Here is a 72089-nt window from a genome sequence, read left to right as displayed (position 1 = left end):
ACTCAGAGGAAAGTTCGCGGCATTATAAGGGAAAGGATTTGCATGGGAGTTTTGGAGTTTCCACCCAAGATGCTGACTTCGAAGGCGCACACGCAGAAACGTTTTGACTTCATTCCATGCCAAGACTTTCAGCGCCGAACACCGGGGCCAAACAAAGAATCAGGATTTTGTTCAGATTTTCCGAAACTTCTGCCGAAGACACAACAGAGATGGAGGCTTCTTTTTTAAATTTAAAACAGCACCGTTCTCACAGCGTAACGGTTTTCCAGAGGAATGTGCTGCCGCAATAACGTAAAGGGCGGATCCCCTTCACGGTGCACAGAAACGTGAGGTAATGTGCACCAAATATTCATCAAATCCACCGAAAAAAACACACACAATCGTTTGACGTCCAGTTTGCTTATTTCCAAATGTTCTCGCGATTAGTCATATTTTTTGTGTGGTGGCAAAGGAAATGGATTATTATTATTTGGGCCAAATATTTAATGTTCTCATTATTTGGGTGAGCGCATAAACAAATGCGTCATCAGCGATTCACTGCGCCTACAATAACACGGAGGCTGTTTCCCTCGGCGGGGCCAGGCCTGGCAGCGGCGCTCGCCTCAGCCTCGGAGCTGCTGGGACGGAGCCAGCTTGGGGTTCAGACCACCACCGTGCTGACACACACACACACACACACACACAGACCACCACCGCAGAGTCACACTCTACGCCTTATACACATGCGCGCAGCAATACATCTGTGGAACCACCACTGCGCTGGATGTTCAATCAGTATATTTGAATGAATTAATCCGTTTTTCAGTTGTGAGTAATTGTCTTTTAAAGGTTCGTAACTACTGTTGATTCTTGTCTGAGTAGTTTTCTTGGCTGTAAAACTACAGAATCTACAATCGTATAAAAAGATATATAAGTTCACTAAATGTTCACAATTACCTAAGTTTTACGCTTTCCAATGCACCTTTTTATTTTGCCAAAAACAAAATTATTGAGTGAGGCATGAGTCATGGACACTAAGCTAAAAAACTGATTTTTTGAAAATTGATAGGCCATTAAATACTTGATTACCTCCAGCTATGACCAGCAGCACTCACAACAACAACAACAACGTTAAAGATTAAAGATCTCCGGCCTTTTATATTATTATTTTCTTTCTTTTTGTGGAGCAAAAGCATTTCACACGACTAGTACTTGCATAACTTCAGTGACAATAAATATCTTGACTCCGTGCTTCGAGGCGGGTCGGGTGGGTCGTCGACATCGCCGCACTGAGGCCCCGCCCCTAAGGTCAGGGAGAATGGGCACAGCAAGCAGGCGTACAAAATAAAAACCTACGTTGTTCTCTACCTTATATAGAGTTATATCAGTGTTTCTACATTGAAAGCATTTTCTCGATAGTAAAGACGTTATCGCTCCTCTCCCGAGCGCTTCGGTAAGAGTTTGATTGACAGATGGTTCATCCAATCCCCCTTTCCAAAGCGTTTTTTTTCCTCTCAGATGGTTCACATGTGTATCAAACCGGCGGGTCGTTGACAGATCAAACTAATTGCATCGCTCTGTTTTGAAGCCCTTCATTGACGGCCCAAAAAGGTCGTGACCGGGTCGCTCCGTCGTGACTCGGGGTCGTCATCGCGGCTCCGGGGAGCCACACAGAGGACGGTGATGTCACCGCGCGGGGGCCTCCCCACACATTCCTGGATCGGACCACAAAGAAAACCCTCCAGCAAAGCAATATGACATACGACTGCACTCTCCATGCATGTCACCGGCTACATTTACACACTCGGCATTTAACCTGACGTGCTACCCAGAGGACTCCGGCTGTATTGACATGGTAACGCACATCTGTTTTGGAGCATTTTGTGGCACCAATGCGGTCTCTCTTCACAACACCATTTTCATGCGGTTTCCCATTTATTTTCTCAGTAAGGAGAAGCTTCATGCCAGATCTTTAAATTTAATGTCAAACCATTATAATAAAAAGTCGTACAGCCTGGGTGCACGTCTGATCCGATGAAGTAAAAAAAAAACACACAGCGCAACGGATTATTCGCCAATCAGACAATCTAATTTCTAGAGTTCGCCCACTTGGAAAGTGACATTTCCTTCTCTGTCACACAAGGAGTTAAAGATCTGAACGTTTGGACATGCGTAAATAAACCCTAGTTAAGACAACAAATGAAATATCAGATGCGTGTCACCGAAATGGAGGGAAAGAGATTTGAGTCCGTGGTGCAGCCACAGCGGAGCCATTGTATCATCAAGATTAACAGCTACACTGTAGTCTGGATGCAGCCTCGGGGACCGGAGGGAGGAGGTGTGTTGTGAAGTTATTGTAGCATCTCGATTCATTTTCGTGGGAGCGTTTCCAGAGGAGACCCCGCTGATCACTTCTTCATTCTTATGCTCTCACGCGGAGGGGAAATCTGTAATCCGAGCGAAACATATCGAGCGCGGGGAATACCGAGCGGTGCCACGGGGCCGGGTCATCCGGTGTGCGGAGCCTAAATCAAAAGTGCGAACGGCGACACACTCACCGCGCTTCAGCGCTGAGGCGACATTTTGACGAGATGCACTTAGCCGCTTGTTAACGTGATGCCAGCGAAGGTGCGGTCGAGTCATGATGTCAGCAGCCTTTGATCTCAGAAGACGAGACATCAAACAAAAATAATAAAAATGTGTGTGTGCATGCCCAGTAATCATGGTGGTTGTATCTGTGTGTGTGTGTGTGTGTGTGTGTGTGTGTGTGTGTGTGTGTGTGTGTGTGTGTGTGTGTGCGCTCTTGTTTGGGAAGTAAGTGGTTAGAGAGAAATTCTGATTGGGTCTGAGATATTTCCTTTAGGTGGGTTTAGCTATTTGCAGAACTACTGTAATGACTCAGAGCGCAAAACGCCAGCAAAGTACGGCCGATACCCATCGGCAGAGCCTGGCACGCGGCCAAGTCTGCAGCTTTTGACTGGGTGCACAGACATGCAGCGTGACCTCCACATAGCAGTGTTGTTTACGAGGCAAGAGGGAGGAGCAACGCCTGAGGAGTTTTTGCAGTGTTTGAAGGCCGTGTCTGTGTATAGGTGAACTATGGGCATGAGGGATGGGTTGTACTATTAAAGATGGTAGATCTGCCGGCTTATTCGCAGACTTAAGGGAATAGTTGAGATAGTTCGTTAGAGATCGAGCAGCTTGAATGTTAAGCTGCAGCTGGTTAGCTTAGTTTAGCTTAGCATAAAGACCGGACACATCAAGCATGTCTCTTTTCCAAAAGGTACAAAATGCCCCGACAGCGTCTGTAAAGCGCTCTCATTAATACGATATGCCTCGTTTGTTTAATCCAATCACAACCCTGAAGTTTAAAGACGACCAGCTGTGGTTTTAAGGAGGGTTATTGGATGTGCCGGACTACTTTTTGGGCAGAAACAGTGACTTGTTGTCAGGCAAAAACAAAGATAAATGGATTTCCAGCACCGCAAATCCCTCCACAGTAGCTTTATGCTTGATTCGTCATCTTCAGTTTGGATGACCTTTCAACCTGGATGCTGTGATGTCCTTTTATCTTTGGACAGATGCCCGGCTGGCTGTTCCCCCCCGGGTTCTGGTCTTATTAAAAAAAAAACGTTAAAACGTAAACTTAAACTTTATTACATTATCATACTACATACATACATGAATGTGGATCGAATCAGCTACCTTATGGTTGCAGGACGACCACTCATCCCCATGAGCTACCACTGCCCTACAACCTAGCTTAATGCTAAGCTAAGATCACCTGTTGCCGGCTGTACCGTCAGGCTGTAGGATACACAGCGTCTGCGTGGATGTTGCAATGTGCGATGTCGACAAATTAACTCAAACTCACTTTTCCCATAAGAAGCGGATACGTGTATTTCCAAAAATTGTCAAACCACAAGTAGATTCTGTTTGGCACTTCTCGAAGCAACAATTTGCTACCACTGCACTTTTCGCTTGACAGAAGGAGCTTTTGGATTAATTCTTCTTAACCTGCTGCCTGAAACTATATGGCATCCAACTGTGCTCACACGGTGACACACACATCGTACTCAAACACACACCTCGCGTTATACGCTCATCAATCATCCTTTTTTTCCACAGGAGTGTCCTCCAGGATTGAGACTTAACGTCTGTTATGAAATCTGGACCATGTGTTGTAAACCAATATTAGTTTACAGTCCCTGGGCCTTTAGCCTAGTTTGGTCCCGTGCCTAAGTACTTCTCAATCAAATCCATTTATAATGCAGTGGTGCGTGAACGCTTGCTTTCCCTTAAAGGGCCACGCTGGAATTGAATCTGCATCATTTAAAATCAGCGTGCCAGCTTTGTTATAACGTACGTCAGTGTTGCTGAAGACATGCTTAGACTGACTGGCTGACCCAGACGCTGCTTTTAACATGAATTTTGCATGCTTTTAAAAAAAAGTTACCACAGAAAACCATGAGTTTTAGAGAGCTAATTTTTCCACCGTAAAAATCATCCATCATAAAATGTGTGTGCATTTTTTGACTTAATATGAAAACCGTACAGGAGCTTTAAAGTAAAGGTCTTTTATGAGGATTTGAATGTTTGCAAATTGTCATTGAGAATTTTGAAAAGCGCTATTTAAATAAAATGTATTATTATTATTATTATTATTATTATTATTAAAGTGGCAATTCTTTCAGTCCGGGTTGAGTCATAGTTTCTATTCGAGTGAAAACTAAGGAATTGTGCTTTGAGTTCAGCAGTCTGGAGTCATGGGCTGCGCCTGAAATAACATACTAAAACGCTATTTTACCGAATTGTTCCATTTTAGTTTGTGTCCACGTAGCGTCTTTTTCTTTTTTCAATCTTTGCCAGCTCTGAGCGAGGACATGCGTCTTGTTTCCTGAGCGCTTCGCCTTCTATCGCGCGGCAGCTTCCGAGTTTAAAATCTCGAATCTTGAACCATTTCACAGAAGCGCTGGTGACATCACCGGAGAAAATGGAGGAGAAGCTCGTTTTTGGCTGTTTTTCCGTGTTTGGCGATCCCGAGCTTAATATTTCAGACGGACGCCATAATTAAATGGGCCCGATACCACATGTTTGGGAGCCGATTCTTTAACGCGGGACATATTTAAATAAGGATGTAATCTCTTTTTCTCTCCCCTCCCTTCATCTTTTTGGGATTTCTTTCTGGACCGCAGCGGGATGGTTCCCTCCCTCAAACCGACTGTGATGAGGGAGAAGGCGTGGGAGACACGAGGGCCTCCGCTGGGTGTGAGGCTGTGGTCGACTGGGCCGACAGGAGGGAGACTGCTCCCTCAGATTTGCATTATTTAGCTGGACGTCTGCATCGTTAACACATGCTCCAGCAGCTGTTTTTGTGGATAACTTGTTTTGTTTTTTAGGATTAGGGATGGAGAGTTAGAGACCACTCCATCCCATGACTCCCCTACATGTATGTTGACAGCGAACAAAGTAAAAGAAAGAAGGCAGAAAAGAAGACAAGAGCCACAAAGAGAGAGAATTTGACAGATGCGTCATTAATTTGCAACCCGGCCAGTGTTTCTTCATCACACATGGATTACACCAGTGGCTGTAATCACAAGAATGGGTGTCGGCATGCTTTTTTTTTTTGCATTCAGGTATGCTTATGCAACAGCAAACTAATTCGCCCCACTCGGAGGAGGTTTCCCCCTCCCTGACGCCGCACCCGGGGGATACGACATGAGAGCGAAGGAGGGTCCCTGCCTGACAGCACCATCGGATGACTCCCACCGAATGCTATGCAGGGTGACATCTGCAAACCATAACAACCCCTTAAATTCCCCCCCACCGAAAAAATGTGATACAAAGAACAGGGCCACGGCCTTTTCCTGCTCACATAATGAGGCCACGGGATAAGCATCTTCGCGGAGAAAAGGAGAGAGGCTCCTTGAAGTTCAACCCGGGTGTCACACACATGACTTATTAAGATGTCGCTTTTTTGCTAAACATTTATATTACATCTCGCTGCATGTAATTGCAACGCGTGACGTGCACCGTAAGCAGCGCCGCGTTGAGTGATCCAGCATGGTGATCCTGAATTATCCCGATTGTCACCGATCTTCAAACCGTTGCTCTTTTGCTCTCCACTCCACTCTGACAAATACAGACTAATATTACACTCGAGTCTTTGATACGATGCATCCAAGCCAGCGGTGAGCTCGGAGGAAAATCCACTCCGCTGCATTCGTCGAGTCATGGCAGATTTGGGAGCCGGGGGCGGTCCTTAAATGGAGGCTGGCTCCTTCAAGGATCAACTCCATCAGACGCCAAAGCAGCCCGAGGACTCACTGGTTCACCAGTTTACCCCAGTTGTCTGTTAACTGGAAAACAACTGATACAATCCAGTGGGCCTGGTTTTTATCTGATATACAACTTTTATCTGAATGCCTGAAGAAATATTTGGATTGTAAACCTTTTGGAGGTGTGATGAATAGTCTGAGCTGCTGGGATGTCTGTGATCAACTCGCACAAAGTGGTCTGACAGTTCATGAAGTGCATTGAAGATCTAGAATATCTGATATTAAACTGGTCGCACACTGTACAGACATGTTGTTGTTTGTCTGCGGTGTGAAGCCAAAGCTCACGGTGTATTTACGGTCCGATCGTCAAGCCACTCCCACACTGACCGTTCTGTCAATAAAGATTCATTTGAAAGCTCCGTGTTAGGTAAAAGCTTGTTTCTAACGATGCACCAGTACGCTTAAAAATGACGCCAACGTATCAGCCGTGATGGGAGGAGCAGGAAACCTCAAAGCGGACCGTAACTCCTAAAAAAACGGATCCACTCGTGGCTGAAACGGGAGCAGGTAATTGGTCCTCGCTACCTCCTGCCGACTATAAATTGAGTCGTGCGACTCCAAAATCTGGTCAGAAATGGACTCAAAAGGGGAAAGAAAGAAGAAAATAACCCTGCGTACAAAAGCATACGAGTGATATTCAATCAGACTGAACTTGGATAAAGTTTGCTCATATGACCCATTGAGGGAGTCGACCAGATGACTGTGAAGTCAGTGGAGGATCAGTGTCAGAAATGCCCGCACGCTCCAGCAAAGCCCCCCGGCGAGTCCCGGTGCAACCCTACCTCCATGGCCGACTTTACGCACAGCTGAGGAGACAGACTCCACCTTGGCTTCCTCTCTCATTTCCTCCTCCGTTGCCATTATTTGTTGAACACGTGTAATTGCGGTGTACTTTTCTCCTCTCTGGCGAACAGGGAAACAGGGAAAGCCCAGTGGATTCACAGGCATTGGACCCTAATTGGTCTAATGGCGGTGGTATATCTAAATTACCTCCCTCCATCCGTGAGGGTTGCTGTGTTTATGTCTGCTGCCAAGAGTGAACCCCTCCCCCTCCCCCGCTCCTGTCGTTTGTGGAGGCGCTTGTTTGTTGCAGAATGCAGCTCCACTGCAGATCGTTATCTCCGTGGCCAACTGACCTGTCTGGCCCGTGCAGACAGGAGAGCAGAGCACTTCCTTTTTTTATGCCTGCATCTTGTAACCAGTCTTTGTTTGGACTGTGAATGTTATGTATTATTATTGCAACAAAAAAAAACACAGCCTAGAACAGTCTTTAACGATGAAAATACACAACTTGCAGACATTATTGATCTGAATATTTAAAAGAATAGTTGGAAACATATTTCTTTAAATTTTCTACTTTTTTTGCGTTCGCAGATCACAGCGAGCAAGTACAGCGTTATTATTAGCCACAGAAGCAAGTGCCAAAACTATTAAAATATGAGCCAAATTGTAATAAACTTACACGGTTCTTTTGTCTTACACTTGACAAGAAAGACGGCAGTTTATGTGATGTATTATTTATTTTATGCGGAGCTGCCTCTCCCCAGTGTGATTAGATCATCTTTGTTAAAAGTGACAGCCAAATGAAAAAAGACAAATCAAACGTCAAGATCCTTTTAAAAAACAGACAGTCACGATACGGCACTTAGCTCCTCCGACGTCCAGCGAACGCTCCGTGACATGTTATTGTTCTCTTAGACTACACGAATTAGGAAGAAGAAGAAAAAAGAGAGAAGGGGCATAAAATATGTCGTTCCCACCAAACAGAAGTCGTGTTTATTAACCAGCACATTGAGTACTAACCCAAATAACACTTCCGACCCCTACGGGAGAATGAAAACAAAAAACGAAGGAGAAAGGAACCGTTTTTCTTCCTCTTCAGGAAACCTGGGCTGCCTCTCCCTCATAGCTTCACGGGGTCTGTCGCTCACTGACAGACGGGACGTGTCGGCCCCACATCAGCAGGCTCTTGTTGGGCTGCAGGAGTCACATCCTCCTGCCGTGCTTGCCGGTGACCTGAGGTGACCCCCGGGTCTCTTATCCTCCGTGGGAACACGCCGTGAATCCTGCTGTATACACCAAGGGAGAGAGGTGTTGAGGGAAACTCATTTTTCGTGATGGAGCAAGTTCTGGCTGATTGAGAGGAGAAGAAGAAACCCTTTTTTTGTTTAATTTTGTTTCAGTTGCATTCAGTTCCTCACCAGTAGAAGCCTGCTTTCTCTTTTGCTGCTACTTTGGGAAGACAAAGAAAACACACAAGGCTAGAGTGTCTTTTCCTGTATTTTCCTAAACGTCTGCCCTCAACGATGCACATTCAACGGGACAGTGAACGCCACATGGATGATGAGTGAGACTTTGTTATCGACAAGAGTGAAAGCCGCTAATTCAGTGTGTCATCGCAACCTGAGGAAGTGGAGAGGACGACGGCGTACGACATAATGAGATAAGACAACAGGAGACGAGAGGAGAAGAGGGAGGAGGAGAGGAGATGAGTGAGTAGGAAACGAGACAAAAAGAAAGGAGATGAGAGGTGACAAGATGAGACGAGACAATAAAGAGGAGACAACGTGGAGAGAAAGGTTGGGAGAAGTGAGGAGAGTAGAGAAGACGAGGAAAGAAGAGGACAGGCGAGAGAGTGATCATTAAGGATTGATGAGATGGGACTGAAGAAAAGGCGACAAGAGGACACAAGATGAGAGGAAATGAGATGCGATGGGATGAGAAGAGAGGAGACAAAACGAGCAAAGAGGAGAGGAAACAGAGGGAAAGGAAGAAAGACAAGGAGACAAACGGAAAACAGAGAACAAAGCTATGTGAGGGACAAGACAGGACTACAGAAAAGAGAGGAGACTAAATGACACAGGACCGGATGAGAAGAGTGGAGACGAAAGGAAAGACCAGACAAGACAAATAGAGATGAGACAAGACGAGGAAACAGAATAGGATGTGAGACGAGACAAAAGGAGACAAGTCTAGATGACTTGAGATGAGAGGAGAGGAGATTAAACAATCGGAAACAATAGGAGACAAGATGAGAGGAGAGAAGGAACCCAGAGGTGTGTGAAAGCACGTCTTCGTCCCCCTCACTCCCTCCTTGCTCCCTCCAGCTTGCTTCCTTCCCTTTGGCCTTCTTTGTCATTCCTCCTCATTTCCTTGCTCCCCAGTGCCCGGGCCGGGTCCAGGTCAAGGAGTCCTGGAGCGAAGGTCTGCCTCAAAACCTGCGAGGTCTGCAGGAAGAGAAGGAAAAAAAAAGGTGATTGAAACCATGTGAGATGAAGCAAGCTCTGGACTCAGCTTTCCATATGAGCTAACCCCCGAAACCTTAGCTGACAAAAATCTGGAGAGGATGAAGAGGTCCCAGTGCCCCGCCCGAGCATAAATAGAGACGCAAACAAAAAAAAGGCAGAAACAATAACCCTAAACTGTGGAGTAAAGCAGCCTGTGTTCTGAACGCAGGTGCCGATACACAAACTGTACACTGTACACACACAGGCCGACACAAACGATAAAATAAATCAGATCAAAGGGAATTTGAGTCATTACAAACAGCCTCTGGTATCAATTTTGCACCCTCGTATGCAGTCGGAGTGGCACGCCCTTGTTTGTGTGTGTGTGTGTGTGTGTGTGTGTGTGACCTCCATGTGTGTGACACACATACACTCGTATGTGTGTGCCACGGTGAGATTCATGGAGGTCGCTTCAGTTTCAGATGGCAAGTCAGACATACCAGTCCTTTTTCTCTACCAGTCTTATGTTTTTTCTGAGTCTGCTGCTCTTTTCCACACACAAACAAACACACACACACACACACACACACACACACACACACACACACACTGGGGCTAGCGAGGCACCACAGCAGCTCAGCTAATCACACTCAGGCACCGTTTTCTGTGGCCAGAAACTCTCCATCTCCATCGCCGCCACCTTCTTCCTTCTTCTTCCTCGCCTTGGAAAAAAAAGGAGAATAGAAGGATCAAATCATCTCCTATAGCCAATCAGACAAGCTTAAAAGCGTTTCTCATCGATTACGGTTCTGGAAAGTTACTTGAAATGAAATGCAATTAAGTACTCATTCATTGTTCATCAGAGTAAATACATTAATAATCACTCAACAGCAGAAGTAATTGAAGTAATTTGTTGGCTTTGCCAGTTGGGGGCAGTGCAACACGCTGTAAGAACAACATTTACATATTATCACGCTATAAAGTTAAAACATATCAGCAAACCATTGTTTATTTACTTATTCATCAACCCAGAACTAGAATATTCATTCAACTTTTAACTCCTACTTTTTTTTATAGCTCTTTAGCTGCTAAATGCTGCTCCATATCTAGCCGCTAACTTTGTCTGTGAGCCAGTCATTGTGTCGATTTCTACTGAAAATAGCTGGAAGAGAATCTAAACAATGAGCTCTAAAAATGGCCGAAAGCCTTGGAGTTGGTGATCATTCCTTGAGGGTTCGTCCTTTACGAGCATCTCTGTTCAACAGCGAGCTTCCCGAGCAAACACAGGGAGCTGTGGATTCCCCTTTTCTATTTGGACTTCTGTGTTGTTGTTTTTGCGGATAGAAGTCAGCCTTTATTTTTTTTAATCTCCACTACACATCTGGGAAGTCTTGAAAAAAGTACTCAAAAACTGCTCCTGTGGTAGTTCACTTTGCCAGGAAACCTTTGAAATCAACAGCTAGCTTAGCCTGATAGCCCGACAGCTAGCTTAGGCTTATTGGAAGACAACGTTGGAGTTACTGCACCCAAATCAAACTCTTCAACCTTGGAAATTGACATATTGCTTGAGTGTCAAATATCTAGCTCTTCAAGTGTTTGGCCTTAATTGTCAAGTCTTGTCTTTTCGAACCAGAAAGCCGAACCACATCAACAGATACCAACAGACGCTCGTGGCGTCGGATCGCTGCGGTCCACCGCCATGTAAGCAGCCCAGGTTCCACAGATCGTGTCTGTGGTGAAGTGCTTAATCCACCAGGTTACCCCACCCACCCTCCTCCTCTCATCCTCAACAGTTCAAGATGGTTTGCATCAATTGAGGCTCTTTTAAAGTGGTCGGCCCTCGGTTAACCGCGACACAACATGTGGTGCCCTCCCCTCTTCGCCAGGGACCGCAGGGCTGTGCGGTGTGTTCCTGGGAGAAGGTGGGGGGTGGGGGGGGTGGATGCTGACACATTGGCTGATTTCAACGGAGGGTGTGCATATGGCAATTTCTGCATCAAGGACATTGAAAGCAAACAGTGTGAAGCACTCGTACACGAGGAAAGAACATTTTTAAGGATGAGGAATGCCTTTAAAGATTCTAACAAAGGGCCACGTTGCATCACTGCTATTCGCAATTGAGCCGAACCCGATCACATCCCCACGACCAACCTTTTCACGTCAGAAACGCAGGCCTCCAAGGGTGTTTCTCACACACTGTGCAGCGTAATGAGCCCACGCCGTGGGACGTCCTGTAATGGGTTCAGTAGAAGTCAACGGTCCCCCCCTCCCCTCAGTCTTGGCCTGAACTAGAGGGCATACGGGAATGTTTCTGGCTCTGTCTATGCGCGTTCTACGTATTCCTGTGGGTATTGTTTGTTTTCCCCGCGTGGAGGCGCGGCCACTCTCGGCCTCGGACGGGAAGTCAGAGCCAACGCACTGCAAAGAAGAAAAGAAAAAAAAGGCCTCCCTATCAGAGGAAAACAAGCGCGATTGGAAGTCAGCAATTACCACGTTGCAGATAACGGAACGGGGGCCGAGAGAGATTAGAGCGCCGCGATTTAGCGCAATCCCCCGTCGGCTCGTGTGAATGCAGCTCCACACGCACAGCACACGCAGTAAACAGACACGAGGCCCGTCTTCTGACATTCTTGCGCTCGGAGAGCGATCATGCTTGATTAGGATATCCCATAATTAGCACGCCTTCTTCAGCAGGAACTCTTGTTGACCTCAGATGTTTATTTTTTAAATACACAGCACGTACCTGTCTCTTTTTGAGGTATTTCCTTAACGACTTCTTTTAATGGCCTGTTGTACACATTGGAGAGAACATTATTTGCTTCCATATATATATCTAGCCGTACTATTCTCGTGACAATACATTGATCTTGAGTCTTGAAGTAAGTACGACAAACATCAGCTTCCAGTTTGGTTACAATAACACAGAATGAGTTTGCTGATGGGAGGCCGGTGAGGGATCATGTGTTTGAGTTTGATCTGAGAAGAGATGATGAGGATGAAGATGGAGATGAAGAAACTATAGCCAGATCATGTCAGATTTTTTTTTGCTCCATTTGCAACATCAAGAAAGACAAAGACAATTAACACAAGAAACAAGAATACAGACATTTAACATTCAACATATATATATATATATATATATATATATATATATATATATATATATATATATATATATATATATATATATAATAATTTGAGATCCATTTTGGTCTTTCCAGGAGAGCAGGTGGTCTATCATATATAAAAGTAGGGGTGGGTTAAAAAATCGATACAGCATAATATTTCGCGGGATAATATTGTATCGATACACAGACACCAAGTATCGATATTTTATTATGAAAACTATTAATGTTTGAAATATAAATTAAACCCTTTCAAAACATTTGCTTTTTCAGTCCACTTCTGACAAACACGTTTGGCTGCAATAAAAATATTTGAACCGAGTGAAAACGTATTAAATAAAACAGATGTTGAGAAACTGCATCATTTGCAGTTGAAAAAAAACATAATACGTGATATTGCAACACTCAATAGAATATTGCAAAATGTTCAAAGTTACAATGAGATGGTGTCTTGATGTATACGTGTATGTATAATATCATATTGTGAGGCTTCTGGTGATTCCCACCCTTCCATATGAAAGTATTTTTTTCATTTTTCTCATTATGTATAACAATAGAAACTTTATGAAAGTCACATGGGGAAGAAAATACCGTTTAAAACAATTTATTTGTCTTTCTTTCGTTCTTTTTTGACCAGAAAATGTCAGATTGTTGCTCAACCCTAATTAGCATGTAATAATCACTGTATCTTATATATATGTTTACCAGCTATATAAACACTGCACAATGTGACGAAGGCCCCGCCATAATGAACTGTCATGGCTCAGGGAGTAATAATTGTGTTTGCTGTATAAATAGAGACATTCTCACAAAGAAATGTTTATGGGTGTTTCAATAGCAGACTCAAGTCTGCTCGTTCTAAAGCTCTCCTCAATTGTTTCAATGTTATTTTTGATATTAATCTCCCCCAAACATAATATTCTTGCTCCCGGTGAAACATTGTGCAACACTGTTGCTTTTAGAAAAGACTATTTAGGCTTGTGTATTAAATTATTTGCGTTACGTTGTCTATTATTTAATGAGGCATTTCCATGAACAAACCGTTATACAATTAGAAAGCATAAGTGTGTGTGTGTGAGTGTCTACCTCTGAAAATAATATTTAGCTGTGTTCTTTATGCGTATTTATGTGTGTGAGCGTGAACACAGTCGTGCAGAACTTTATGTTTCCGTGTCAGAATAACTGAGTTTTTCTTGGCGTCCTGCAGCTGCTCTCTGCCAGAATAATCACACACTTAATCTCTTCTTCTTCTTCTTCTTCTTCTTCTTCTTCTTCTTCTTCTTCTTCTTCTTCTTCTTCTTCTTCTTCTTCTTCTTCTTCTCTTCTTTTTGTCTCTCTGCCTTTAATGCCAGCCCCTCCAACAAAACCTGTTGTTTTCTTGCAGAATGCTATTTGTTAAGGATACCATCATACAAAAAAAAAAAAAAAAAAAAAATATATATATATATATACAAAGTTCAGATAGGAGGTCCCCTGCACTTCTTCTGGATCATTTTGCAGACAGGAGGTTTTGCACATCGAAGCTTCACAAACAAACAGGAGTTGTCGTCTTTGGAGACCTCAAAGTCACAAAGTGGCTTCTTTGCTAATCCGTGATTTTATCGTTCCCCGTCCTCGTCTACGGCTTCGCTGAGGTCCAGCTAGGGCCGAAGGTCCCGATCGGCCTTTTCTTTTATTTATTTTACGACCAGCTCTGTCCTCGCATTTTTTTGGAGGCCAGCAAGTGTTGAAGAAAGGAACGCAGACAAGCTTTGAAACAGTTTGCCATTTTCCTCCAAGTAATGACATAGCCGACAAGTGGAGCGTGTTTCAAAACACAATAAATCAATGCGGATTTCAGTGGGATTGCGATAAGAGGAAGAAAAGAAAAAACAACTCCTAAAAGCTTGATTCTCAGGCTAAGTGAGTTATGGACTGTCTGGTTTCACCAGGATCCTGAATCTGTATAAACGATCATCTGGGAAAATTAGGACTGTACTTGAGTATACAAGGCATCGGTCAAGGCCGTGAGCACCACATGTTTTCAAGCGACGCTGAATAACAGCGGCGTTACGACTCCCGAGTCAGAATGCAAAGCGGTGTCCTTTTGACGTGACACAGCTGCAGCCGATTCACAAAACAGACAAACACCTGTTAATGTCTTCCGCGAGCCAGCGAGAGATGTTTTTTTTTTCACTGCACAGAAATAGCAATAAAGGGATTCACAGCCTCGCAAAAAAATCATGACGCACGCGAAGCTGACATCTGAACATCTGAAACATGATTGGGCCGTAATTTCTTTACAGCCAGCGGAGGCTGTTTCTACGTTCAGGCGCCTTCTGCTGCAGATGCATCTCGGCCTTTGAATCCTTTCCGCCCGGATGTCGTAGTATATATTGTGCAAAATGATGACTTTAGTGGAGAAATGTGGAGAAATAATAACGAGCGGGGGGGACTAATTTATCTGACATGTTTAAAACTTGGTGTGTTCCCAGCTGATGCTTCTTTCTCCATCTTATCTGTGCTTTTTGTTGTTGTTGTATCTGTGAGGTTATCTGAGGGCCAACCAGCAGTGATCACGAGCTACAATCTTTCCAAACGCTGCAAAACCAAACAAACAGATCATGGCAGCCAAATAGTTTTTGATTTGAGGACTCATTCTATGCACAAATAGCAATAAATAGCAACTAAGATAACACAATTCCATTTAAACCCCCGGAAAATCCATAAATAAACAAAGCGAGTAGCAGAGATTGACCCTTTGAGGTGAAGATCTTATCTGTGTTGCACATATCGTGTGTTCAATACAAGTCCCAGAAGAGAAGTACAACTGTGTCTGGGACATGTTGCTATTGGACGCGATATGATCGCCTCATATTCTCTTTCTTTGCATGGTTACGTAAACCGACAACAATATAAACACCCCGACACACACAGGAAATACGAGGCTTTCGTCTGACAACTAATCGCCCTTAATTGTGGGCTAATAGTGAAAGCAATGCATGTGGAGGAGGAGCACAGTGGGAGGAGGAGGGGGGTAAACAATGGCGATAGGAAGGGGAAAAGGGCAATTTCAACCACAAAATATATTAATATAATCAAGGCAAATTAGTAGGTTTGGGATAACATTCCTGTGGTGCGGTGTGTTTATTTTGCAGGACATACAGAGAGTGCATGAATGCTTGCACTGTAACTTCACCCCTTTCTGTTTGTTGGACATTATGTATTAGATATTATGACATGAAAATCTTGATGCACATCGATGGCCGAAGAGCAAAAAAATGCACTTTTATGAGAATACTTTTTTCTTTTGCGGACTGCTATTTTTTAAGGATACCCAATGCATAATACAAAAAATACTAAATCATACAAAATGACGATCAATTGTTTTTATTGTTCTGTTTTAAGGGTTAAAAATATGACCAAGTTTATTCTGCTTATGTTGGACCTCACTGTTGAACTTTCTGTTGTCATTTTGCTTCGCTGTGGCCATCAAAGCACAAATTACAAGTTATTATTATTATTTGAATTAAATGGCATAGAGGATAGTGATTTAGCCGTCATGACAGATTCTGAGCGCATCCTGTTTTCTTTGCGTGTGTGAGTGTGTGTGTGTGTGTGTGTGTGTGTGTGTGTGTGTGTGTGTGTGTGTGTGTGTGTGTGTGCACATGCATTTTGTGAGTTCGTACTGCTGACAATGTGACTGGTGTGTGTGTGTGTGTGTGTGTGAGAGTGAGTGAGTGAGTGAATGTGTGTGTGTGTGTCTGCACATGCATAACTTTCTGTGAGTTCGTGCGGCTGACAGTGTGCGTGTGCGTGTGTGTGTGTGTGTGTGCGCATGGGTGCACATGCATAACTTTACGTGAGTTCATACGGCTGACAATGTGACGTGTGTGTGTGTGTGTGTGTGTGTGTGCATAACTTTCCTTGAGTTCGTACGGCCGACAATGTGACTGGCGTGTGTGTTTGTGTGAGGGTGTGTGTGGGTGTGTGTGTGTGTTTTATTCCTCCCCTGTTAGCAGCGGCTGAGTGATGAGCAGCGGGGAGGGCGGGTCAAGACGGCAGCGCAGAAACGCATGTGACGCTTTTAGCTAAACAAGATGTGCTTTGGGTCTCGAACCGTGCACCGTCCCTCATCTGACCCAAACGCGCACAAAAGCTGTCAGATTCCCACACCTCCCACACCTCCCACACCTCCCGCTCCCCAATTGCACACGCACCTCTGCGTACACGAGCAACACACACCGGCGACTACTGTTTACAGAGTCGGACGTTGACTTGTTCTCCAATGAGGAGGGCGGGGAGTCTCGGGGCCTTCGTGTGAAACATGTCCAAACCGCACGTCCAAGTCCACTCCGGACACGGTCCCGTCAGGGCCCTGTCCCGCCACGTCACAGTCTTTTCTCCAGCTCGATTCAAGCTTCTTTCCGTCCAAGAGCGACAACGATCCGCCTGTGTGATGTGCAAAATAGGCACCGGCCTGCTATGAAATCCAGCGGAGTCATACTGGTGTGCAGATGTCCAAGAGGCACCTGTGGAGCTGGTTCGTTTACCAAAAAACCTGGAAATACCTTTCATCGTTCTGGTGTATTTAACATGGCTGGAGTTTCTAAATACACTTAGTTAGTATTCCACATCGGTGGAACTACATGATTGATGAGCGGGATTTTTCCAGCACAAAAAAGGTGGTTCAGGTTAGATGGTTGAGAGGAGTACGCAGTCACACAGCGCCCACTTGTGGAGAGACAGAATACTACATCCCAGTGCATCACTATGAGAGACGCATGCAGTGAAGCCCCAAAACCCCAAACTCCACAACAAATGACAGCAACCTAACGCAATCACACTCTTCGTAAATCAGGACGACCTAACTCAAGAGGCGAGCTCATTTTGGAAAGAACAAATTCCAATAAACGTTTCCCAACGGGACCTTTGGGGGCTCGTTGTCAAACGGCATAAACAAAATATGACGTAACCGGACTGGTGTGAAGCATGAAAGTAACTGGTTTATGAATAACGAGTGAGTCGCGGTTGGTTTGCCGTTGAATTGGAGACAGATGTGAGAGCGAAAGCCAACGCACGGGTGGCGTAATCTGGGTCGACCTCTAGACGGGGGAGAGACCAGCGAACGCAAACAGAGGGGTCTTCTCGGAGCGTCGCGTGACCTCGATCTGGAGGCCGTCAGACAATATTCGGTGTCTTTAAGAACACATCGAGGTCAAGGCCGAGACAATATTTAGACAGTTGCTTTCTTCTGAATGAATCACTTCTTAATTAGTCTTTTTTTATTAAGAAAATAATAAATACATCAGTACATATCAAATAAGAAGTGACTAATGGCGGGTACATATGCATAACAGTGCACATGATCCTTTGCATGGGACTATTTAGGGCTCATAACTCCCACAGATTGACGGTAAGACTTGCATAAAAAGAAGTCCTAATATGAGAAAACTTATTTAGCAAAGGGTTTCTCCTCAAAATGCCCGAATATATGGAACAGTAAAGTTTGAAACCCTAACCCTAATGTACATTACTGAACAGAGAAAGTCAGCTCATCATGGCCGAAGTACAAGGAACGAAACGGTAAAATACACCAAAATGGTGCAGTAAAAATGCAGGTAACGTTTTTTTGTTGGTGCATCTAATTTTGAAAGTTATGTGCAAAAAAGTATATGGAGCACTGCTAATGTTGATGACTACTATACTGTATACAAATATCAAGATGAAATTAAAAGTGAATGAAAAGGAAAGAAGAAGAAAAAGAAAATGTGTAACTTTGCACAATCAATTTCAATCTTTAGCTGCATACCTTAACAGAGACTGTTTTATAAAGATGGAGGAAATGGCTGCTTCTCAGGAGTGAGGTCAAAACATCTCGATTGCTTCCTGGTGTCTGGCTGCAGAATGGTTCTGAAGTCCCGCCCCCTCCGTGTTTTCGGAGGGAACATATAACACATGTTCTCCCAAAGATGGTTTCTGTCATTTTAGGTAAATGTTAACATGCTTGATGTTTGGTAAAACGTTATTCTTTTCCAATAAGTTTTGTTTTATTTGATGCCATAAAAAAAGGGGTGTGACATCACGATTGACAGTTTTGTTGACAGCTGCGCTGAGAAAAGTAGTCGGAGCGTACGAAATGTGACTTCAGGAATCTGTGTAATTGAACACGTGTTTATTAAGTGACCTTAAATGTATTTACAGAGATGTTATGGCTAGTTGTGTCTTGCTAGCCAAGCAGCTAACGTAGCAGCTAGGTGACCCACGCTAACCAGCTGCTGAATTTAAAATCTGTAGATTTTCTAGAAGTTCCCGTCTTTCGGGCTTTTTCAGCTTCACTTTTAGGAAGTTGAGACACATCATACATCTCTTTCTTTGCTCCATATTGTATAGATATGTTTTCATACCATAAAACTGCTCCACACATGTATTTTATGGAAAAAGAAATGATAATAAATAGGCTTAATAAAATAAAAAAACGCCATCGCGAGTTCACACTTGAGTTCACACCATCATAAATAATAAGGACTTTTTTTTTTTCACCCAGTATTAAGACCGTTTCTAAGATTTCATGTTTAATATACAGACCACGGGTCATTGACAGACTAATAAAGCTTCTCCGTGACTTCAGCCAATTGAAAATCACTGCTGGATGTTTCGTGAATAAGACACCGAGCAGTCGGCGGACTAATAATAGCTCTTAACGTGCCAACACCTGCCCAGCAGATGTACGTGTCTTAATGAGACTGTAGGGTGAGCGTAAACAGATGGAATGATAATAACAGGTGATAAATGATATGCGTGTGCAGCGTTGACCTTTATGCATTATATTACCACCTTGCCTGTGTCGGTTTGGCTCTCTGAGAGTTACAGCATGACTTCATGTTCTCTCAATGTGGCGGTGCTTCATCACCAGAGATGACGAGAGCTTATCTCGTGCGGTTCGGACCACCTGCAGCAATTTGTATCCTTAAAGTTGGAAAATATTCACGATAACGGATCGTTGGAGGAGAGTTAGAACAACAGACCGTGACAAAGTATTACATTATCAGAAGATTCAGATTGCTTTTTTTTGTCTATTAGATTTGCATTAAATGGAAATTTGTCTTTGGCGCCGGCATTCACAAGGATGTTTTTCGTTTTAAAGCGCATCACTTGTGCTTCTTTTATGCCAAATGTCGACACCACTCTGGCATTATAGAACCACTAAAAAGAAGAAGTTTGAAAAAGCTGCTGATTGGGTCCTTCCTGGATTCGGTACGGACCAAAACAGAGAGCTGAAAAATGAGAGTGGAGACTTTATTCGGCAAAAATACAGTTTGTATTCCAATGCTGTGTTTTTCAGCTTGTTCCAAGTGTCAAAAAAAAATCTCTTTGAACTGTGGTGTGAGGTATTAAACCATTTACACCTCTTTTAATAACAATTTCAACAATATGAAGGTGTCGCTGCAGTTTCAAATATTTCTCACCAAGAAATATGAAGTTTTTATAAGCTGTTATAGACCATGATTCTCTCCCCAAAAGTAAACTAGAAGCTTTTTTTCGAGGGAATAATTTACCGCTCTGTAAACCGTAATTCATTCGGTCGCTCTATAATCTATCATTCCCTTTGCGTACTGCAACAAGGTTATCATTCTATTCCCCAAAAAGCTTCAAGATCCATTCATACTGAGGAGTTTCTCAAATAGTGATGCGTGATTACCTCTGCCAGGTCCAATTACAGTCAGAACCAGGTTCCAGCATCCAGCTGTGGAGAGAGCGGGTCGCAGACACACAATAGAGCTCATTTCATTTTTGTTCGCTCTCTTGCTTTTGACTTGAAATGCTTTTTTGGAAGAACAAAAAAAAGAAAGTGTTCACGGGTCACTGATCACGGGGTCAGTAAAAGGAGCCATAAATGTTTCTATTGGCACGGACCGGCATGTCAACAGGAGTTTGGCAGAACAAGAAGCTCGACCTGTGAATCCACAGACCCGAGGCTCCGCCGTGCACCTGACCTGCAGGAGTCGGGGATGGAGGAGGTGAAGGAGTTCTAGGTTTTAACCGCTCGTTTTTTTCCTCCTCCTTCTCTTTCTGACATCCAGCCATCACTCTGCGCTCCCTGCGGGGAGCAGAAAGGTCGCGGCGAAGCCTTTATTCTGGCTCAGGTTTAGCAACACGCCGTTCTGGACTCCAGAAGAACTCCTTTTTCTCTTTCTGGCACATGTTGAGGCTCTCTATCATCTCTCTCTTTCTTTTACTCTCTCATCCACCCCCCTTCCCTCCTGTCAGATCTGTCTTCACAGGGGCTTGTAAAATTACCTGGCAAAGAACAACTCAACGCACTGGACAGGACCGATGTCCCCAGCGTCCCACAAACTTTTACAAACTTCTTTTTTTTCTCCCTTTCATTAAAATGAAGAGTTCACGGAAAAGAGGTCCACTTTCTGAGCCAAGGGGTCAAGTATTACTGAATTTGCTGCAAAATTGCAAGCTGATTCGATATATAAATTTATCCAATTCCAAAGCTTTCTCAAACAATGGCTATTAAATGTAATTTACTGAACATGTTGAAGCCATTGTGACCAAATGGATGGACAAAATGCATTTTTATTTCCTGTTCTTGGACAGGATCGCCGCTTCACCGTGGATTCTGACAAAAAGAGAAGGTTTGCACCGTTCGGGTAATTGTTCCCGAAAAGGATGATGATCACGCGCTTCAAGAAAACAGTTTGAGCAATTAATGTAGTTTGAACTTTATGTCATATGTATATGAGAAGTGGATGTAGTCGCCATGATGTCATGTCATGCCTCGAGTTTGGCCTTTTGGATTTTGCAACTAGAAGAGACACGAGATGGTGTGTAGTTGAACACTGAATATGACGTTTGTAGGCCTCCAAGACATCACAATTCACTTTCATGAAGTAAAAACACACTGTGAAAGGGTAAAAGTTATAAGACTGGACAACGCCGCAGTAGAGACCTGTCAATCACCTTGTAGCCCCGCCCTAAAGCATAGTCTGCTTTATGGTCTGTTTGACTCTAAATCAGTGGTTCTCAACTGGTCTGGCTCCGGGACCCACCATCCCCCCTTAATGACAAGCCGCGACCCAAATCGAGGAACATTCTCAACTTCTCAAATGTATTTAATGAAAAGATGGTGCAGTTTTAACCTGAGATAGTACAGAATATGTATCCTAGCACAAAAACAAGTTTAATGATAAACCAAAACGAACAGCTGGTGGCGATGCTAGAGAGGGAACTATTCCTTTTTACACTCAATTCGCTGCATTTTAATTAAAAACTAAAATTGCACCTTCAGGACACGAGGCATTACAACATACATAACAATTCAGAATATTCAGCCATTTTTAAACAGACTAAACAGCTTTAATGCACAAACAAGAAATAGTTTCAAAAAGACTGAAATGACCTAACTTTAACTGAGAAGACACACTCACTGAATCTATGACCAACACTTTACTATGGAAAAAGTCACTGTCTTCACAAATTCAAAATAAATTAAACAAAAAGTACAATTCAAAAGGATTCATACAAAATTAACTTTTCTTGTGATTACCTCATCAGTAAATGTTCCTGTCATGCAGGCAGCGCCATCAGTTGCGGATGTTATATTCAGTAGGCTGTTTAATTTAATTATCCTAAAAACCCAGAGTCTCCCTCATATCAGGATGGTTTGACCCAACCTGGCACATGCTGCTGACAATATGGAGGGACAAGTGCAAAACAAGTTGAAACCAGAGCCGGTAAAATAATGACATTCAGCTGCATTAAAAAACACCGGATAAAAAAAAGAAAAAAAAAAGAAGTATAATTTTATTTTTGGTGCTTTTTTGTTTGTTTGTTTTTTTCAGGCTAAGGCCTGCGACCCACTGAAAACGGGTCCCACCAGTTGAGAATCACTGCTCTAAATGACATCATGCTGTATTGAAGAAGGCTTGAAACTAGAGATTGAGACATAAACTCATGTTTACAATGTTTACTGAGGGAATAAATCAAGAGAGAAGTAGAGTCATGTATATATAGTTCTATACAACCAGAGGAGTCGCCCCCTGGTGGTCAGGAGAGAGAATGCAGCTTTAACACACGAAGCATAGACTTCTATACAACCAGACTTTTTTTTGCCACAAGAGGAGTCGCCTCCTCATGTCAATTAGCTGTTTTTATGTCTCTCACAACTCCTGAGAGAAATTCTTCTCTTTCTTTGAAAACAATTCTAAGAAGATGTTTGTAAATCACTGCATGTTTTTCAAGTAAGTCGTTGTCAAAATGACATGAACAGCATATTGTGTTGATTGAAAGCAACTCCTAAGATGCTCTCCCACGCTTCATTGAAGATCCTTCAACGCGAGCTAGAGGGCAGTGTCGTATCAAAGCTGATGGAAAAGACCTGACAGGGCTCTCCATGGCTCTCCATGGTGTCAATGTATTGGTGTTCTCACCCACTGGTCCTTGAGCTGTCCTCGGGTTCAAACAGGCCTCACACAGGTTTAGATTTATGTATCACAGAGAGACTTTAGAAGTTGCCTTCAGGCCCTTAGACCTACAATGTCAGGACAGTAGATGCAGCAGGTTGGCTGAATGAAAGCATGCATGTGTTGTAAATCTGCAACAAATCAGCTGAGATGTAAATTTAAGGGGATGTGAAAGTGTAACCTTGAGAGAAAAGGAAGGGTTAGAAGTTACATGTTTACAGCGCACTGCTGATTGAATAAGCACACTTGAAACATCATTTCGGGCATTTCAACCATGAAATAATTTGACTTGAAGTCTGCTACTAAGAGTGAGAAAGACAATCTGTTGCATTTCTTTTTTTTACTTTGCTGCTGGTTTTGTGCCTGAAAAGATGAAATTCCCACGGAGGCTTGAACACTTTCTTTTCCCCTAAATAACAGTAACACAGAAGGGAGTGACCAGTCAGGAATTTAGCAGAAACTATAAAACGCTTCACAGACAAAGGACAACAGAATATATCATTATGTTTAATGTCTTCTTCGTCTTTTTGTAATACATACAAAAAGTGGACAATTTAAATCCATTCATCCGTTTGAAATATGGCAACATTAGCTCATTGTTTTATTGCACACATACATTATGATGCTTGCACTTTGGAAAGAAAAGTGAGTCATTAAAATGTCATAAAGTGTTTTAAAGTTATTTTGCATTGTAAAATCCTCACATTTCCGCTGTAAAAATGAGGTGAAAAAGAAATGAAAAGAGAGACCTTCGTAGCATTGAGTGACATTTTGAATGCCCTCGCTCAAGAGTGAGTTCAAGAAACAAAACGGGGAAGATGATTAGCGCAAAATGTCTTTGGCAGTCGGCGTATACGCGGCATCGTATTCCCACAGACCTGTTTGGCAGTTGTCTCTCATTTCGTGGTTGCAAAACATCTCGGAGGGAGAGAGAGAGGAAGCCCCCGGTGGGATTAGATACGCGAGAGAGCCACCCAAGCTTCGTCATCACATTAGAGAAGCAACGTCTGGCTCGGCTCAATCCAAAGTGAAAGTGATGTGGACCAGGAGGGATGCTGTATGCAGGGGTATAAGGGTGGTGGTGGTGGTGGTGGGGAGGTTGATTGTGGTTAAAACGCAGCCATGGAAAAAAGAACAGGGGAACATTTTTTTAGGGGTGGAAATGAAGCATGTCCTCCCACAGAGGTGAGCAGCAAACTGAGCAGGACTTTGGAGGACGGGGTGATGATTTTGGAAACCACCGCTCTGAAATTCCTTTTTATCCGCGGACACACAGACGCGGACGAGCGGAGACGTAGCAGTCGGCACATTGCAAACGCAGAGGGAACTTTCGCCTTCGTCAGTTTGAACGACCGGGATTGAAAGAAACTTAATTTTGATGGGATTGAATTGCAAAGAACTGATGAAAAGGGATGCCGAAATAACTACATCATAGTGCAAATGTGTAATAGGTATGAATTTGTGGTTTGTCGGGTCCGTCCGCGTAACCAGAAGCAAATGACTTTTAATGTGCTTGTTTTCTGAATGGAGTTTGGTTTGATCAGGGTTATGCTAAGCTAACATTGTCGCGTCTCCATCGACGCTCAAAATAACGTCATCTCGGCGTAATTACAGCTCAGATGTTATTTATTCCATAGCCGGGATAAATATGTTTTACGACATACAAGTATGAGTATCAAAGGTAAAAGTACTCGTTATGTAGAATGACCCTTTTCTAGAGTTTTAAGCAACAGCAGAGTGTAATATTGGTGTCAAATATATTATCGAGTATTATTAATATATTATAGTATTTAGTATAAAGCACAATTAGTCTGACATAATTGTGGAGCAATGCATCGTACAACTATGGCCAAAAATATGTGGACACACCTGTTGATGTGCCTGTTGATTTGGTTTGCAGCTGTTTTTTTTATGGTTTTGTTTTCAGCCCGTTTGTTCCAATTAGGTCAAATGTTAATGCTACACCGTCATAAACATATGTTAGATCACAGTCTACTTACTATGCAGCAGCAGTTTTTTGCTCTGTCTTGTTTTCTTTATTTAAAAAAAAAATGTTTTATTGCTTTTCACATTTTTGTATCCTGCCAAGGAATAGTATAAACAACATACATACATTTTACTTCATTTGCTACCACCCGCCTACCAATTGTAGGGTTACAGGCTGCATAACATATACATTCAGATAAACTCAGCTAACGGAGGTAAAGACATACAATCAAAAAAGTAAAGTGAAACAATATAAAAATAAATGATGCTCTTCCACACCCCACATACAGGTTTAATGTGTAATCATATGGGTAAAATCTTGATTGTGGTGCAGTAAAAAAAGTATATTATTGGTCTCTGAAATTCAGTAGAGAGGTTGAAATGTGCAAGTAAAGCACCTCAAGTGTGTGATACAGTATCACAGTAGTATGCCTACCCCTTTCATTATAAGAAACACACACACACACACACACACTCTCTCTCTACTGATCCAGGGAGGTAGTGTCGGGACACGCTCAAACATTACACACCTTCGTCTTCCTCTTCACTTCCGCCCTGTCGCATTACCAGCGTGTTGGGAGGAGCGGGAGCGGCGTCAGAGAGCTTGATTGAGGGGCTTCCGAGAATTCTCTGGCTTTGTTGTGCAGCTTCCAGCCGGAGGTAATGGCTTTAGCAGGGGCAGGTACACAAAGCTCCAGTGGCCACAGACCGGAGCTGGACAAACTTTACTGTTGACATCTGGAATTTCTTTCCTCCCTTTCTTTTTTTTCACATTTTCTTCCTCCTCTTCGTCTTTTTTTTTGTGTGTGATTGAGGGCTGACTCACCCGGTTCAGTGTCCATCATCGTAAAAGCGCCAGCCAGCTAAATATAGATAGTTTGCTTTTCCTGTGCCTGCTCTGGTTCTGCATATTTCAAACCGCACATGATATCATGCCCTCCATCTGCCGCTGGCTTTGACCGCGCACTGAACCTCGATATGGGTTTCACGTGCACACGGGGTAATTATCGTAATGGAGGCTGTCGCTGGCGATTAATCTCACGTCGCAGATCACTGAGGGTCTTATCATTCCCTCGTCTGCTGTGGCTTCGACGGTGCATTAACCCTGACTTCACTCTGACTACAACACAAAGAATGCAGCGCTCACACATTGTCATTAGAGAGTGGATAATTCGAGAGGCGATCCATAACATGCTGTGACTCGTCTCGGATAAATATGCTGCTCTTGTTATTGCACTGCAGTGATCATGTCTATAATTCAGTCTCACGTCTCAGAATATGAAGATATTATTTTGTTGCAGGTTACTTGACACCTAAAAAGATGAGGAGCCAATCGGCGAAAAGGCCTCCAGCTATTTAAAACACAGGGTGAGTGTGTAATTAAAGGCTGTGTGAGTAATGTTCAAGGCTACTTCAGATTAAAGGAGGTCAGTTCGCTGGATGTAATTGATACGTACGAAAGCTCTGGAAGAAGTTAGCGGACCCTCGATCTGGGATTGGTTTATCAAATCTCATAAAATAATCCCAGTTAGAAGCAATTATTATTTCGCATTATTTTTCACATAATTTACAAGGAGTTTTGGTTGGTTTGGAAATGATGGTAATCTCACAACTAAGCAGATTTTTAAATAACTGATAGACAAACCCACACACGAACATACTACAGACCTGCACATGTACAGTAGTTAAAGGTGCAACATCCGATATTGGGGGCATTTAGATTGACTCACATCGTCTCTCACACACACACACACACACACACACACACACACACACACACACACACACACACACACACACAGACATGGTCACATACACACACACACACACACACACACGGTCACATATACACACACATGGTCACATACACACATGCACACACACACACACACACACACGGTCACACACACACACGGTCACATGCACACTCACACACATGGTCACATATACACATACACACATGCATACACACACACACACATACACACACACACACACACACACACAAAGGTCACACACACACACACACGGTCACATACACACACGGTCACATGCACACTCACACACATGGTCACATATACACACACATGATCACATGCACATGGTCACATGCACACACACACACACACGGTCACACACACACACGGTCACACACACGGTCACATACACACATGGTCACATACACACACAAACTCATTGTCACATACACACACAAACACATTGTAACATACACACATGGTCACATACACACACGGTCACACAGTCACATACACACACACAAATGGCCACACATACACACACACACGGTCACATGCACAACAACAATGCTGTTCACACGCACAAATGAAAATCTCCTCCGAGGCAAACAGGATGCAGAGAGTTGAGGCAGGACTCCCCCTCTGTGTTTCTCTTCCCTCCTCGTCTCCCTCCTCTTACAGGAATCACATGAGGAAAAACGCAGATCAGGATGTCTTTGCTGGTAAAATACATCACAGCCGCTAAAATGAAGGGATGTGCAGGGAAATGATGTATGTGTAGCTGTCAGTCCTCCCATTATGTTCTTTTCCTCTAAGTTTATGACTGCACATTTCTTTACCCACTTGGAGGAAGCTTCCTTCATGTGTGTGTGTGTGGTCTTGCATACATATTTGAAAATGTTTGCTTCAAGGGAAAGTTCACGTACTTATCCATAGTTGGAGTAGTATTACCGACGCCGGATGAGAACGTATTTTAGCCACATAAAGAAAGACCCCACCAAAATAAATCAAGTGTTCGCTAACTTTAGAACATGCCGGATTACTTTGCCATGAGACGGCTATTTACGACGGGGAACTGAAGCCAATGTATCCAGCGGCAGACCAGCAACCAGCTACCTTTAATACAACTCTGACTAGTACCACACACAACAACAGTGTCAATAAATATTGCACAACAGGTGTATGTAGCTAGCCGGCTAACGCCAATGGTCGCTAACGTAAGTCTAGCAAGCTAATTAGCACAACCAGGTAGCTAATTTCATGCTCTTTCAACATGTTTTTTGAGGAACTGTACTGTAACGAATTGCATTGTTTGGAGGATATTATATATATATATATATATATATATATATATATATATATATATATATATATATATATGTATATATCAAATTGGAGTGTATTGTATGCCCTTGGCTTTTGGGTAACTGGCCTTTACATAAGCTATTATTAACTAAAACAACAAGGCATGTATCCAATTTTATGTAAGTTGTGCTATACCACATATAAAGACATAACTGTCTTTCTCATCTCAGAAGAAAAAACAACAACTCACCATGAGTGAAAACTTGATGGAAAATAAGGCGCCATGCACACCACAGATAGCATCCTAAACATGCTGCACTTTTTTTATCCGATGCATCTCTTTAGTCGTGTGCATGTGCTCACATGTGTTTTTCCTGTCGTCGTCGTCGTCGTCGCCGTCGTCGTCCTCGCGTGTGAACGCCTCCATTCTTCCGCACGGCTCAAACTCTCCACGTCGAGCTTCAGGGAGGCGCCGCTCTGGGGCCTCGGCGGCGCAAACCCCAAAGACTCCGTTCAGTGATTGAGGAAATGTTTGGCCCAGCGACTTCGCTCCCTTCAGAGGTGTTTGTTGGCCAAGGCCGAGCCTGACAACCCTCCAGGGAGCGCGCTCAGTGGGCCTCTTCAAAGAGCCCCAGCTCCCCAAGCAGGAAGTCCAGCCCGGCGCTCCTTGGAAACAAGATGAGGCAGACAGGAAGGAAGGTAATCCATGAACACGCACTAGTGCTACTGTCCACACACAAACACACACACACATACGCACACGATCAGGGCCTCCTGACACCCACAAAAACATGGGTATTCCTTTGGACCCCACAGACATTTAGTTTGATTTATCTTGTGTTTCGTGATGTTGAGTAGTCAAGTTGATCACCAGCAGCTCGGAGTGGATGATTCTAGTTTCCTGTAGTGCAGATTTTTATTCCTGTGTGCGTGCAAATACTCTTAAAGATCACAGCTCGGAGCATTTTCACCTCAAAAGCAGTCGAGCCAGATTCTTGCCTTGTAAAATAACCTCACGTTTGAATGGACTTTGGTCGGCGCTATCGAACATTGATGGATGGGGAGGTTAGGGGTTTGGAGCCGGATGGATTTATTTGTCTCTGCCCAAAAAGTACAAAAACACATCAGTTGCACAATATTGGAAGCAAGTGAATGCATCTTATTGTTCCTCATGGCAGCTATGCTGCATCCTGCTAAGCTGTTGCTAACAACACCTCTCCTTCAGAAAAAAAAAGATTGACGAGCAGATTTATACGGATGAATAAGAAGAACAGCCAGGTTTAAGATTGAAAAAACGTGCTCCTGTATCGAATACATGTGGAAATTATGAAAGCCACTTATCCAATCATTGTCTTAAATTTACCACTGACAGTTTGTCCTTAAGGAGACTCTTCTGTGAGTGAAGGTTTGGGCTTGTTTCAGCTGTTCCAACCGAAAACCACTAGAGAGCAGTCTTCAATTGGTTTTCCATGAGCGTATGAACTGGTCCTGTGGCCCACAGCTGAGCGAGAATGTGGCTGGAAGTAAAGTCTGATGTTGTTGCCAATGAAATCAGTAGCCTGGCTGCCCGGTCTGCTCATATGTTACAGTATGTGGTGATATTGTGGAAGCGGGGAAATTAGTTTCTGTGGTGTAGCGTCGGTGAGGTGGAGATTAGCTTGTTTTCATAGTTGTAACGTGACTCAACGCGCTGTAGCTGCAGACCTGAAATATAAGTCCAGACGACATGGTGGGGTCAGTTTATTGAGAAATTTCACTTATTAATGGTAGTACAAGAAGAGCAGTTTGTTCTTAAAACCACCACGATTTTTACGAGTTTACCCTTGATTCAGCTATTTCACATATTCAAGTTTAAAATTGAGTTTTTTGTTTTAAAACAATACAAAAAATAAGTTAATACCTTCCCAGCTGTTGTATAAACAGAGATATATATATATATATATATATATATATATATATATATATATATATATATATATATATATATATATAAACTATAATAAAAAATAATATATAATATATATATATACATATATATATATTAGTGGATGGAAATTCATACTTTGCACTAACGCAGGTTAAAGTTTCACTGGAAGGCAGCATCTTCCTTTCTATCCCTCGTAAAATATTTTTTATGTGGAAAGTATTTTTTACCATTGGTGTCTCAGTGAAACACCATTTGATGAGTTGATTTCACTGAAATAAAACCAGTGTCAGTATGTTTCACAGCTTCTCCCAGAGGTGAAGTTGTCTGTCAAAGACCGAGTTGGAGTAGAAACGAGAATTAGCGCTCAAATTCATAACTTCTGCCTCTACGCATTTGCAAAGCAGTTGCTAAATGTGACTATAATCAATATTGTTATATTAGCAATGGATCACATGTTTCTCTCTATTGATTTGTTCTCTATGCAGCGTTTTAGTGGCTTTCAGCTCAAGGTTTTTAGCATTTAGTAGCTAAAGAGCCAGTTATCTTTCTAAAGAGTTGGTGGAGAGCAGAAATAAGAGTGAATATTGACTCTAAAAGAACGCTAATCTTCTAATCTGCCGTTTGCTAACATGTTGCTAATACGGTGCTAACGCGTTGCCAACACATTGCTAACACGTTGCCAACAAGGTGCTAACGCATTGCTAACGCGTTGCTAACACGGTGCTAACGCATTGCTAACACAATGCTAACACAATGCTAACACAGTGCTAACAGGTTTAGCACTGTGGAGCTAACGAAAGAAGCTGACGAAGCTTCTTTCATCTTCATCAAACTGGCCAATGAGTCAGTTATTGCAGGTTTAAAGTAAATCTGTTTTTGGCTCACACAAGTATATTAATTGTCTTTTCTTAGACCTCCACGCTTAAAGAATGATCCAAAGCCCGGCTCTTTCCCACAGATATGTTGTGGCGTAAACTGGCTTTAACCTTGTGGGATGGGACTCTGTGAAATCCGACTGTGGAAAAATGGTAAACAACTTCACAATGGGGAGATGATGAGAGCCCAAAGCCTCAGAGAGCTATAATATTCCCTCACAATAGCAAGAAACTGTTGCCAACACCTGATTCCAATCATATGTGATCATATGTGATTATTAGCACCTGTGTGTGTGTGTCCCCCCCTCCCCTCCTTCCCTTCCACCCACAGACACACATACACACACATATACATGCTGTAATTCTAGCAGACAATACAGTTTTCAAGCCCAATCAGCAGATATTTTGCAGATTACTCCTAGTTCTGGTGTAATACTGGGACAAAAATAGTTCCGATGATGGATCGGTCAGTCAGTGAGACATCCAGACGTTTTCTATAACTCTCTGAGCCAAGTCTTTGCACCAGAACTATCGGTGACTGTTGTGGCCAAGCAATACACTGCTTTAGAGAACCATAATTGTTTGGTGTTTTTTTTTAATGAATGCACCATTTGTTAATGAGTTAACAGTAATTTAATTTGCTGGCTTGGCGGACTTTTTCCTTTATTGAGGCCGTAAACACTCCCACTTTTTAAGTTCTCAGTGAGCTGGCAGCATCCATCTCTTCTGGCGAAAGCAGCCTCTAAAATCCAGCCCATTTGTCAAAGCTCGCAGTGCATCACTTCGCCAACACTGCTAATGACTTTAGGTAATACTGTTGGCAAACGAAAGACTACGATGCACACCATCCATTTCACCCACATCTCTCAATGCCTTGGAGCTGTTCGTACAGCCTATTGTACGTTATAAATTGTGATTGAAACAGGTTGAGCATGAGTAACCACTTCCAGCTATTCCTCACTTTTTCCTTGTTTAAAGTACACCTCATGAAAGACGGCTCGTGCAGAAAATAAGGATTGTGGTTCACGTAAACATTACACATTTCATTGCACATATGGTTGAGTGAAGTATGATGATTGACGGTTATCGTGCTGTGCTCGTCTACGGTAGGCCTATTGGAGAGAAAAACTGACGTCAGTATAAATGTGTGTGTAAGTTAAAGGTACAGACACCGAGTCTGACTGCACAATATCACACCTACAGTATATGGTTAGTGTTAAAAATCATCTTTTTAAAAGGTCACAGCTGATGTTATTTTTCATTTAGTAGCTACCATAAAAGCCTGGTGTCCCCGCTGTAGCAAGCTAGCATAGCGCTGCTGCTACTGCCCGCGTCCCCTCTGCCCGCGTCGGGTGTCGAGCCGGGGCTGGTCCCGCTACCTTTGGTGGTTGTCAGGTAGCTAGCGGAGAGCTAGCAGGAGCGCTAGCTGGAGCCCTATCTGGAGCGCTAGCTAGCTACAGCGGGGAGCTAACGGGGACACTGACCAAAGGTATTAACGGCTTGTAACCCGACTTTTACAGTACTAAATGTAGCTGTGGTTTACACGATTAAGTCAAATATCATGTTTTAGTTACATGCAATCTTTTTTAACAGCCGTATAATTCTGTGCTCATTCCTTACGGGCCATTGTAATTAATAATAATGATAATATACTGTGATATTTTCTGCGACGGTTACTGCACCGTGAAAATCTCATACCGTTACAACCCTAATTGTCCAATAGTACGTTACTCATAGTTTTGTATTCATAAAAAATACATTTATTGGCTCAAATTCCGATTTGCTTCCATTATAAACCTTAAAACGTGACTTCACTCCTTTTCCGGATTCATTTATGACTCCTCCAGTGTTTCATTGCTCCTACTTTCCGATGTTTAAAACTGTTTATCTCCAGAAGCATCATTTATCTCCCGATACTCGAGTGGAGCGGCACTTCCTCGTAGCTCCGGTTGCACAGAAGCTGCTCAAGATTTGGTTCTCGGCCGAAAACCAGCAGGAGTGAAAGAAACCAGCGGTCTTGTTTATTGGCTCCTAACCGTCCGTCAGCTGGGCAGCAGACTGCGTCTCAGTGGCACAAATGTGGAGCGAATTATCCAAACATGAGGCCGAGAGGGAGCCGAGAGGGATTTCTGTGAATCGTATGAATCAACGCTCATTTATTATGTTGCATTTCAATAAATATGCCTCATTGCTTCTCCTTTATCTTCATCTTTTCCAATCCTCTTTTTCTCACAACCCCTCCCCCGCCCCCCCAAGACAGTAGCAGAGATAAGGATAAGGGGGCTCCCACAGTCCAGTAAGTCCCGGGTTAGCGTGGGGTCGCAGGGGGTCACGCTGTCAAACACAAGAGACGGATGGAGATCCCTAATCCTGCCAGAGTCACGAAGATGGATCAGATGAAAACACACACACACACTTGCACTCACACACACACATATTCACGCACAAATATACTTAAAAGCATGAAGTTGTGCAAATATGTCTGCCCAGTTTACAAAGCTTAAACATGTGCACGTATATGCAATTTGTTACTCTTTTTTTTACTCTCTCACACACATACAAAAAACACACACACACACACACACACACGCACACATGGTGCTAGACTGACAGAAACAGGTTGCCAGGCCGGGTGAGGGGAGATGTGACTCATGTCCAGCTCATTTATCTGCAATCCGTGGTGTGGATGACCGAGTGAGAGTTCACATGCTCCCCGGTTTCTCACACAAACGCTCTCAAAAGGGGGCTTTTCTTAAATTTTCTTTTTTCCAGGACGAGGTTGAATTTTTCCGAGCTTTTGCGCCGCAAATAAAGGCATCAACTGAACACGTTGTGTGGAACATAAAAACACACACTACAGGCTCCGTAGTCTCTTTCCGTTCTGACCTTTCACAATAAAAGCCCGAGACAAAAACACAGTGTAACTGTTTACCAGAGTGAACTCATTAGTATTTCACTAAAAGAAAACTCAATGGAATAGTTTGCAGTAGTTTAGTCTCTACAACAGTTAAACTCAGACATACTGAAGGATCCTGCTCATTGGCCCTCTGTCTTCACAAAACTATTCACGTCTTTTTTTTTGAAAGGATGCTGCAAATGTTACAAATGTGCTTTATTGTCGGTATAAAAAGTTTTGGTGCAAAGTATTCGCAGTATTTCACATTATCGTGTCATTTATTCGTCACGTTCCTGGTGTGTAAATACACACACAGGGATAAGCATAAATGCTCACACACACACACACACACACACACACATTATGGGTACTGTGTGAAACATTTTTGCAGCATACTGAAAAAGATCTTGTTCATAATTTTAAACAAAATACAGTTAATTACACTTGTTAGAGGATAAGGCTTAATTTTCTTGTTGTCACTGAAGCCCATGAAGACACCAAAGCCAACAGGGTTGTAGTCCGGATCTCAATACTTCCTGACTCCAGTCTATTGACCACTATTGCAGCATCCATGCTAACCTCTTCAGGAGCCGCCATTGTTGTTTTGAACGAACAGTGTAATCTGTTAAAAACTACGCCCCCTAGCTGCCAGTTGCCCCTCACGGGATGCTGATTGGTCCGTGATCTGGTTTATCGGACACACACGCATTACTCGAAGCCGATTGATTTCGGGAGAATCCAGGTGTCCTTCTGTGTCAAAAGGCTTTTAACCTTGAATAATAGGCTAAAACTTTGCTTCAAGATAACATAAAATATACTTTATTGGCCTCAAGGGGAAACTTTGCTTGGGCAATAGTGCTGCACACAGCTGCAATCATCTTAACAGCCAACAATACAGTACAGTGTTAGACACGCAGTAGAAAGAGATACAACAAAAAGTGTATATATATATATATACATCAAATCTGGAGAACATAATCAAATTAAAACTTAACTGTTCACTCAAGGGGAAACTTTGAAACTCCATTTGAGCTTTACTTTAGTGAAATAGTATTACTATTATGCGAGTACCTGACCATCTATAAAGACAACAAACCAACTTAGATCATTTTTAGAGCAGTAATGGTTTTGGACAAACAAAGTTTCCGCCTGACATGACCAGCCTGTTTCCTTGTAGTGTTTGAGACGTTGGTGGGGGAAGAAAGCGGTCGTTTTTTTTCATTCATTGGCTCTGAACTGACGCTTTTCTTTGCTTTTCTTTTCTTTGGAATTCTGTGTGAATGTCTGACAACAATACTCTCATAGACCGAGTGTGAAGTGACGGATACTCTTTCTCTCCTATCACTTTCATTTCAACACCCCTTGCCTCTTTTAGTGAGACACACGCACACACACACACATGCTCACTGACGTATATTTTTACAGCACACACACACACACACACACACACACACACACACACTCTAATTTATACTGACACACAGATGGCCCCTGCTCCGACCACAAATGCAGTGTAACCTCTGCTCCCTGCGGTGCGGCCGGAGCTCGGGCTGCCAGTAAAAGCGAGGGGATGCTTCATGGCTCAACAATTCGCTGGGTAAATGGAAAGGGTTTGGTGTGCGACCTCAAACACTCTCCGACTCCCTTTCTCTATCTGACGTTTTCTATTTTTCTTTCATTTCGTCCCCGCTTCTAGTTTTGTTCACTTTCACTTAATCTAAATTTTCTTTTAGTGGCCTCTTTTTTTTTTACTCGTGGCAATGGATGTTCAGATTTCCTTTTTTTAATGTCTTTAAATACGTTTTTTTTCCGCTCTTGTCTTTTTCTTGGATGATTATGTGGCAGCGTTATGTACAACAGAGTCATTTCAGCTAATGTTGAGCCCATAAAACGGTCACCAGCCGGTCCGAGGTGCATTCTTTATCTCAGTTGTTCCAACTTCTTTCTTCTCTAATAGCCTTTTATCTCTGAATCTTTCCTCCTCTCTCCTGTCTGGGAGGTCAGGAGCAAAGTGAGGACACACGAGGAGGAAGGCGAACCTCAGCTCACAAATATGAGCAGCGTGAACAGAAACTGCATTTCTGTAAAGTGTGGTTCAGTGGGTTTACTGGGTAACGGATACGCTGAAATTGAGTCTACATTTTGGTTTAGCCCAGAAAGGTTTTAATGGTATTAGAGACATTACTTCATGGGGAAGTGGCTTCTGCACAGATTAAAAATCAGTGATCAGAAAATCACATCGGCGTCGGTCCAAATGCGGTGGCGAGTCCACATGCGATCTCCGTCGCGCACAATTTCTCCTGTTGCTTAATATCTCAGACGTTAGGAGCTCCACACAGAGACCACGCAGGAAGGAGAAGGAGAAGAAGAGGGGGAAAAAGCAAAGTGTTTGCAAAGAAGAAAATATTAGCTTGTGTTTTTTGAAATGTGGCTCTGAAATTTCATATTGTGTTTGACTAAAGTGAGAAAACCTCAGGGAGGTGTGAGAGCCTGCGCAGCCAACATCAAATCCAGTCCCTCTATCACCTCCCAGTGAACGAAAGTACAGCCAGGTGGATTTGGGTGTGCAGCATGAATGTGCACACACACACACAGAGAGAGAGAGAGAGAGAAAGTCATAAAAACAAGAAAGGAAAAAAATACTTTTCAGATTGGAGAGGACAGGTGGGGATCAGGGGTGCAGAGGGAAAAGGTGAGGGTTAACTTTCCTCCAAAGGGTGTCAAAAAAAGGAACTAAATTGGGTGTCAGAAAGCGCTAAGGAGCTGAAATAAGTCGGGGTCCCCAGCTCTCGTGTGGGTGGGTGCTCGCTTTATATTTTACAGACAATGTCCCTTTAAAAAATAAAAGCCTCGCGTCTGGAAAGCCCATTAGATGTGCGTATAAAATTTCCCCCAACGTGATTAATAGTTGATGAGGCCGGGTTGGTTGGAGGGTACTACCAACATGTGGCCGGCGGGGCTCCTCCTCCACAATCTCACGTTACACTCCATAAACTTGCCACTCTTTCCCACCTATATGTTTGAAAAGGAGGAGGGCTCTGCTTGTCAAGAATGCCTTAGAAGAGTTGTGAAAACAGCCAGCCCGAGGAGGGGAGGCATGCAGTTGCGGATGCGGCTCTCCCGTCGAGCCACAAGCCAGTCAGGGGAGAAGAGGGTGTGTGAGAGCAAGACAGCGAGGGGAAAGTGTGTGAGAGTGTGTCAGGACCGGAGGCTCCAGAGGACGTCACACACACACACACACACACTAACACACACAGAGAAAGAGGGAGAAACACGCTGTCACAGGAAGGCGTCTATCCTCGCGCGAAAGAGTCAACAAGTTCTGACAGAAGTGAGCGTTCCCGAGGTGGATGCAGCGAGACGATGATGTGCACTTAGTCGGCTGAAGTGGACGTTTCTCAAGACCGGCAGACTTGCAGATTTACAGTCCTCGCTGTGGGGAGGGGGGGTTTCCAACTCCTCTGCAAGCTAAAGACTTGTAATAAGACGTTGATTGAGAGCGTGTGATTCTCACGTCGTCATGGATCAGCCGGCCAGCAGCTGCATGCGGAGCGCCCACCCCAGCAGCCCCATCTGGGGCTGCATGAGGAACCCTCACTCGGGGGCCAATCTGCAGTCGCCCTACCAGCAGGCCTCGTTCTCCCTCCACCAGAAGCCCGACTTCCTGGCCTACACGGACTTCTCCAGCTCCTGCCTGGTGCCGACCGCGCCGCACGCCGCCTACCCGCGCGACGACAGACAGTACCAAGAGAGCCAGGGGGTTTACCCGAGGGCCGACTGGCAGTTCAACCCTTGCGAGACGCGGGCCAGGGCGCCCGAGGCCATCTGCCCGGCCATCGTCGCACCTGTAGGCGGCGGTGCCGGAGGCGGAGGGCCCGAGCTGGACAGTGTAGCGGGAGACGGGCTCCCGGGGGCCGTGCCCGGCTGCCTGGAGGGAGAGTACTCGCCTCAGAGCGTGGCGTCGGCCGACTCCGACAAGAAGAGCTCCAATAAGAGGAAGAGAGACGTCACAGGTGAGTCGCTGGGACGGATGGGAGTCAGCTGGGGTGCGTTTGGGTTTCACATGGAAAGAGGAGCATCCAAAGACTAACAGCAGGGCTTAGAGAAGTAATGAAATGCACATGTGAGAGTATTAAAAATGACAGTGCACATTCTTCTTTTATCTGCCACATTCTGGTGGAAATATATAAAGAAAAGATGAGAAGGGAAACAGCAGGAAGAATAAAGATGAGAAATGTAGTGCAATCTCGTGATTTATCTTCAACGAACCATTACACACAGGTGTGAAACAAAATGCCGCGCCAAGCGCAGCGAATGCGGAGTGCCTTCGAGGTTAAGAATCTCTCCCCTGCCCTCTGTCACAGCTGGCAGCGACACAAATTCTCCCTCTTATTTCCTCATCAACTCGGCCTGAAAGGCGGCGCTCTCACCAGATCGCTATGTGAAAGGTGAGGAGGTGACGAGACCTTTGTGTTCCAGACGCAGCGGTGGCATCCTCTTATTGTTCAAAAAGGCTGAGATGATTAACGGGTGAATGTGAACGTTTCATTGCGCTCCTGTATCCGTTGGAAACAGGCTACTGTTTGATAAGAGAGTGGCCAAATATAAGAGGAAGGTACAAAAAACAAAAAATATGACATCAGGCTTCTGTGGGGAAAAGTCATTGCAGGCATCGCAGGTGCTTCAGACCGTCTTCTTTATTATAGTTTAAAATCACAAAAGTGCATTAAATTCATACACAATCCTGCTGTAGTTCTTTTGTGAATTGTGAATTAATTGAACTTTTTCACCTAAAACTATAAAAGATGTTAAAATACTTTCCAGCTGCCCACAAAATATAAAAAATAATACTTCTACTGCATTCTATTTCCATTTTCCCCCATAAACAACCTTATATTGTGTTGTAGGCATTGAAATAGTGTAATTGTGTGCTTTTGGATTATAGCACAATTTATTCCCCCTATCATATTTCACACTTACTAATAGGAAGCAAAAAAGTAATCGATATCCACGACGAAGTAATTCCTGGAAGGTTTCACACGTGACACATTAACGACGAGCGCCACGGACTAAAACAAATGTTTGCATTTAAACTGAATCTGAAGGTGTAAAAGTTTTAATGTGCGGCATTAGTACCTGGCAGAGTGGAAGATAAACCCACGGCCAACACATCTGGAACCTTCACTTTTCATCTGTGAAAGAAAAGCCCACTTCTTCACTGGAGAGAAACGTCAGGCTTTTAAACTCTGCTTCCCTCACAGAGAGGATGCTTTATGGGCATTTGCACTTCTACACCTAATCAGTCAAAATAATTCAGCAGTAAATATGGCAAATTGGTACTTTGGATGTATTCTCTAGTAAAACTAGAAGTTTGTTTTGCTCACACTTCGGCTCTCGGGGTGACTCAGTGTTTACAGATCTCAGTGTTTACGTGAGTCCACTCACTAGCCGGGTGGAGAAGTTACACTTCAAGATATTGTCATCGACCGCGTCGCCGTGATTATCTTCTCTCGTCCAAACGCAACAAACCGCACCTGATTCTAGAGAGCGCCGATGATTATTTGGAGAAAGAAAAAACATGACCGATGTCTGCAACAGCCTAATTGAAGTGGATGGAGTGGGGGGGGGTGGTACAGACCCCCCTCCCCACCTCCCCCACACACACCCTCTCTTTCTTACCTTATTGTAACCTCCACTCACTACACTGAAAACATGCCAGACCACGTCTGGTAAAATCACTTTGCCTGCGAGCCCACTTTTTACATTCTTATCCATTGACATTTTCCTGTCGTTAAGCCGTAACACAATCTCCCACTGAGTGCATGCAACATGTCTGACCACTGCATCACTTCTGGGTTCCAGGAGAAAAAAAGAGCCCTTCATTCAGTTTTACATTGACTGGCTGGTGGAGGAGCACATATATATACTTATGTATATATATATATATATATATATATATTAGGAAAATGCCCAGAAGGCGTTCACATTACAGACAGAGCCGTGTGTGTCTGTGTGCATTTATACAGATATGGAAAAAGTGTTTCCAAAGCCTAAAACTCCAGCTGGTATCTGGTATCGACTTCAGTCCCAAAGTTTGACTGATGATTAGTTTTATAATACAGCGTGATATGAAACAGGAACGTTGGCATAAACACTCTGTGATTAGCCAAGAGTATTATTATTTTCATCATTGTGAATTGTTTGGGGTAAAAAAAATGTCCAGTTTCATTATAAAAGTAAACAATCACATGTCAACTTTATCGATACTTATTAACATTATATTAACACTTAATAAATGATTGATAACACACTATAATAAATATAGTAAATACAAGGACTTTTTAAACATATTTAAAGTGTATTAATGTCTACTAATGCATATACAAAGCTGCATTATTACACATATAAGCAAATCCTATCAGTATGTTATAAAGCATGCAATAACAGTTTGTATACATCTGCAAATCATTCACACGTGGGTTTAAAAGTGTTAATAAATGTGATTGAAGACAGTTCATCATATATAATGTATGTTGCAGAGCATACATTACGCGTCTATTCACATTAATAAGCACTTTAAAATGTCCTTATAGCTCCTTACAAATGCATGTGTTATAACCCATTTATTAATTGACTTCAATTTAAAATTAGGAGGTTTTAATAAAGTTTTACCAATAAAACATCTTGACTCGCCCTTTTAAACCCACCTGCAAATTTCACCGGCTTTTTATTTGAATGCAAAACAATTACTGGCAGCTTTAATTCCTCCCCTCATGAAGACAAACTACTTTTGCACCATCCCACCCCGAAAAAAAAAAAAATGCACCAAATGCTGTTTGTGTTTGGGACCCTGCTGGGTGCAGAAGCCTTCTCGCTGCAAGTTTACGGTCTCTGGCTGTGCAGGATATTTATTGGGGGCCTGTTCAATGGGAACCAGTTTGTGCCCCGCCAGGTGTTCGGGACTAACAAAAACCTGCTTCACGCCGCTGCAGACCAGACCCGACGCGGCCGGGCAGCGGCGGCGCGCTCATGGCAGCGCGACACTTTAACAACAATAAGAAGGCTTTTTTTTCCTTCTTTTTTTTTTTTGGCATGACACACTGGTATTCCAGCACACACACACACACACACACACACACACACACACACACACACACACACACACACACACACACACACACACACACACACACACATGTCCCAGTCTGCCCGGTCACATCTGGCCCAGGTACAGCAGTCCATTCCACATCCTGGCAAGCGCCGAGCAAGACTTCTCACTTTAGACAAATTAGAACCATTTTCTAGAGATTACATCAGCTGCTAGTGCACAATTATTACCAAAAAAAAACTATTTTCCCCCTTTTAATACACGAGAGACGTTTTACTGGGAGTTAAATGAACCAGCTTTCATTTTATATTCATCCTGGTAAATGAGGTTTAACATTTTAACATTTCCGAGGAAATATGAAGGCGGGGATCTATAAATCGTAGTAATAAAGCGTGTCTTTTTGTCTTATGAGAGCTTGGATAATCAGTGAAACTGATGTCAGCGTGTAGTTCAAACCACATTTCCTGGTCGCACTTTACAGCTGACGGCCACCTTCATAGAGATATCTTTGTCCTGATGTATCTGCTGTCATGTTGAGATGAGTTAATGTGAATCTGCTCCAGAGGGAAATCTCCCCTCACACACACACACACACATACGTAGCAGTCCGACCTGGACACATCCGCACCTTTGTTCTTTTGTTAGAGGCTTTAACGATGTTCCGCTGCATTCCTCCCCTAACTCAGTCCCTCTGTGGCCGGTTTGGTGGGCCCTGTGCCGACAATGCTCTCACACACGCCATGAATCAACACTCACATGCATCAGTTTGTTCTAAAAAAATGTGTCAACAAACAAATAAAGGGCAGAGGGTGTGCATTAGCACGTGCACGCGGACGTGCACACGCACACTCGCTGCAGGTGAACAGGACTCGTATAAGCACTGGTCATGGTGGTCTCTTTTTTAAAAGTGCTGGTTTTGGTGTTTACTATATGAGGGGCCTCCCAGTAAAGAGGCTTTGGAGTTGTGGTTTGTTGGTTGGAGAGGTCCTTCAGGTCTGTTTAATAGTCAACGAGAGGCTGCTCACAAATTTAACTTTAGGCTTTCTATATTTAAAGCAAATGCGACGGGAAAAGTAGAAAAAACAGTCGAGGAAAGTAGGACGCTGCCGCACGCACACCTTTAAACTTCCCTCTCCGTTTCCCCTCCAGATATCCAGGAGTCCAGTTTTAAGGTGGACTCCACCTGCAAGGCCCGGAAAGAGCGCACGGCGTTCACCAAGGAGCAGCTGAGGGAGCTGGAGGCCGAGTTCACTCACCACAACTACCTGACCCGGCTGCGCCGCTACGAGATCGCCGTCAACCTGGACCTCACGGAGAGACAGGTACGCACTTTCTCATGTGACATCAACGTCATATTTAGACTATTATCACTCTGTGTTGATCATTAATGTCTTAAGTATGACATATGTTTTGTTTGATTGTTATTTCTCAGTCAAATGTGATTAATTTAGATGAAAAACTAATCATTTTGTTTATGAAAGAATCCTTGGAATTACACCCCCAAAAATATACAACAAATCTAGCAGAAAGGTGCATGTTAAGAATACTAAAATATATGGAAATACATTTGTTTCTAAATGTCAAAATTTTACCGATTATCTTTTTTTCTACTGTCATACCTTTCCAGCAGCAAAAGTCCCACAAATATTTAAACCCCTATCCCCCCCAAAAAACTGAAAAAGAAAAGAAAAAGAAAGAAAGAAATAAATCAAGTAAATTCGGTTATCATCACTTATTTAAAGTGGGCGGTAACCACATTATTCTATATAACTCTCCCTCTGCTGTCTAATATTAATGCATGCACATAGATGCATTTAGATTATAATGAACCGTTTTTTCCACGATGTATTTCTTCGTGCTGCGGTCGGAGCAGAATGACATGCAGCTCTAATGAGTGGGCGGCAGCTCCAGACTGGATGAAATCGGGCGAACATGTGTCGATGCTGCTGGATGAAACCTCAGTCTGTCTGTCAGGCCCGATGGCCCAGCTCCTCCTAATGAGGCCACGGTGCCACAGTGACCACACATACTGCCGTCTGCTGCCTAAATCTATTTCCCAGACCTCCAGAAAGAAAAAACACACACACTCACATATATATATATATATATATATACACTTCTGTACGGACGGACACACTCGCACACAGCCGGTTCCATCTTTACTCAGAGGTCCCACTGCAACTGGTCGGCTTTTTCCAACTCATCCTCCATGCTTTGGCGCTTTCGCCGGCCTTTCAGTCGGCTGCAACGTGGAGATAAAACTCAAAGAGGTTGGAGGAGTGGAGGGGATGTGCAGAGTTCACCTCAACCTTCCTCAACCTGAGATTGTCTTTCCTTGAGCTGCTACAGTCATCTTAGTATTTAAATTCAATCACGACTCTCAGAAAATGACATTTTTTTATGAACTACGTCGAAGAGCTTGGAGTTTAGGCTTTCGACATAATACAACTGGTTTTAATTGGTTGTATCATCTTAAAAAATTTAGATAGAGATATTCTATTCATCCCTTTTAAAGGACAACCCCAACAACAAATGGATCACAAACCATTAACAACCTGTGTATCCAAAGCCTTATACATCTTCCTGCTCTGTGCCATAGAGCTCCATTGCTGCTCAAACACTCTTAAAATCACTTGAATGGGTGACATGTTCCTTCATTATGGTGAACATTGGTCCTCTAGTTTGAATTTAATGAATCCAATGCTGAAAGTCTCCAATAAAAGGACCATTTCCTCTTTAGGAAGGAATAGAGTGTGTTGGAGCAGTTTTTTCGTCTTTTCAAAGGATTTGTTGACAATTAAAAACCCATAAAACAACCAGAGACATTCATATCACTTCATCTGTTTCATCCAACATGGCTCAAGTATGGCACAAGCCCCAGATTAACTTTGACATTGTCTTTATGAACGTATACAAAATCTTGAGCGCACGTTCTCAATCACAGACTTCAACCCTCGGTTGTTTTTCTGCCGTATTTTTTCCCCCGTCATTGCAGGAAGTGTGTGTGTGTGTGTGTGTTTTTGTGCTGCTATTCTTGGCCTGGACAGTTGAAGTATGATATCATTCACATTTGGGAGCGGTGCAGTGACACAGATGAGCAAGCGTCCACGCTGTAAACTCACATCCTGTGTAGGCCGACATCCTGATAGTTGACTCTCTCTGACCCGCCGTCCACACGATACTTTCTCCGCCGGCATTCGCGAGAGGTTTTCTGAGCCAGAACCGAGAAGCTCTGCACCGACAACTCACACGCCTCGCGAGGCCAAACGCAAACGGAGCCAGTTAACATACTGCGCTGGGAGATTTGTGGGGGGATTATTTGTCTATTTTTCCGCTGACCGTGTTGTAAAGTTTGGCAAAACATTGCAACACAGAGAGAAAAAGCCACAGTGATCCGGTTACACGCTGAGATTTGGTGGAATAATTCTGCACTGTGTCAGAGTTATCTAGAATAGATTCTTATTGTTCATTTCATTTAAGGATTCTTCTGTGGTTAAATACTTCATCAAATTACATCTTAGTCTAGTGTACATTTACTTTCTCTTGCAATTGTCTTTTTAATTGCTCTCGTATAGTTTCTACTTTTACTTCTGTTCTTATTTTAGTTTTGTATTCCTCTCCTTATTTATTGTTTACTTTCCCTTCTTAATCCCTACTTGTGTCCCCTCTGGGGATCAATAAAGCATTTTATTATCCTCCAATATCTTATAAAATGTCAGAATTTTTTTTCCCATAAAATTGCTTTTTTAAATCTGAACAGTCCCCAAGACGTTCTTTTTACCCAGTGGATTTTTGCTTAAAAAATAACTTATAGTAGATTAATATAATAGTTGTCGATACCTTTTCTTTTTTTTTCAATATACTTTATTAGAGAATGTGCACAATATGAAGACAGGGATCAGCGAACAAGTATTTTCTTTTCTTTTTTTTGTGTGTGTTGATCTGTTTGCAATAATAATGCATAAAGTGACAGGAAAGTAGAGCAAACAGACGACGTAAAGTGAAAAGTGAGAAGAAATACAGCTAATAAAATAGATATCTCCTCTGTGGATCAACTAATCAATCGATCGATAACATTGATCTGGAACACCAGGAGGCAAATGTAGCTCATCATTTGATTCATGCACGCTGATGACATCATGATCTTTAATCACGATTCTTTATCAAAAGTCCAGAATACACATTAAACTCATGCGTTTTTCCTTTGTTTCTGTGCGACAGGTGAAAGTGTGGTTTCAGAACCGGAGGATGAAGTGGAAGAGAGTGAAGGGAGGACAGTCGTCTTCGCCCAACGACCTGGAAAATGACGACATAGACTCGGCGGCTTCGCCCAGCTCTGAATGAACACACACACACACACACACACACACACACACACACACACACACACACACACATACACACACAAAGGGTGGGACGGCGGTCTGAAAGAAGGAGACGACACAGAGAGACTCGGGTCAACTGGACGCCGACGCAGCACGTTGCAACCTTCTGCTCACGTCTTTGGAAAAGCTGCAGGAATCAAACAAGATCATGTGTTTCATACCCAGGAAGAAATCAACGAGCATCTTCTTTGCTGTTGTAAATAGTTGATTTTTGTCCACAATGAACTGCATTTCGATAAATACTCCGCTCAAGAGAACCCCCGTCTCGTTGCATTGACTGTGTTTTAAATATTAGAGGTGATACTTGTGGTCATTGTAGATCAGTGACAGAGTCCAGATAGCAGCTTTAAGGACATAAGGCCGGTGATGACACATCAGAGCGTGATTGTGATTGTGTTTGAGAGCATCTCCTTCGGTTCCAGTATTGTAATCTCGGCCTTTTGACGCTTGACTACAACCACCTGGGAAAACTCAGACTGCACAAGTGTTGCCAAGCCATAAGTGCCTCAGAATCAGATGACTTTTGCTTCATTTTGTCAGTTTATTTTTCCTAGAATATAGTTTTTTTCTTTTCTTATCTGACATGCATTTTTTTTTATACTATTCTTTTTTTATACATGTTGAATGTTATTGATAAAATACAGATGTTGCCTGTTTCTGCAAATAGAATAAATCATCTGCTGCAAAATGATGGGAAAAATATCTTGATAATTTCTTCCGCCCTCCGAACAGCAACCGATCGGACAGAAGGTACATGTGTGCATGACGTGGAGATCTTCAGGTAAGAAGTTATAAGTGCTGCGAATTCATTGTTCATTGGTGGAAAAACAAACTTTGAGGAGAGCTTTGTGGGCGTGTTTTAAGAATGGTGATGTCATCTTTCTGTGCCATAGAGCCAGAGAAACGGCGTCAAAACATACAGAAAATGACAACATGACAAACATTAAAGCTGCACTCATCAATGTCTTTACACAAACAATGGATCAGACGACTAAGTGTCACGTCACAGAGGTCGCTCGTAGTGTTTTAGCGTCTTTAAGCTCATTGTTTTGGTTCACTCTCACGGCTCTCATCAAGCTCGTCGTTAGCTTAAGGCGAGCAGCTGTTTTCAGTGAAAGACCTCAGGTTGATTCACTGTACACTGTTCACCTCCTCAGCACCAAACTTTATTCAGCTGGTGAACGTAGCGGAGCATTTAGCAGCTAAAGAGACGGATACTTCCTCAGGAGTTATTGGAGACCAAAACAGAATTAGAAGGGGAGGTGAATTATGACTTACATGCGACAGGTCGCCAGACTCTAAATTAACGATAACGATTGGATTTGTGAATAGAAACACTGTTTGCTTACATGTTTGCAATATCAACTTTAAGCACAGGCTCGTATGTTCACAGCTTGTTTTCCGCTGCCGACAAATGGCACAAAAAGAAAATCCATTAAGTGTTTTAAGCCGGCTCGCAGGCGTGTCACTTTTTTTGGCAAAAATTCACGGTGATTCCAGCAGATGTGCCACAATGTGCTTCAGAGGTCCGTAAGCCTTTTGCCCGACGCCGTTAAGCGACCATGTGCGACCGCGAAGGAAACGCTGGAGCCGGGTTCCCAGGTCCGGAAAAAGTCGTGCAGAAGACGAGGAAGGCGTGGACGGAAAACACATCCAAGGCGCCGACAAGCATCCGATGGCCCCACCGGGACGATGGAGCCTTCGGACGCAAAACGAAGAACGGGATAAAACAATTACATACATCTTGTTTTCTTTTATTCTATGCATTTGGGGTATTTTTAAATGTCACAGCATAAAAGATGCTATTCAGTTTTTAATAACATATTGTGACCTGTAGCCTTTTAGGAAAGTGTTTGTTCAGTGTTCCTTTAAAAGAGAATTATGATAAATTTCCCAAAGTTAACGGGGCAGATGCTCCTCCAGTCCCCAGCGGGAGGATCGTGTCTTTGACACGTGTACTGGTGTTTAACTAAATACATAAAAGGCACAAGGGTGTTTTTATCGTACTGATGTAAAAGTCACGGGTCACAGTAGCACACTTCTTTTCGTACTTTTCTTTTTAATATTTTCTTTTCCTCAGGGGTTGGGATGTCATCAAAATGTCACCTTTTCACTCCATCGGCATGAACCCGGTGTCTGACTCGATGTGAACTACAAGGCCGTCCTGTCTGGTTGCACGAGCAGCTACGTTGTCCCGGGTCACCCGCTTCAGTGAAGTCTTCCTGTCTGGGGGCCGCAGCGACAAAACCTTATCTGGAGGGATTAGGCCGCCCTCAGTGTTTTAATGTGTGTTCAGCGAGAGCCCCTTCCGACGATGCCGTGATTATCTTCATTAATATCTCTCGTGGAGGTCGGGTGTCCCCGAGGCCAGATGGGAATCAGCCCTCATCAACGCCCGACTAGATCCCGTCTATAGCGCCGTAATCCTCAAGAATGTTTTCATAACGGCAAGTGGTCTCCTGCAGCCCCGCTCAGATCTCTGGGATTGGTCTGAAGTGACCTGACAAGCACTGACAAAGCTATAAGTGGAGTAGTGTGTGTGTGTGTGTGTGTGTGTGTAGGAACATTCCCTTTTGCACACCATCGCTGTGGTTCCAGTCCGCTCACAAAGGGCCGTTAACCTGACGAGGTGGAGTTGGGCTCCAAAATACGTTTTTTTTTGGGTCCCGGCGCGCTATTTTCAACGGAAGCATCTGGATGGGGCCAATTTGATCTCAACCTGAGTGGAACCGAGACAAACCCACGCACGGGGGGCCCCCAGGACCAGAAGAAGAAGAAGAAGAAGAAGAAGAAGAAGGAAAGAAGAAAAAAGACTTGCTGGCTGACCACTTGCGCATGATGGAAAAGGGAAATAATAGGTGGGTATGGGTGAAAAGACGGCTTCTCAAGTACAGGATGTTGTTGTAGCAGGTAGCCAGTCATCCAATTTCCTGCTTCCCAAAGAAAACAAGAGCTGGAGCATACGAGTCCCCAGACTTACAATGGTGAGCCTATGCTCAGACTCCGGCCAACCAAACAAAGCCTTCAGAGGTTACTGCCCTTTTTTCTGCTGGTCTGCAGGGACCGCGGTTTGGCGGGAGGGCGGGGACGGTTGTTCCACGCACACACGCGGAGTCGGGGTCAAGTGTTACTGTACGTCTGACCTCTGGGCCCCCGCTGCAGCTGCTGGGGGTGGAACGACTCCAAGCCGGTCCTGTGCCCGCCCACCCCTCAGCCTCTATTAGGGTCTATTATTGTATTAGTGGTAATAGTAGTCAAAATAAACCATGTCCAACTGTAATGATAGTATTAATATCAGCAGTGTAAACTAATGAAGCTGGAATGTTGTTCTTCCACCGTAGAGTTTCCTGGGGTGGCCAAATTTATGGATTATATTTAATTGGTGGTGTTGTGATTGTGGGATGTTCGACGAAGCCAAAACACCCAAGAGAACGCAGGTTTTCCCTTTCACTTTTTTTTTTACCCCACCAATAGCTGTGAACACGTCGTTCTATTTTTGTTATTGATTTGGAGGTAACACGTTCCCAGTAATATCTCCGGAGCTGTAGTTATAAAGGCAGATTCAGCTGCAGGAAACATTCTTGGAATAACTCCTCTTCTTTGAAAATAACCTGCTCTGTGGGCAAAGAGCAATAAGAAAACATTTGGCCGGTGACTTCACTCCCAGCACTCAACGGGAATATTCTCTAAAACAAGCTTTCAGCACACGGAACGTATTGCCACTAAAAGCACGGATTACCGCAGAATTCGGCCAAAAGCTCGATTTAAGCGAGCGGGCTCTCGATCAGTCCACGTCACCGGCACAAGGCTAAAAAAAAGTTGCGTTTTTTGTGTGTGTTTTTACGTGACATGAGCAGCTGCGCTACAGCGTTTCCATTTTTAAAAACATTTCCAGTTGTGACTCACTCATCTGGATGAAACAGTATTAATTAAAAATGTGGTATTCCTACAGTTAACCTCAGAGCATTCAAACATATTATAGTTGACACCACGGCCTACATACAAGAAATGATTCATTTCAGCATATATAGTGCCAAAAGCATCATTAGCACAAAAAAGGGTTCAGTGAGTTTGTATGCAACGTTGTATTTTTAACATGCATTCATAGTCACAGTAACTTCAGAAAACTCAGAACTGCTCTGTATGTGCGACAGTTTTCTATGCATTTGTTTGTTTTAAAAAAAAAAACATCTTCATGAAATATTAAAGTTCTGTAAGTTCTTCTTTGTTGATGGGACAAAAGTCGTTTAAAAAAGTTTACTTTACTACTTCAAAAACAACAACAAAAGTCATTTTCATGTATTTGGGAACATTATCCTTTTATAAGAGTGGATAAGGGGATGTGAGTTGCTGTATTTTAGTCTATATTTACACCATGAAATATTCATGAAATATTCCACAGGGAGTGAGCATACGCTCTGTCCGAAATCTGCAGCAAAAGTTAATATGTTCGAAATCCGGACAAACGAAAGGAAAGGTTTTGTAAACTCATCGTAGTTCAGAGGTTCCCATAGGAAAGAATGGACCAGTCGACTACCAGTTGGCAACGTATAAAGAGCTGTGGAAACAAGGCAAAAATATATATAGAAACCTTAATATCTCTTCTTTTTAAGAGGTATATTATTCAGACTAAACAATATACATTGACAGTGTTTCTTTTACTTAAAACCACAAACTTTAATGTTGTCTTTAAATGTTGTCTTCTCAACTGAAACTGGAATGATAAAGTGTCGTGGTACGATCAGCTTTAATCAACCTTTTTACCTCTGAAGTACATTTATTTTGAAAACCCCCGAGTGCTCTGCTTTGCCTCCAGCTGCTCTTGGCGGGAAAAAATCTTGATGGATCGCCGGAGGTGTGAAGGTCAACTCTACAAGAGGTGACCGTAGAAATTAAAGCTTGGCCTTCTCCTACCGGGGGCCCTCTGCGCTCCATCTGCACGCTGTTATTGTGGTCGGGCAGCTCGCCGGTCACATCAAAGACTCAATGACTGGCCGATATGGACGAACACTGCTGTGAAAACGGCAGATAGCGAGAGTTAAGATAACATCATAATGGGATAATAGTGTGGGCGTATTTGAAGGAGGAAGGGAGGGAAAATGTGGCTTACAAAAATCTTTTTTTTATTTTTTAACATGACCATGGGAACAGAAAGGTCTTGAGAGTCTGCCTCTTTTTAGACTCTTTTTTTTGTACGGTAGGCGTCTGTCCCGAACATGTCGGTCTCACCCCGCCGTCGGCTGCAAAAGACGGAGCGGTCGCTGGGTTTTGTCAAGTGAAATGGACCCAGGAGCAACTCAATGTAACAAGACTGTTCCCCTGTGTGCTCGGCCCTCCTCTCTGCGATCCTTCATCCAGTTACCGGGATAACGTGGACACACACACACACACACACACACATCCTCTCTTTCTTTTCATCCTTATTGTTATTTTAGGCCACCTGCAAATCCATTTCTCTGTTTTTCTCTGTTCTCTGTGTTGGTGCGTCTGTTTTCAGCCTCTCGCACATGGGATGAGGAAGTATGCGATATCTTCCGCACATCCTCCCAAGACGGCCGTTGTGTTGAGGGAGGCATACAAGGAGCGCGTGTTTTGCATGTGTGCTAGCTTGCGTGCCGGTCTGCGTACCTTCGGATGGGGGGGGGGGGGGGGAACAAGCCTGGCGAGTCAGCCTGCCGGTAGACAGTCAGAGGCAGTCAGAGCTGGACACTCATGCAGCCTCTGCTCATCCTCCCCCCCACAAAGCCTCTCGTCTACGGTGATTAGTGACTCCTGCAGGAGTTATAAATCTTCAATTTCCATTGCACAATCAGTCAAGACAGGCCAAAGTTGAGGAGCTGCACAACATTAAATTATCTGAGACTTCCTGCAAGGGCTCCTTTGGATGTTGCGTCTCAAGCGAAGTGGATACCTGGACCTCAGGCCATGGGAGTCGGGTCCACGGCTCCCTCCGGTTCGTACTTCTGACTTGCATGCGTCCCCGCTTGCTGAGGAGCCAGGAAATCCAGCAGCAGTCGGACTCCGCGAATCATCACACAGAGGACCACTCAATCACGCTGTTTTGCTAAGCAAAGTGAACATAGAGGGCCTTGTTCGCCAGAAGGCGCACGGCGAGTTCACGCAGCATGAACGCCGGAGGGCGAGGCTTCACTGTCTGGGCTCGAAGACGCGAGCAGAACCAGAGAAAAAATAACGTTGTACATCGCAGTGTGTCCACATCAGCATCTGACACTGCGGGACCCCGTCAGGCTTTTAAGAAGTCCTCAAACCTGAAGAAAAATAAGTCATTTGTCAGTGACAGCGCTTTCTAAATAGGCTCATAGGACCTTTACCAAAGCTACTTATATTTTTCTGATCTGCTACAGTTTTAAAGAGAAACAGAATGAGGTCTAGCTAGCTGCGGCTAACATCTGTACACTCAGTATTTTTGGCTGTCTGGAGCATGCATGAGAAAACTGGATGCAGCATTCAAAGATGGCACCCAATAAATTCGGATAAATGTTGCTTACTACAACGTGCAGATGTCTAAAAAGTTATGCGGCTTTGAGGAAGAATCCAGAGCAATTTTAAAGGGAATAAATGAGGCGCCATCTTGGAATTGGCAGGGCTGGTATTTTCGGACCAAGCGCGTTCAGAGTATGCATGTTAAGAGACTCATGAGGTCATTTACTGGTCTTCGAGACTTTTTATTGGAATGGATCAAATTCTGATAATATAAGTGGTCATACTGGGGAGCTTTTGACACTCAGAAAAAATGCATTAATTGCTTCGCAGCTGCTCCTTTCGTTAGGATTGAGGGCCATTGTGTGTCACGTGATCCCGCAATACCAAGAGTGGCCACTATGCTTGGTTGGGCTCGGGTTTGGGGCGAATATACTGTAGATGAAATGCAAAAACACTGCAGCTGTCAAAGTTGTGCGAGAAAATTTGCACAAACCCAACAAAGGCGTAATTTATACCCCTTGAGTGAATTTTGAAGCTTTCTTTAAAATGGTGGTTGCAAGTGGCGAAATGAGACCACAAATCCAAAATTCAATGGAGTTCTAACTTCCTTCCTTGTCGTTTGTATTCAATTCATCAAACGTTACAGCGGTGGTTGTTGCAGACGCACCTGGTTGAGATCTGCACTCTACTGGGTGCACTTTTCTAGTTTCACCTATATTCTGCCAAGAAAAAGCGTTCATCCATTTGAAATGTTCCCCAAAAAATCAATAGCGTGCGATGTTTATATATTAAGGATTCAGATTTCACAGGGCAAACCAGCTTCCCAGAACTGAGGAGTGGGAGTACATTTTTGTTAAAGTTTCTGAACATTTCAGAACTAATGCTTGTATTAACGTAACACAGAAGGATCATGAACCTGATCTCTAATGTATTCTTATTTATGTCACAGCATTGCCTCAAGGTCTTCAGAACAGTAAAAACATGTTTAGAATAGAAAAACACATCAATCAGACACATCAGCAGCGTCTCTCTCTCTCTCTGTTGAACAGTGGACTTTGTCCTCACAGTAAACCAATCCAACATCTAGAACCTCTAACCCTCTGGTGCAACCAGCGAGACCCCCATCACACAAAAGCTCTTTCAGCCATTGTGACCAGGTCTTCCTTCACCCTCCTACCTCGCAGGTCTCCTGTCCAAACAGGAGCGCTGGGGGAAATGGTCCTGGAGGCACTGGCATCAGGCAGCGGAGAAATCATCCATCAACACCTGGGGCTCCCAGCGTGCACCGAGATCAGACTGCTGTCATAAAGGTGTCATGGCTGCCAGACAGCCGGACCTGTAGGACAACAAAGACACCCGCATCTCTTGACTGTTGGGCTCCAAACGCGAGTCATGGCTTCTGGAGTCTGGTTGCATCTAAAGAATAAGGTTACTGTGAGGCTAAAATGCACATTCAAGACCCAGGTAAGGCTTTTCAAGTGTCTGTAGATCACACAAAACATCATTTTCATCACTTTGATCCAGCTGTATTGATAAGAATGCATTTATGTAGAACTTACACTCATCAAAAGTGTTGTGACTTTCAACTGTTTTTAAGAAATTGTGAAAATAAGAGAACTTTAAAACTTCACTCTTCAAGGATCCAATGTAAAAGGCTTTCCTTGTAGTCATATGAACCTAGAGAATTGCAACCTAACTTTGCATTTTACCGTCTTTCAGCTCATTGTTTTGGTTTTCTGAAATTCAGGGAGTTGTTGAAGACTAAAAACAGAGCTAAAAGGAGAGCAAATATTAAACTTTGATTTGTTGGGTGGAACAAATGGCTTCAAGGTTTCTTCATGTCTTGTAGTCGAATGAACTGTTTGCTAACACACTCACCAAAACAACTTCATACAGTGACAATATCAGTTATGTTTTCTGCTTGTTTCACTTTCACCCTTGTGGCAAAAAATAAATAAAATAATGCAGCTTTATATGCAAGATATTAGGGGAAGTATGCCAATGACTGTGTCACAGCATCTGTGGGAACGTTAGCTATATAACAGCGGCAACAATTCAGCATTTTAATGCTGTTGTTTAATTATGTAAAATCTTATAAAATAGCATCTAAAAAGAGATATAATTGTCACAAACTTTGTGTATTACCAAAGAAACACATTATTTGTGTTATTTAATCTAACCATTTGACAGTTCCTCCACAGTCCACTAGATAGCGCTATGAAGCCCGCTGGTTGAGAATAACTGCTGCTGCAGTGTTATACTATTATTGCAATGATATATGTGATTTTTGTGTCCATATATTACGTCAGAAGCAGGACGTGACTTCCAAGGAGTATCAGTGTGTTACCGTGAAAGAGTAGAAGTTTAACACTCACTGGCTGATCAATAAATAACCGGGTTACTGAGCATCAGCCGCACCTTTTACTGCCCCCAATAAATTCCAGGGATTTGGGTTTCCATACAAAGTTTTAGACGCAAGATGGCAGAGATTTTCACGTACAGGTGTCATCATAAAAGAAGATGACAAAGAGGAGCCCGTATGAGATAATGCCATCAAAAAAGGGAAGGGAGGGGCTTGAACAAGGTGTTATTTTGAAGTGTAAAAGTCAGTGCTTCTCAGTTTCCATGTATAGTAAACAAAGTTTAGTCATGGGAACAATTTTAGAAACCAGATTCACTCGTGGCTGCTGCCTGACTCTTAATAAATGACAGCGCTGTGAAAAATGTAAAATGTAAATAAATGTTTTAACTTGGACTCAAGTAGCGGAAAACATCTGTTAGCATCAGTTACGTTGCTGACCACATGTTAATGCTAAATTCATTTTCAAATGCTGTGAAATTTCCATCTGGTACTCGAAGCAGAAAAAAGAAGAAAAAAAATCTACCCAAATATTTTCAAATAGTATTTCATCCAGGTCTGCGGATGAATTCAGCGAATACAGATGCAGCCACACAGTGAGTCCAGCTCCACTTGAAGACATACAGACTCCCCAGTTCTGTGCTCTACGCATTTTAACGATCTGTGAGCCAAGAGTGTGACTGCGTTCACCTGTGCCAGCGCACTCGGCCTGGCCAAAGCCAGCGTTGAGCAGAACCAGAAATGGGCTCGAACCGCTGCGAACCAGGATTCTTCTAATCTCATCATCCACCGCCGTGCATCCCATTACCCATCCCTCCAACTCCCATTGGCCCTGCAGCCTGCAGCCTGTAGCGTGACAATGTGTGTATGTGTTTGTCGGCCTTGTACCTGCATAGATATACATGGGTGCCTGCATTGCATCTCTGCAGGTATGTATGTGTGTGTGTGTGTGTGTGTGTGTGTGTGTGTGTGTGTGTGTGTGTGTCTAGCGTACGGTGTCAAGGAGCCTGGTGTTTGTTATTCTCTCTGCACTCACACTGTCTTTCATCAGGCCCCGTCCTGCAGCCCACAGACTCTCGGTATACGATTTCATAGTCTAGAGCCCCCGTCTGCAGCAGCACGTGGGTGGATGATTTCTAACACATGGGAACCTTGGGAGCCCACGCAATGCTGGAACAATAGAGGACCTGTCAGGATCGGGGCACTGGAAGAGGACGAGACGGCAGGCGGTGATGATGTCAGAATCATTCACACCCACCCACGCTCCATCCGCCCCTTCTTGGCTCGCAGTCACAAGGATGCATGCACACAAGTGCAAAAAGAAGAAGAAGAAAAAAAGACGTATTGCATGATAGTTCAGACAAATCTCCCTTAATCTCATTCTTGGCTCCTACTGTGCATGTGCATTAGCATGCAGATGTACAGAAAAAGCCATGAACCTCTTTTAAAGTCCAAATTAAAAGGAAGGTTTCAGCTCTATTAGAACTCAGGTCTTATTTTTAGCCACGCTAGCAGCAGCACGGCTTTAGGGATGGCGATGTCGGCTGGTCAGTTTCCCTCTTGGGTCCAGACTGAAATATTTCCAACAACTATTAGAGGGATTGGCACAAAGTTTGGTACATTCATGGTTCATAGAAAAGGTTTCCTCAGGACTTTGATGACGCCTTGGCTTTTTATCCCCACCATGAGGTTGACGTGAATGTTTTTGAGTGAAATTTCTTGACTACTATGAATGAGTTCAGATAACTTTATTGATACTTCAACTGCGGCGGTTTTCATTAGAGTATAATCAACTGAAACTAAGTATCCTTCATATCTACACAGGGAGCAGCTTCTCTTCACAGAGTTCATCCTGTTGCACCGCCATGTTTCTACAGAAGCCTCGAACAGACAAACCAAACACGGGCTCAAGAGAGCTTTTCACGTTGTTGCGTTACCTGAAGGGTATTCCGGTGGTGGCAATCTGCAACCGCACACTGCTCCTTCCCCATTTATTGATTATCAAATTGATTAGTAATCTATCATTGCAGCTCTATGTTCAACATCTGCTCAACTTAAGACATTCCCGTCAACTTTAGCATGAAGTGCTAATTAGCATGTCTTTGCATGTTGACATGCTAAGCTATTTATCAACCTTGATTGTGTTTCTTACCCCGTCAAACATCACACAGTGACTGTGTTCACAGATCTCAGCAATTAACTTGGACGTTGTTGTTATTACAAATAAAGGATTCATTTCAAAATGATGTATAGAAATATGGTTCTATGAAGCCATAATTGTCCCAATAACTCAAGTTGTCATTATTACTATATCAATTTGTTTTGAATCATTTGTATACATACTTTCATGTTGAATTGTTTGGATGTATAAAACCTTATAAATATGGCAACAATTGAAATACAATTGTCAGGGTCTTCCAGGTCTGCCAGCATGATGTGTTTATGTCTGTATACAGGCCTAAGTCTATGCACTCATGTGTGTGTGTGTGTGTGCACCCTGAATGTCCAACATCCCACTCAAAGCCCAGAGGATTAGCCCTCTCAGAGCAGCCGTTGTCCAGCTGTAGACCTCTTGCACGCCCGGTGGATAGCAATCTGACTTCCTGTGACACCTCCGCCTCCCTGAAAGTGAGAACCAGCACTCCAGCTTCATGTGGGCTCGTGGACGTTAGCAAGTTGGCAGAACGTCCACAGGATTAGGTCGGTTTTATGTCGAACACTGTGTGTCTGGCTGGGCAGGATGTGTGTCTGTGTAGCGCTGCAGGCACATATGTTGTATCTGCAGAACATGAGAAGGCTTTTGTTGGACAGAGTAAGACGATAGGCGGTTACGGTTAACCCCTCTTGTTGCATCTTTCTGCTTCTTTCCCCACATCTTAAACCAAAGTACAGACACCGGCTTAATGTCTCTTACTTTGCCTGCAAGCAGATTCAAAGCAACAATGAGATCCATCTTGTTTGGTGGCCAGTGTTTGGAAAAATGAACTGGCAACACAATATGGCAGAGAGGCAACGAGGGAATGTGGGCTCGGGTTGCCGACTGTGTGGAGGTTGTCGAGTCGGGGAGAGGGGAAACAGGGCAGTTCCCATCGGCCCGCTGGAGTCCGGCAAGGCCACAGCACACGCCGAGCACCGAGGGTGAGGAAAGCCATCCATCAGAGGAGGTCCACGGGAGGAAAAGAAGGGGACGGGATGCAACACTGGGCCAAAGCATAACATGCGTGTGTGTGGCCATTGTTAGCCGGTCAGGGTCATTGTGTGTGTTGCTGGTCGCCTCCACACCCTCCGATTTCAGTGGGAGTCAGTGCCTTCAGACAATCCCAAGAGGGGAGACCTGTGGGAATGTACTTTTATTGCTTTTACATGCTACACACACAAACACGCCAAGCAGTGGGGATGCACTATTTAAATTGAAAGGAAAAACAATATTTTTTCTCTATGAGCAACTCTGAATATTATTCACAAACTGTGACAATACATCATTATAATCATTATACAAATGCTTAGTGTTTCCTAAAGTGTCTTACCTTTCTAACTACGTCAAACAACCACTAACAATTATGATTTGCCTCAAAGTGTGTAGGTCTCTTTGTGTACATTAATTTGTCTGCTCATGCTCTCTGATGATTCATAACCCTACATTTAAATACATGCATGTACATTTAGGAGTTCCTCCTGGCACCATCCTGAGCCCCCTACGATTCGCCTCATAGCTTTTAACGGATTTATGGATTGCTATGTTTTAATCCAGTAGTTTTGCATCCAGTCTTGTCCTCACAATATTCTTTAAATGTAATTGTTTTATGTTTCATGCTTGTTTAACTTCTTAGTTTTAAAGACAGATATTTTATGCATTTTACTTTCTTGTTGGAAAGCATTAAACAAACAACAAGTTAAACACATTTTAACAAATTTCCCCTTGGGGATGAATAAAGTATACATCTATCTATCTATCTATCTATCTAAAGTTTACTTGTAAAATACCACATAATTATTTTAATGATTATTATGATCACAAGAACTTGATCAATCAAAGACAGTGTGTGAGTCGAATAGAAACAACAGTCTCTGACACGTCATGTGACTCTGAAATACACTGACAGGTTGTTCTGTCAGTCGGCGGGCTATCTGGGCCCAAACTAAACAACTATGGGATTACCTCCATGTTTGTTTGACTGTTTACTCTGGGCCAGGTTGCCCCCTCCCCGCGCACAGCAACACGAGCCATTAGTGCGGACCATCTGTGGACACGGGTCCGTGTTGACCCACCGCTCTCTAAACACCATCCAGCAGCATCCAGTGGGACCCAGTCAGACCAGTAAGAAATCACATTGTCTGTCCGTACTGTTCAGACCTGAGCACTCTTTTATCAAGCCGTGTGTGAAATCACACATTCTGATTTGAGTGGACTATTTAATAGATAGAGATACTATGATTTTATAAAAATAAAAATAATGTATTGATAGTTTCAGACATTATTCCATGAACAAAACATAAAAACAGCAGAAACTGACAAGTCAAATGTTGAATTCATTCAAAAACAACAAAAATGTAAAGTTGCATTGTAACTTCTGAATTAACAGTAAATAACTGTAAAATAAATGCTTTTAATACCTTTATATCATTATTTTGTTGACAATCTAAACTATGCACACCAAATCGTAAAAAAAAAGAAGATAATATTGTTTTTAATATTTCTACCGGAATACAACATAAATAAATTGCCGGCAGCTTTCATAAGGTTGTTGAATCTTTTTCTGCGTTCTTCAAACACGTAAAAGAATAAATAATTGAACAGCACTCAACGCGACTAGACGTCACAACTCCAGCCAGCTCCTAATATACTAACTCCCCTTGTCATTGCATTAACCTTTGACCCCATTACCATCACCTGACCTTACCCGGCCACACACTCGCCTGCTTCCCATTTCCCTAATCAGCCTAGAAGTGTATGTATATATATATATATATATATATATATATATATATATATATATATATATACCGGCCCATCGCCACTTATCCACTGCCGGACTGAGTAGTTTAAGCTTTCCAGTCTTTCGCTGACTCCTGGTTTTGACTCTTTCTTGTTTCATCCACTCTCGTGAACCTTTATTTTAACCCTTGTGCCTGTGTGTCTAGTTCAAGCTTTCTAGTCGTCTGAGGCGTTACAGTGAGTGTTCAGACTGAAAGCAGCCCTGCTGCTGCGCTGCATTATGGGCAGATTTTTTAATGTACTGGTAACATGATCCAGGAAGTCCAGTTTGAGTAATAGATCCAGTGCTTCGGCTCATCAGACTCCAAAACACTACGCGGCAGTTTATCATACTCTTAAACAAACTCTGGAAAGTACAGCAACAATAATTTATCTTCTGGTCGCAATGATTGCCGGGTAAACTTTTTTTTTTTCAAATCAGACAGAGCTGATGTCTGTCTGAGTGCAGCCTTAACTCCGGCTCCTTCAAGCCACACAATCACCGCTTTGAAGAAAATCTGTTGTGGGACCTGAGCGCTGTAAAATAAGAAATGTATCTGAGGAAGTCTTCAGGATAGCATGTCGATTTTGTAGCTACGGCTTGGAATTAATCTCTTTAGGCCTCAACACTTCCTACTGTCAGACTGCCCCCGATTATTATGGCCATTTAACACCACATCAAGAAGAGCGCTAGATAAACCAAATACACGCAATACAATCGCAGGGGCACCAGCTGGCGTGAAGCCAACTGCCTGGGTCCCTTCTTCCTTAATCCCGTCCCGCCGAGGACAGGAACTCTCACGGAGACTCGGCCCTAAAAAAAAAGCTCGGCAAACACCTGGCGAAGCCGACGGGCCAAGAGTCCCACCTCCCCGCCATACATCATCATCACCGGCGTGGCCTTGGTCTTCATTGCTCCGTCCTCTTCCATCATCTAGTTTCCGTTGCCCCGACTCGCCGCAGGTCTACGTTCGTAGACAGGAAAGCTACCCTTACGCCGATTACATTTAAGCTTGCCTGTGTCTGAGGGGAGGAGAAGGAGGAGGAAGAGGAGGAGGAGGAGGAGGAGGAGGAGGAGGAGGAGGACGGGGGCTCAGCATCTACAAGTGTCGGCTGCCTTGGCTGGAAACCAACTCCTGCCAGGCTATCACCTTTCAGCCCCCCCAGTCTCTGAGTTATTGCAGCGCGGCTGTCTACAGCAGCGCTGGCCCAGCGTGGTCCGGCCCGGCCCGGCCCAGCCAGGCGCTGATCAGTCAGCCGACTCACCTCCTCCCTCTCCAACCAAACAGTGTGTGCTGAGGGCTTCCGCCGCAGGTGTCTGCAACGTTCTTCTCCTCCTCCTGTCAATCCCTCTCCTCTTTGACGAGAGCCTTAATTCCCTTGTCCTCTCACTCCCTCCCTCCCTCACACACTCCTTCTCTCACCCTCTCTTTCTTTCCTGGGTCGGTCGGCTCACACAGATTGTTCTCATTTAGTCTGCAGGGCTCCCTATCTCGCTGCAGACCTCAGAACTTGCATGCTGTCCGTCTCTCTCTGTCACACACACACACACACACACACACACACACACACACACACACACACACACACACACACGCGCACACACACCTTTCTTCATCAATCCTTCTGTTGGTTTTACAAGTCTGAGCAGCTGGTTTGGCCACTAAATCTCCGGGGATTTGGGATAGTTAAAAAGATAAAGCTCGAGGAAAGTGACAGAGGGAAAGTTCAAGGCTCAACACCAAAGGCACATTACAAAGGTTGGTTTTGAGGTGTGTGTGTGTGTGTGTGTGTGTGTGTGTGTGTGTGGCGTTGGATGGAAATGTGAAGGAAAGTGAGACTTGTTCCCACCTCCTGCTCTGCCCTATATGACCCTCTCCTCCTCTTTAGCACCAGGTCTGTGTCCACAGTTAGCCGGCTCATTACAAGTCACATCTTCATGTCCGTCCACAGTGAAATAGAGCTGCATCCACCCGACTGCGTTTTTTTTTTTTAAAGCGGCGTTCCAATACAGAAATAATCTTCATCCATTCTACGGACCATTCACATGCTCGGGCAAAAGCTTGTCTCCTTCACATGTAAACAGTCTAAATATGCAGAATTGAACTACAGAACGGCTGCTAGCATGGATGACGAGGTCATCAACGCTTATTGTTCATTATTCATGTTAGAAATCCACCACTGGTAGTCGAGGCTGATGTCGTTGAAGCAATAGGGGCGTGACCAATCAGGGAGGGACACGTCACGACCCAATCAAGAAGCGTGTCAGGTTTTTTTTAGCACCGAAACTGGCCTTCTTGGGTCATATTTCAGAGTTTTTTAATGCAACGCTGTATATTATGGTCCTGCAGGTGACTCACATGCATGTGACCGGACAGCCTGGTTCCCCTAAAATGTGCGTTCCCATACAACAAGACTGCGTTGTCAATTTCATTTTCGAGGGAAATGTGTTTTTCTGTGTGTTTCTGCAGACACCGATGAGTGTGTGTGTGTGCGGCTGTGGCATTAACACCAGGACTTGCACCAAGGAGGCCGCTGTTTGAGTCCTGTGTGAAACCAAGTCATTGTTCACTTATTTTCATGTACGTCTGCAACTTAAATTACGTAACAAACTTACCTATTTTAATCCAAACCGTGATGTTTTACTAACTTAATCAAAATTTGTCCAAACTTCCAACAAGTTTTTTTTGTGTTGCCTAACTTCAAAGATACTTGAGTTATAATGTGCAGATATTGAAGAAAGAATTCTGGGTTGAATGTTAAGTTACCAACCTTTTGTCCAGCGTTGGGGTTAGGACGTACTCTCAGACTGCAAAGGTCTTTCTTTCACAGTGATTTGCAGGACATTCACATTGCAATAAAAAAAACTGAACACACTTCAAAATGTTATTAAAATAATTTTTACATGCGTGCAGTTTTAAAGCCAGATTCTTTTTTTTCTTCTTCTTTTTTTCTAAACACCAGCTGTGGCACCGCAAACGACCATAAAGTCCCTTAAGCTCTGTGTAATTTCCCTCCGACACGTTCAACAGAAAGTGAGAAAGTGAGAATCTGTCCAACACGGTAGCACCACCTCTCCCTCAGCTGTCCCGCCGAGTGGGAGGCCATGTTGTTTGTGTTGTGTAACTACCGCCGGTGAACCAAAGCGCCGGCGGTAATAAAGCCCCCCACCCCAAAAGAAGAAGAAAAAAATCACAGCCACTAGTTGAATATTCACCGTAGACTAATCTGAGCGTGGTTTATATCACCTGAGCTCTGAGAGCGGATGGAACCAGACTGTGTGAAAACCAGGAGACTCTTGTGAGGAAACCCGATCGGCAACGAAAACAAGTGAAGTCAGATCTTTATTTGAGGTAGTCAGCAGGAGTACAGATCTGTGATATCCAGAGGAGAGGAGACAAGAGGGGAAGGTGTGGGGGGGGGATGGAGTGGAGTGCCCTCCCTCCCTCCTCCAACCTTCTCTCCTCTGAGTTGTTTTCTGAATTCCTGCCAGGAAAGTTTAATGGCTGTGGAATTTGGACAGGAAAAAAGCGGCGCTGGAAGTTTCAGAGGAAGTGGGGATTTGTGCCTCACGAAGGCAGCACCTCCGTTTGTGTTCTCCCAGCCGGGAGAGAGAGAGAGACAGAGACAGAGAGACAGACAGAGAGACAGACAGAGAGAATGAGAGACAGAGGAAGAGCGTCAGAGAGCTTTTCCAAAGCGAACAGTGCGGGCCTCTTTGGGAGGCCGTCCTCAGACGGGCCGTGATCATTTAACCTCACATACATACATGACCACGCATAGAACAATACGCAGACGGATACACACACACACACACACACTTCCTCACGAGCCGAGACCATGAGCACATGCACCTATACAATCCAGATCTCTGCAAACACGCACACCGCCGCGACCGCAAGCGTACACATTACACACGGCCGCACACACCATCGCACACCATTTACATCTTCCCCTCCAGTTGAAACAAGATCTGCAGTTCAACGCGCACTCACGTGGAACCTCGGCCCAGCTGGTTCTCACTGCCACTTCAGACAGTAGGAGACAGATGCTGCCCACAAACACGCTCAGCTTCAAGGTGTTTAGATTCACAAACGGAACGGTTGGGGGTTAAACGTGATGGCGGTTGATTTAGGGGAACGCTTGAGTTGGAAGTTTGAAGGGTCAGTTTTAACCAAATAAATAAGAATATTGCACTTACACCCACAGCTGTGCACAAGCAGTTGTATTTTGGGTTTTATTTGCCTCCGTTTTGAGATGCACAGTATGTCTCTGAGATCTCTGCCTCGATTCAATGGAGGTAAATGGTTTGATTGCAACAATTACAGCTTTCCAGAACTAATGTTCCGTCTTCTCTGGATAATACGCAATATTCTTCAGGGATGAAGAACTTTATCCTGAAGGAAAACTTGTGAAAACTATTGCCAATAGCGGTGTATCCATTCACAAGTTTTTATGTGTATCAGAAAAGCTGTATGTAAACGGTAAAATAGAAATGAAAAATCCTCAATTTCTGCAGTTGATTTTCGTCCGTTCATGCGCTAAATGGATAAAAATGCCTTTGCTGGAAAAACAATTCGGACAAAGCAAACATTTAACTCTTGTGACGGATCGTCTGTCTGCTGTCGCCGTCTTCCTGAATGCATATTTATTTTGCATCGTCTCCGGACATCATGAAACATGTTGGATAATAGCTGACATTGAAGGACAATTCAAACTTGCCCAATTGAAAGAAATTCTCGTCGATGGTTCGATGGCCAAAATGTTTTTTGTTTGCGGTTCGCGACCTCTACGTGTTCTTCTACTCTGACAAAGCTACGCTGTAGCCGAGTTTATTCACTGCAAACAAGTTGATGTAGAAACACACCTGATTTATTTTTTCGCAACATTTCAAAAGTTCACTTAAAATTCTGAATTTGTGTAAACTGACCCTGTGAACCAGAATCAAAAACTGGCATCCTGATGCAAGTCACTCAAAGTAAATTAATTTTTTGATAGCTGTAAAGAAGAAATATATAGATACACTAAGATATATAGAATATATATATAAATATAATTGTGGATGTTTTTGCCCACCAGGTTCACTAACTCGATGTAATCCGTGGCTCTTTCTTCCCACAGGTTCCCAGACCCATGTCACTACTTAATGGCTGCACATCTGCCCGGCTCCCCATCCTTCACCCCACACCTCTCCAAGCCGAGCCCAGAGACAGATGGGTAGACATGGGGACAGACGGGCCCGGCGCCCCCATCCAGACCAGCCACCCGGTCCTGTAGAGACGGCCCTGATGCTGGAGACCACTGTATCTATTACACACACACACACACACACACACACACACACACACACACACACACACTGTAGCATTAGCTACCAGGGGATTCCTCAACACTCACCCGGATGCACAGACACACACATTAACACATACTCACACATGTGCATCCAGGGCGCTCTCGTCCTCTGAACAGCCGTGAAGCGGCGTCAGAATTGATGGGGACGCGTCCGCCTCTCATCACTCTGAGATGTTTTCAGAAAGCCACCAGGCAGAGCTTATGAAGAGCTTTTATCAGAGGATAAACTGCAGCACATGTCTGCTTTAATGGCTGTGATGTTTTCATCCATTACAAATCTGTATTTAAAGGGGCTCTTTTTGCCGATTTTTGATCATGAAGTTCCGTTTGCCGTAATGTCAGAGTACCACTGAGCCTGAGAAAACACTTGTATAACTTCTTCTGTGCCTCTGAGGGGAACTTATAAAGTCTGAGATAATAAATGTCATCAAGGTTACAAAAACAGACACCTGGAGTTTGAAAGATGTGGGTATTACCAGCCAGGGAAAGTCAAACAAAAGATGGTTCGTTGAGTTGCATTGTGGGAGATGTAGGATCCAGAACGTTCGCCGATTGACCCCGATCAGGGGCCAAAAGTCAAGATATCTTCGCCTCAATTGCAGACTTAAAACATTCCTGTCAAGTCTCGCAGCTTCCTGGACTACCCTTTAAAGGATACTTTTACTGCTACTTACAGAATTTATTAGAACAAATGTAATATAATATTCAGAACATAAAACTTAGAATCGATGTGATACCTTTGGCTTAGAATGAGCCCTTTAAATCTATATCGGGAGCAGGAGGTGGAGTCCGCCATGCAGCCCAGACCAACCAAACACTGGCTCTAAAAGGAGCATTTCATGTTGACGTTACCTGAAGGCCACCGTAGTTCTCCGTAGTTCTTGGAAAACTGCTGAAACGTGAACCGCGGAGTGCAAAACCGTGCTGCTGTCAACCGCCACCTGACCTCCGTTGCTCCTAAAGTAGTGTTATTATGGTAACGATGGCCTCAGAGCGAGGCGTAATTATGAATCCCATTGCTTTTCTTGGCAAAACCGGCTCTGCGTAGCTGGTTGAGGCCGGAAATGATTGGTTGAGGTTTTGACCTGAAGTGGTTGAGATCAGAATAGCCCATTGGTCATACGGGACCTGAACAAATCAGGTTACCGCTACCTCTGCGAAGCCTGGATGCCCGGCCAATCATAGCTCACTAGTGCAACATAAGGCGCGGCCCTTGCCAAGAAAAGCATATTGACGCTTGAGCGAGGGCAACGGCGTTATAGGGGTTTGCACTCTTGTAGAGGGAGGAGTGAGCGGAGGGATGTTCAGCAATCTGCAACCTAGACCTAAACACTGGACCACCAAATCCTGCACACTGTCCCTTTAAATTAGTGGCATAACTGATAGAAATGATGAAGATTTGTATAAAACCTAAGTTTTAATATACTGGAATTACATTTGAATCCTTTTTTTTCATCACCCTCTCACCTCACAAAGAAGAAATCCACAAATATTCTGCAGCAATTATGGAATTACACAAATGACACAATTAAATGTTGTCAAAAGATTTAATGAAGCTTTGTTTGTTGCGCCGCTATCCAGCTGCTGCACACAAAGTTGTGAGGGGGTGTTACCTTCAACACTTTCAAAGACAAACACACCCAAAAGAGGAAATGCCTATCAACAAATGGTCCCAAAAGTGAAGTGACCACTTTATGGCGCCCCCTCACCTGTGAAATAGTGGCCGACGGCGGGCGCTAGAGTTGTTAAATCCAGCTCGGGGGGCTGTTAGTGGAGAAAGCTCCCCTGCCGGGTCTGGAACATAACATTTCACACCGCAGCCTGACATGCGAAACAAACTTTTGGCACCGGGGTCCGTCCTAAACAAACTGGGAGCTCAGGCCGGACACAAGCGGAGGCAAATTCGTGATGAGTAGCAGAAAACGGCGTCCAAGTCGGGAGGAATTTGTCTTTATCGCAGATTATATTTGACATTCCTAGACGCGGAAAGTGTTTTAGTGTTGTGATTGTTCTGGGAGCCACTAAATGAAGCTGTTCTGAATTCCATGTGCCGGCTGGCAAATTACGTTGTTCTCAACCGGCGAGCGATGCCTTTCGTCGTCTAGGTATCTGTTTCGATTAGCCCTCCTGTCGCTGCACGGGGGGAACGACCGATCAATCTCCGAGCCCGCTGCCAAAAAAAATACAGATCTGTGTCGAGAATCTGGCATCGTCTTCAATGTTCCCTCTATTTTTTTTCAGCACTGAGCAAAACATTTTTTTGCTGAGCGCACATTTCAGCACTGTGAGCAATTTGCAACCACGCGACCTGCTGAAAATGACCACAAGCCTGCGTTAGCCATAGGGGATTCAAAGAGATGACAGCAAATGCATCAATATGTATACAAGGTTGATATTTATTCAATATCCTTTATAATGGCTGGACTTTGGGAACATTCTAATGACGGTGTTTTACCAGTCAGTTTAGTTGAACTTAAAGGATCTTTGTTGAACTTCAATAAGGGAGGTTATGACTGGTTCACTGGTTATGACTGATAATGATATATATATAAAAAATAAAAGTACCAAAGGTGTTTAGTAATTTCTCAGCAGGTACAACATTTAAGTGGAACTTCATTGAAAGAAAAACGCTAATGCAGTGCTTAACAATAATTATAGGCCTATTAAATTGACATAGTGTCATTTTTCCTAAAGGTAGCCTATATAAACAATTTAATAACTTCATATTCTTCATATTTAAATATGTCTGAAAGTGTCATCCTACCTGTGTCAGTTTGGACTATTTCATCTAGCCACTCATGTTGAACGTTAGACAGACCTTTTTCTGGGGCGCCTGCTCTGCCTTTCTTTTCGCCATGGAGGCCTATAGCTGCTGGAGCAGGGCCCGCCAAGAGGAGCCTAAACAGCGCCGGCCCGAGCTCATGTGGCGCTCTGGGCGAGCTTCACTCCTGGCGCCCGGAGGAGGACAGCGGGGGTTGAGGGTGCTAACGGAGGCAGAGCGCTAGCAGAGGTACAGAGAGCGCATGTCGAGAAACGGGACGCTGATTGGCCAAGAAGACTCGTCACATCAAAGATCTTATTATTGTGAAGATGGCTCACTCCTATCTCAGAAAAACTGGCGCAAAAAAGATTTTTAACCGCTGAAAAAAAATCGTTTGTGCGGTCTGAAAAATGTGCGCGGTCTGAAAAATCTATTGCGCGGCCACTTCGACTGGCCTGCGCGGCCGCGCACGCGCGCAACTTAGAGGGAACACTGATCGTGTTCATATAGTGGATATATCTTTGCAGAAATAACCAGACAATTTTCATCCCCAAAAAATTCATATGGCATACATAAACCCTTCACATGAAGTTTATGAGATTTTAAGAATGTTTTTTAAGAGAAAGCGCTGGTTATTTATGGTTTGTGCTTATTACTTGTAATTACCAAATCCTTTTCGTCTGAATATGAAATATATTTGTAATTGCACTGTACTTGGATTGAGACGACGCATGTTTATGTAACTGTTGCAACAGATGCTTAAAAAAGATCTCATCTTTGCTAGCACTGCTTCTTTTGAGTGTTTTATTCATTACATAACATGTTACATTGCCCTCAGATAATGGCCTCTTTGTTATTTGTATTTTTTTAACAATTCTCTATCTACTTTCTCATTGCATGCACGCATTTTTTTTTTAAGCGTGTAAGAAAGTCATAAATCTGGAGCCACAGCATGTTTTTTAAAGTCTCTCATGGACTGCTGGAACATAAGGAGCCAATGTGTGTGTGTGTGTGTGTGTGTGTGTGTGTGTGTGTGTGTGTGTGTGTGTGTGTGTGTGTGTGTGTGCGTGTGCGTGTGTATGTGTGTGCGTGTGTGTGTGTGTGTGTGCCACACGTTTCAGGAAAGGGTGAGTATCAGGAGGGTTTTCTTGAATGTGAGGATGCCTTCTCCTTCACCTACTGATACCCAGATGACTTTTTGTTGGATCTCTTACACAAGTCATGATATATCGAGACTTCTCTGGTGATACGAGTGGCGCAGCGAAGTCCTGACAGATCCCGTGAGCCGCTACCTGCGGTGGGGGTTCCCTGTCGACCCACCTCGGGCCCAGGATCGCGGCAGCGGGGTGGAACAGCGGCTGGGCCTGTTTACTCAGCTGTGGGGCTCCCCAGGTCCAGGGGAAAGAGAGGATGTGTTCAGGGCCTCATTAATCATGGCTGCTTCGGAAGAGATAAACAGGCAAGGCCCAGCAGGGATGCTGCAGCTCCTGCCGCTGGTGGGGGGAAGGGACGTAGGAGGCGGTGGACGGCGGTGGAGGGAAAGGAGGAGGTGTGGTGGGGTATGTGGAAAGGCCAGAGGGGCGCGAGGAGAGGAGACGGTGGACGGGCACTCCAGGGGATACACCATAACACTTGCTCTTTGGTTCCACATCTGCATGGCTGCACGGGCTTGTAAATCTACATTCTTTGTCTGGCCGGATGCAAACAGAGCGCCCGATGCAAGTGCATGAACCCAAAGGCCATTTTTATGGACTGTGTTGTGCATTTTAAAAGATGATGGCGAGTTATGTGCACGTTCGTGAGCGTGGATCAACCAATTTTTCCTCTTGAGACGACATGTTCGCAGTCCCAACTCGTCAGATACGACAGCTGGGTCAGCGGCCGTATCTGAGTATCACACTGATAGTTTGTCATGTGCCGACTTAGACATGTACATGCATCGTGTCTTTTCAAAATAAACTTCCTTTTTCACAGGAAACAACTTGGCTTGGTTTCGGTAAAGATTGTGGTTTGAGGTAAAATAGGTATTTAATGGGCTACTCGACATAGTAGACGTAGTAACGCAATGTTACGTAACTTAAAATAAGTCTGCGTTGATTTTTGGGTTTCAGAAACAATGTCGTGTGGAGCCGAGAAGCCACAATTTGTGAAAAATGTTGACTTGGACTGAGTACTGTACGTGCTGTGGACACTACTTTTTCTACACGCCGAAAAATTACCACAAAGAAACATAAGAATTACAACAAAGAGACCAAAGAAACTACAAAGAGATGCAAAACCGCTAAAGGGGGGAAAAAATGACAAGGAAGAGATATAAAACAACTACAAGAAGAGGGAAAAACAACCACAGACAAAATATAACAACAAACATATGCAGAGACATGCAAAGAGACCAAGAGCCTCACAATGAGTACAAAAGGTGGCAAAACAATCTCAAGGAGACACAAAACAACTACAAAGAGATACAAAAAAAACACAAAGAGATACAAAACAACACAAAGAGATACAAAACAACCTCAAAGAGACACAAAACAACTATAAAGAGACACAAAACAACCACAAAGAGACACAAAACAACTATAAAGAGACACAAAACAACACAAAGAGAAGAGACACAAAACAACTACAAAGAGACACAAAACAACCACAAAGAGACACACAACAACTACAAAGAGACACAAAACAACTACAAAGAGATACAAAAAAAACACAAAGAGATACAAAACAACACAAAGAGATACAAAACAACCTCAAAGAGACACAAAACAACTATAAAGAGACACAAAACAACCACAAAGAGACACAAAACAACTATAAAGAGACACAAAACAACACAAAGAGAAGAGACACAAAACAACTACAAAGAGACACAAAACAACCACAAAGAGACACACAACAACTACAAAGAGACACAAAACAACTACAAAGAGATACAAAAAAAACACAAAGAGATACAAAACAACACAAAGAGATACAAAACAACCTCAAAGAGACACAAAACAACTATAAAGAGACACAAAACAACCACAAAGAGACACAAAACAACTATAAAGAGACACAAAACAACACAAAGAGAAGAGACACAAAACAACTACAAAGAGACACAAAACAACCACAAAGAGACACACAACAACTACAAAGAGACACAAAACAACTACAAAGAGACACAAAACAACCACAAAGAGACACAAAACAACCACAAAGAGATACAAAACAACCACAAGGAGACACAAAACAACCACAAAGACACACAAAACAACCACAAAGAGATACAAAACAACTACAAAGAGATACAAAACAACTACAAAGAGACACAAAACAGCTACAAAGAGATACAAAACAACTACAAAGAGACACAAAACAACTACAAAGAGACACAAAACAGCTACAAAGAGATACAAAACAACTACAAAGAGACACAAAACAGCTACAAAGAGATACAAAACAACTACAAAGAGACACAAAACAACTACAAAGAGATACAAAACAGCTACAAAGAGACACAAAACAACTACAAAGAGATACAAAACAACTACAAAGAGACACAAACAACTACAAAGAGATACAAAACAACTACAAAGAGACACAAAACAACTACAAAGAGACACAAAACAGCTACAAAGAGATACAAAACAGCTACAAAGAGATACAAAACAACTACAAAGAGACACAAAACAGCTACAAAGAGATACAAAACAACTACAAAGAGACACAAAACAACTACAAAGAGACACAAAACAACTACAAAGAGATACAAAACAACACAAAGAGACAGAAAACAACTACAAAGAGAGACAAAACAACCACAAAGAGATGCAAAATGAAAATAAAATAAAAAAGCAACAAAAAGAGGTGAAACAACTATAAAGTCTGAGTGTCCCTCCTGTAGGAGAGTCTGTGGGCCTTTTGCATGTCTGTCCATTGTCTCGTAATCCGCCCATAATTGCAGACACAGTCTAAGAATCCGACCAGACATTCAATGTCATCTACTTGGCAGTTTCCAATACTCCAGTCAGTATATATATATAATATATGTATATATATATATATATATATATATATATATATATATATATATATATATATATATATATATATATATATATATATATACGAGTGTGTGTTCATATATTTACATTCATCTCAGTCTGCTTAGCAATGATTATTATGATACGCTGCAGACAAAGCGTTGAGTCTGTTTTATTTATTAATAGGAAATTCTGTCCTCCAGAACTCTTAACCACAAACATTGAGCTTATTTGATGTGAATGAAATGTGCTCTCCACTGTTCCCAGTTAACCGGACTCTGTTGGCTCCAGTCCCACCAGATCTTTCCCTTGTCTGTATCCCTTTCGTACTTCATGCTCACTTTCTCATTAAAAAGAAAAGAACGCTTGAGAGATTTGTATTCGGCTGCAAGGACGGAGAGAAATAGTGTTTCTGTCAATCTGTCATGTGGACGAGACACCGGGTCACAGCGCCGGTGTTATTCTACACCCACAGACTCGGAGGGAGAAGGAGAAAAAAAGAGAGGACCTCGGTGAAACCTGCTCCAAAAAAAGCCCACCAATTATTACCTGCTTCTCCTCTCCGCTCCCGTCCTTCCAGACCTCTCTTATATCAACCCCTGTTTGTCAGAGCAGGCAAGATTTCACTCATCTCCTGCACAATATTTCATCCGTCTGCAGAAGAGAAGAAGAAAAAAAAGGTCCAATCAGCTTGAAAAGACCTGACAAATGCAATAAGCCAAAGGTTTATTTCAGTGCTCCCTCTAAATGGGTTTTAAGATATTGTATTACTCTGTTTATTCAAGTCTATTTCTTAATTATAGTGTGC

At 43.4% G+C, this 72089-nt stretch overlaps 1 protein-coding gene across 1 annotated transcript; it reads left to right on the top strand.

Annotated features, from left to right (window-relative positions):
• Window positions 1-37060: 37060 nt before the first annotated feature.
• Window positions 37061-46053, top strand: meox1 (mesenchyme homeobox 1). The gene is made up of 3 exons (XM_079237654.1): window positions 37061-37882; window positions 42127-42299; window positions 45199-46053. Exons 1-3 carry the CDS (start codon window positions 37390-37392, stop codon window positions 45319-45321), a joined length of 789 nt encoding a protein of 262 aa, XP_079093780.1. The 5' UTR covers window positions 37061-37389; the 3' UTR covers window positions 45322-46053.
• Window positions 46054-72089: the final 26036 nt, after the last annotated feature.

Source organism: Taurulus bubalis (assembly GCF_910589615.1).
Source record: "Taurulus bubalis genome assembly, chromosome: 2".
NCBI classification, from domain to species: domain Eukaryota; kingdom Metazoa; phylum Chordata; class Actinopteri; order Perciformes; family Cottidae; genus Taurulus; species Taurulus bubalis.
This window is presented reverse-complemented; position numbering and strand designations above follow the sequence as displayed.

What these genes read in the sequence shown, in the direction of transcription:
- meox1 (XM_079237654.1), top strand. Translation starts at nt 37,390, where the DNA reads ATGGATCAGCCGGCCAGCAGCTGCATGCGGAGCGCCCACCCCAGCAGC. An exon ending in GAGGAAGAGAGACGTCACAG is followed by an intron (nt 37,883 to 42,126) that starts GTGAGTCGCTGG and finishes TTTCCCCTCCAG; the next exon opens with ATATCCAGGAGTCCAGTTTT. An exon ending in TGGACCTCACGGAGAGACAG is followed by an intron (nt 42,300 to 45,198) that starts GTACGCACTTTC and finishes TCTGTGCGACAG; the next exon opens with GTGAAAGTGTGGTTTCAGAA.